Genomic DNA, 72,089 nt, shown 5'->3' with positions numbered 1-72,089 from the left:
ACCTTCCGACACTACTAGTCTGTTCCCTATCAGATGACAACAATCTCACCCACCTTCCGACACTACCAGTCTGTTCCCTATCAGATGACAACAATCTCACCCACCTTCCTACACTACTAGTCTGTTCCCTATCAGATGACAACAATCTCACCCACCTTCCAACACTACCAGTTGTCCCCTATCAGATGACAACAATCTCACCCACCTTCCGACACTACTAGTCTGTTCCCTATCAGATGACATTACTAGTCTGTTCCCTATCAGATGACCAGCGGGAGAAGTATACATCGCTGCTGCGTGCTTTGAATAGTGAGTTTTCTCATCGTTTTGAGGATTTCAAAGTGTTGGAAAATTACACGCTGTTGGTTTCCTCTCCTTTCACCTTCAATGTGGATAACTCTCCCACTGACCTGCAACTTGAGCTTATCGATATTCAGTCTGATGCAGTGATTGGAGAACTATTCAAAACAATGTCACTGACAAGGTTCTATGCATATCTCGATTAACAAAACTTTTCAAAGATTAGGAGTTCTGCTCAGAAGATGTTTGTACTGTTTGGGTCAGCCTATGTATGTGAACAGACATTTTCAGTGATGAAATATAACAAGTCAATGCACAGATCATCTCTTACTGACTCTCACCTCTCAGCAATCCTGCGCATAGCGACGTCAGAAACTATACCTGACTTCACTGCTCTAGTCAATGCCCCTCAGAGACTTCACTCCTCACACTTATTTGAGTAATTTAAATGTAATGTTGAGCTCTCTCTCTTTTCTTGTGTTTTTGTGCATACCCGTTAACAAGAGTTCTGTCCGTGGTGCTGAATGCACAGTGTACTTTTCCCTCCATGTAGTTCATTGCATGTTAAATAATGAAAATTCCTACCAAAGGAGAACATGGACGTGGTTTATTTCTGTGCATGTTAAAACAGTAAAATAAGTAGCATATCTGGATGTGATTTACAGTAGATATATCTGTCAACAGTCATACACCTGATGTATAATCCTGTAATATGATTCTGTCCCGCGATGGCAAAAATATATTCTAATGTGGCCCTCCATGGAAAATAATTGCCCAGGCCTGATCTACAGTAAGGATGAGAGAGCAGAACTGTAGCAGAGACTATGCCAATGACACCCAGTTGGAGGTGTAATCCTGATGACTTTTCAGGGAGAGCTATCCTCATATAGAAGTACTTAGCTGAGTTCCACTAAGCCAGCCAGCACTTCCAGTGCTGGCTGGCTTAGTGGAACTCAGCCCTCTGAAGTCATCTTTCCACTGTCCGCACTGGGCTGCATCTCCAAGGTGTTGTGCTGCTAGCATTATTACTTTCCAGTCTGTTTGTCACCGTGTGGTCCTAAATACTCCATGTGTGTCCGTCCCCCATCGTTGCTGTTGTCTGGCCTGGCGCGGTACTATCCACCAATTAGAATGCTAGCTCATCCCTTCCAGGATCAATCACCAGGCTCCCTGGCGAGACGGTGTGCCGGGGACCTGTGGTTTGGCACCAGGACTGAGTCTGTCTCTCCTAACCCTAACCCCGGAGGAGGGACTGTCCTAGCCAAGGAACTCCTGGGACGGCGGTAATTTGTCTTGGTTTGTTGTCATCTTCAGACAGTTATGAGACAATGGTTATATTATGGTTAGGGCTACCACACTTTATTTACAGTTTCGTCTGGCATTTAAATAAATTATGTCGTACCAGTGTGTACTTTCATATAAATGTTTTCGCTTGTGATTGGAACCCTTCCTACTAGGCACAAACGTCAGTTCAACGTCTAGTTTTGATTTACATTTGGTTGAGTTGTCAACTGATGTGAAATCAAAACATTTAGCCATGTCATTGGATTAAGGTTAAAGGTTGGGTGCAAAAAATATTAAATAACTTTTTTCGAATCCAATCAGTGTTCCACATTAATTCAACGTCATCACATTTAATTTTTTGGTTGAAATGGCGTGGAAACAACGTTGGTTCAATCAGTTATTTTCATCATTAATCCATATTCTGAAATGTTAAAGATGCACTCTGCAGAAATCGCTCTCTGCCATTTCCTGGTTTCTAAAATTCTATTAGATCGCCTAACTTCAGTTTATGTGACAAAACAAGAATGGGAAGAATATACAGTGCCTTGCGAAAGTATTCGGCCCCCTTGAACTTTGCGACCTTTTGCCACATTTCAGGCTTCAAACATAAAGATATAAAACTGTATTTTTTTGTGAAGAATCAACAACAAGTGGGACACAATCATGAAGTGGAACGACATTTATTGGATATTTCAAACTTTTTTAACAAATCAAAAACTGAAAAATTGGGCGAGCAAAATTATTCAGCCCCTTTACCCTCAGTGCAGCAAACTCTCTCCAGAAGTTCAGTGAGGATCTCTGAATGATCCAATGTTGACCTAAATGACTAATGATGATAAATACAATCCACCTGTGTGTAATCAAGTATCCGTATAAATGCACCTGCACTGTGATAGTCTCAGAGGTCCGTTAAAACCGCAGAGAGCATCATGAAGAACAAGGAACACACCAAGCAGGTCCGAGATACTGTTGTGAAGAAGTTTAAAGCCGGATTTGGATACAAAAAGATTTCCCAGGCTTTAAACATCCCAAGGAGCACTGTGCAAGCGATAATATTGAAATGGAAGGAGTATCAGACCACTGCAAATCTACCAAGACCTGGCCGTCCCTCTAAACTTTCAGCTCATACAAGGAGAAGACTGATCAGAGATGCAGCCAAGAGGCCCATGATCACTCTGGATGAACTGCAGAGATCTACAGCTGAGGTGGGAGACTCTGTCCATAGGACAACAATCCGTCGTATATTGCACAAATCTGGCCTTTCTGGAAGAGTGGCAAGAAGAAAGCCATTTCTTAAAGATATCCATAAAAGTGTTGTTTAAAGTTTGCCACAAGCCACCTGGGAGACACACCAAACATGTGGAAGAAGGTGCTCTGGTCAGATGAAACCAAAATTGAACTTTTTGGCAACAATGCAAAACGTTATGTTTGGCGTAAAAGCAACACAGCTCATCACCCTGAACACACCATGCCCACTGTCAAACATGGTGGTGGCAGCATCATGGTTTGGGCCTGCTTTTCTTCAGCAGGGACAGGCAAGATGGTTAAAATTGATGGGAAGATGGATGGAGCCAAATACAGGACCATTCTGGAAGAAAATCTGATGGAGTCTGCAAAAGACCTGAGACTGGGACGGAGATTTGTCTTCCAATAAGACAATGATCCAAAACATAAAGCAAATTCTACAATGGAATGGTTCAAAAATAAACATATCCAGGCGTTAGAATGGCCAAGTCAAAGTCCAGACCTGAATCCAATCGAGAATCTGTGGAAAGAACTGAAAACTGCTGTTCACAAATGCTCTCCATACAACCTCACTGAGCTCGAGCTGTTTTGCAAGGAGGAATGGGAAAAAATTTCAGTCTCTCGATGTGCAAAACTGATAGAGACATACCCCAAGCGACTTACAGCTGTAATCGCAGCAAAAGGTGGCGCTACAAAGTATTAACTTAAGGGGGATGAATAATTTTGCACGCCCAATTTTTAAGTTTTTGATTTGTTACAAAAGTTTGAAATATCCAATAAATGTCGTTCAACTTCATGATTGTGTCCCACTTGTTGTTGATTCTTCACAAAAAAATACAGTTTTATATCTTTATGTTTGAAGCCTGAAATGTGACAAAAGGTCGCAAAGTTCAAGGGGGCCGAATACTTTCGCAAGGCACTGTATATTCATCATATGTTTGTAAGTTACTTCTCATCAGAATGTTTATTTTTGTACAATACTGTGGCGGGGTTTGCAGTTATCTGGTCTCTGTCAAGACTAAGTTATTTGGGCCGCAGAGAGGGGAGAGGTCAAGCATGTATCTCTTGGCTCCACAATGTCTGTGTGCCAGTCAATGTGTCTCTGTGATCTTGTCAAGGAGGTGGAATTGATATATGCCTGTTGATATAAGGATTTGTTTATGGTTCTGAGTTTGAGAAAATAACATAGTTTAGGAGACAAAGTTGAACGAGTCTCCAGCTTCAGTGATTTTTGCAATTCATTCCAGTCATTGGCAGCAGAGAAATGGAAGGACAGGCAGCCAAAGGAGGAATTGGCTTTGGGGGTGTCTAGAGAGATATACCTGCTGGAGCGCGTGCTACGGGTGGGTGCTGCTATGGTGACCAGTGAGCTGAGATAAGGCGGGGCCTTACCTATCAAAGACTTGTAGATGACCTAAAGCCAGTGGGTTTGGCGCCAAGTATGAAGCGAGGGCCAGCCAACGAGAGTGTACAGGTCACAGTGGTGGGTAGTATATGGGGCTTTGGTTACAAAACGGATGGCACTGTGATAGACTGCATCCAATTTGTTGAGTGTTGGGGGCTATTTTGTAAATGACATCGCCAAAGTCGAGGATCGGTAGGATGGTCAGTTTTACGAGGGTATGTTTAGCAGCATGAGTGAAGGATGCTTTGTTGCGAAATAGGAAGCCGATTCTAGATTTACCGAGAACCGGGAACGAAGATGCAGGTACCTCTGGATCCGATCTTGATTGGGAAGTCACCAAGGACCAAGGCGCCGGAACCTCTGGATCCAGGGAGGCAAAGCTGTTTTTGGTCTGTGTGAGTTCCGGGCTCAACATCTCCATGGAGACCCCCGTTTCCAGAGGACACCTTCTTCAACTTCCACAGCGGCCCCATGGCTGGTTGGTTGGGTCGAGAACAGCTATGTTCTCCAGGGAAGGGGGCGACCCCTTCGGGGATAAAACCCTGCCTAGCACCGGCCAGTCGGCTGTGGAGAGCCAACACAGCGGCGAAACCTCCACCAGACCAGAGCGGCGTCCAGCTACTGGGGTGGAAGATAAGAAAAGTAGGTGGGCGTGGGTTCCCCAGTAGCATATGTAGGTTGCAACATTGAAAGTAAGCGTGGTCCAGATTGTCCCGAAGCAAAGTAAACACAGCTCCTGCAACACTGGAAACGTTCAATAGCGGCCTCCACCTGAGGCCGCCAAGCCAGCTAGGCTAGCTGGGCTTTCGCCTTCTCTCCCCCTATACGGAATCTGGCCTGATCCAGGGACCGATAGCAGCGCTCACAACAATTTAGCCCAACAGAGCCGCAGGATTCAAAATAAAATAAAAGTATATAAAAACACTGTCATATAAAAACGCTGCTTTTAAACAGTCTATCAAATATGATTTTTTCAACACTGCTTTTAAACAGTCTTTAGTTCAGCTTTCGGCGTTCGACAGCGTTCAACAACTACAAACATCTCTGGAGAGACCTAGTGGCATGGTGGGCCACCAGTACTTCTCAGAGAAGGATTGGATGGTGCGGGTGATACCTGGATGTCCAGTGGCGAAAGATATATGTGCCCAGGTCAACAACCACTCTCTCACCCCCGTTGGGACGTAGATGCATTCTAGAGGGCAGGTGGCAGGAGCAGGTTCCCTCTGCAGAGCCTGACAGATGTCCACATCTACTTTCCAACGATACAGGAGGTCCGATTGATGGGCACATACAGGACTCTCAACTGGCATGGAAGAGGGAAGCAGGTCCTCCAACATCCCGGTCCCCAGGTGGTTATTTTCATCCTCGACCATGAGATGGTGGGGTTGTGACGTTGGGTCCACAGAAGGCCAAGGATTACCTTGTGCCATGACGTTGGCCTGGGGAGTAGGTTTATGACAGTCATAAATACCTCTTCCCCCCTTTTTCCTCTCTCTACCCTAATGAGGTTACATTTGCAAAACCCTTGGTTAACATAGAGATTCTGGGAACGTCAGAAGGTGGGGGGAAATTAACTCTATTCTGGTAATCCGACAAATGGAACATATGCGGTGGTACTTAATGAATATGATGTCAGATCGGTTGTCATCTGAGACATTCTCATCAATGATAAGATGACATAAACTCTACAGTGGAAAGTCTACACATCAGAGCTATCGGATTCACATGGAATTGTTGTTCAATGTAAATGTTTGAATATGAAATTATTCCTGATGGGATGAAATGTGATTTTAGCTTCTAAAATGTGAGATTTGGGTTTTCATAAGACAAGGGCTCTGCTCAATCAGAGGCCCGCCCCTGTGAAGGGACATGGGCCATTAAACTTTTCAAACACGCCCTCCTCTCCCTTCCTATATAAGCCCTTGATGACAATAGAACCTCCTGTTCCAATGATGTGAGGACGACGGTCCAATGTCAGAATGGTTCAGATAATAACTACAGAACGAAGCCAACATCAGCGTGAGCTTGGTTGCGTATGGTATGAACTTTGAACTCTTATTCACTACAGAAGTGATACCTCCTAGCCGTTGAGTTAGCAACAGCAGATGCAACGAGGGTTAGGAAGGAACAGACAGAGTATCCCGTCTATCACCCAATGACGTTACTACAACGTATTCAACTGACAACCAGAGACATTCTTCAAAGGACTCGGTTTGGCAACACAACCTTCCATCTACTACCAACCTACCGAAGCGCAGCTCAGAGTAAATATTTATTGCATTTTCCTTTTCCAAATGGGCGGTAATTTAGAATGCATCAGATACTGTATTTACGATAGCACAGCTTCTCCCTGTGTCCCTCAGTCTTCCCGCTCTTTCACTCAAGCCCAGCCCTTTTCCTTTGTGTAACAAGCTGTCATATCTGTACCGCCCGCTTGGGATGTTTTCCTTTATGACGTCATTTGTAATCAAGTTATGATTTAATTATGTGTAGTTCTGTGTGATTAGTTAGATATTTAGTAAATAAATAATTAAACCCAATTTTGTATTGCTGATTCAAATTATTAGCAAGGGTTTGTGAATTTACAACTTTCAGATGAGACTGAATTAAGATGAGGATTAATATTGACTGCTACTGATGTAAAATATTACTAGGTCTTTAAGAGTTTATTCGGAAGATAACAGCTCTAGAAATATTATTTCGTGGTGCCCGACTCTCTAGGTAATTACATTTACATGATTAGCTCAATCAGGTGATATTAATTACGGATAAATTATTTGATAGAATAGCATGTTATATCACTTAATCCGGCATAGCCAAAGACACGACACTTGTGTACGTACGGGTGCGGTGGTGATGAATAAGGGAAGACTTTCCTGGTGCGTGGGTCCCACGGTGAGGATGAGTGGTGCAGTGATGTGCATAATTGTGCCGGATCCCAATGGTCGTGTATCTAGGGCTTGGACAGGAAAAGGAGAAGAGGAGAGCGGTTATGAGTTTAAGTTCAAGGAGGAGGCGAGGGCCTGGTTGATGAAGTTCCCAGCAGCACTGGAGTCCACTAGAGCTGTATAGATAGCACTTGAGGGACAGCCAGCCAGTGAATTAGGAACCAGAAAGGGTTTGGCAGGATAACGATAATAATGGAATATTCACGTCAACCCTGGGAGACGGAAGATCATGGGGCCGCCCCTCTGCTCTAGCGGGTTCCCCTCCTGGCCGCAATAGGGACAAAGCCCAAGCTGTCTCTGGCAACGCCGCTCTGCCACGGAGAGATGTGTGGCCCCTAACTCCTTGGGTTCAGCCTCTGCCTCAGGACAGGCAAAGGATGGAGGTGAGTGGCGGGGTGGACATCTGGGCACCCGAACAAAGTCATCCAGATGGATGGCCATCGAGGTGAGTGTCCAAGGATATGTTGTCATCCCGACATGCCAAGTCTGTCTGGACCTCCTCGCGCAGACCACTACAGAATAGAGATGCGGAGCGCCGGCTCATTCCATCTGCTGGAAGCTGCCACAGGTGAAAGGTGAGGCTCTTGGCATCCTGCCGGTCTGGGCACCTTGCCAGAGCTGGAAAAGTCGCTCACCTCCCTCTTGCCCTCTGGAGGATAGTCGAAGACTGCACTGAACAAGGCCATGAACCTCTTACGAATCCAGCTCCTCCTCTCCTCCCTCCCAGATGGTCGTATCCCACACCAACACCCATCCGGTCAGCAAGGAAATGACCGTGGCAACCTTGGACCTCTTGGTGATGGGAGCTCCCATCTGATAGACAAACTAGAGGGAGCACTGGAGTAGTAAGCCGCGGGATTTTGATGGAGTACCATCATATTTCTCCGGAAGGGACAGTTGGGCCGCTCTGACCTGGGGGGACGGCTGGGTAGGATGGGGGACTGGCTCACTTGTACGACCCGTGGTAGGAGGCCCTCTGATAGGGGTATGGAGAACCTTGCTGGTGGTGTCAAGGCAGTGGAGACCACAGAGGACCTCCTCCATTGCCATACCCAGTTTCGCCAGCTGGTCATGGTGTTGATGGAGGAGATGCCCTTGTTCATTAACCATCTGGAAGAGAGTTGAATCTTCTGCTGCTTCCATATTGCGAGGTGTTATTATGTAACTTATATGCAGGGAGTCAGAAAGCAGGTGCAGAAGGTGAGTTTTAACACTGAACAGATACAAAAGAACAAACCTGGGACGCGTACTGCACGTGAGAGAAAAACCAATAACACTTAAGTATGGATGACAAGGGAGGGCTAAATAAAGAGGGAGTAATCAGGGAAATGATGAGTCCAGGTGTGCCTAATGATGAGGCGCGGGTGTGCGTAATGAAGGTTGCCAGGTGTTTGTAAAGATGGGTTGCCAGGACCGGTGGTTAGTAGCCCGGCAACGTCAAGCACCGGGGAGGGAGAGCGGGAGTAGACGTGGCAGATGTCTTCAAATCCTTAGGTAGATTTTCTGCTCGATTTCTAAGAAAAAAAAGTTCAAATCCAGACGGTGAGGCCCCTTTGCTGAAGGGTTTGACGTAGATTTACTCCACAGTAAGAGAACAGTACCATGGCACGAGGCGAGACCCAGATGCAGACACAGGAGGCAGATGGTTGGAGTCTTAAAATGTTTATTAATCCAAAGGGGTAGGCAAGAGAATGGTCGTGGCAAAAGGTCAAAACCAGATCAGATTCCAGGAGGTACAGAGTGGCAGACAGGCTCGTGGTCAAGGCAGACAGGCTCGTGGTCAAGGCAGGCAGAATGGTCAGGCAGGCGGGTACAAAGTCCAGAAACAGGCAAGGGTCAAAACTGTGAGGACTAGAAAAAGGAGAATAGCAAAAGGAGTCCGGAAAAAACACACTGGTTGACTTGACTTAAACATACAACACAAACTGGCATAGAGAGACAGGAAACACAGGGATAAATACACTGGGGAAAATGAGCCACACCTGGAGGAGGTGGAGACAATCACAGGAACAGGTGAAACAAATCAGGGCGTGACAAACAGATGTATTGTGTTGAAACATGCAAACCACAAAAAAGGAAACATCACAAAAATCATTAACCAATCATCTTAAATTGACATCTATCAACAACGTGTGTCAGATTGAAGACACCATGTCTGTCTCTGACTTTAATCCATTTACTGAAAGTCACAGATTGGTTACGTCTACTGTCTCCTCTTCGCCGAAGACTTGAAGAAGAGAAGGAAGAGGAGGGCTTGGTAGCTGGAGTAAAGTGGGAATGAGGAGAGGAAAATGTAGTGAGGCCATGGGCTGGCTTTGTCTAGTCTAATACTCCCGTAGGAGGACTGTTTTAGATTAGAAAAAGGGACTTTCTCAAGTGCCCTGTATCATGTATAAAAAGCACATTTAAACATGACAAATTGCTCATCAGAAGCAGACGATTCAGCTTGCTGCAAACGCATCTTCCACTTATGAGGGAATTATGTAAAAGCTTAATTGCAGTATAAGCTAGAGCTAGGCAACATCATCATTGCTGAAAGGACATTGAAAAGCCTGTTAAAGTCAAAGTTTTTTTTGGTATTGCACCCTTTTGCAATACCTTTTTCAACCATGTAAATAGTTGGTAACTATGCACCTAAATGGTAATTAAATCATAAGAAATGGTGCATGAAAGGTAATGAACAAGAACGACAGGAGCAGTCAGAGCTACTGATGAGCCCAGAGGGGACAATGTACTGAAATGAGCTCTCAATATTTACTCCTTGTAAATTACTCAGCAGACTAAGTGCCCGGACGTAGTTACTGTTAAAATGGCTACTAATCACATACCTGATGGTTTTATGTCACCTCAGGCACTGTAGGAGGAAGTGATCTGTTTATTGTGCTTGGCACAAAGAGGTATAACAGTACTGTACAGCAAGTATTATGTAACATTGCGTACCTGCACTGTAATAACACTGTTGCTATGTTGATACCATGTGAATATGTATGTTTTTTGGACACCCAGAAGTTTGAGCAGGTTGTCCATGTTGATTGAATACAGGCCCTATTCGCCCTCTATCAGTCACTCCATTTTGACAAAGTAGGTGTTAGCAGGCTGCTAACCTTCAGGCTTTTGCTTCACTCTACAGGCCTTTGGTTCACTCTCTGAGACTTAAACCCAGTCAGTCACCTGGAGAGTTTTTACTGCTAAGTGGCAAAGGTTCACAGATGAAACCTTCTCCATGGACACCTTCCAGTGCTTTCTTCTATCTACGCTCTCCAACCCACTGCACTTCACAGAGCCGTGTGGGAAACGAGTGTTTTTAAAATAGACCCCAGTCCCCCTCAGGTGGAAAAACACCCCAGCTCTCCTCCGCGCAGGAGGCACATCCTGGTCCAGAGCCCCTGGTGTGATGACGGGTCTATAAACGGGGAACATGACGCACTTCTCTGCCTTCTTTTAGCTGTTATGTTTTCATAACCTTAAAGTGCAGGTTAGGTAAGAGCAGTTATGAACAGCCAGGTAAACAGAGAAGAGGTGGTGAAATGGAGATGCTATCCACGGGGTGAAGGAAACTGACCCAGATCCATGACTGTGAGAATGACTGATTTTAGAGGGAGAGAAATCCAAGTATTTCCTAATGGAGAGGTTCAGAAGACATCGATCCCCCTGGTGTTTGGCCCTGAAGTTCTAGGCTGCGGTGAGATTTATTGATCGTGAGCTCTAAACTGATCTTTGGCGAGGATTGGTCTGGCGAGGTCTGCCATGTGATATTGGTACTCCTACACCTTAAAGCAGGTTGCGTTACAAAAGATGATCATAATTCCATTAGCATCCTAACTTAAAACTTTTGTTTAAATCATGTATTGCGCAACTTAGGAGCACTGAACATAAATCCGGCCATAGTGACAGGTAGCTTTTGTGGAAGCCAACACAACCCTACATACACATTAACTTAACACCTGTCTTCAGCTGCTAATCATGGGATGATTTAAAAAGCTCATGCTGACTCCAGTGATATTTCTCTCTTGATTTCGCCATTTCTTTTTGCTCCAGTCTTGACATGATGTCGGCGCTTACAGCTGTCTTTTATTAGGTGGACGAGGTCATTTGTCCCCAGCCAGAGGTTTCCTGAGTGACAATGACACAACGTCGCCACCGCCAGCCAAATGTGTCATGTCAGCTGGAAGCAGGACGTGTCTGTCACACGTGGAGCGTACAGTAGGCCTGACCTTAAGGTCAGCTGCAGCCACAGAGTAGCTGTAACTGGCAAGCTGTATAGGAGTCTTCAGATCTTAAACCATAACCACAAGTGCTGTGAAATGTGATGTTGTTTACAGTCTGTTTCTACAGTATGGTTTCTGTGCCAGAGCAGACGATGCGTGACTAATTGTACTCTGCATTTAAAACGTTGTGGGCCTGTTGTATGGACTGTCAACGGACATAGTTTGACTGGGAGACTTTTGTTGCCTTTCGTCTGGTAAAGTATGACTTGAGTCTGTTATTAGTAAGTCCCTGGTGCCAGCTATTGATATGGTTTAGAATTGACTGACATTTGATGTTGTGTTTTTATAATGCTAGATGAACGGGGATCTCGTTATGTCACCATTGTGTCCCCCTGCTTCGCTTTGACGATGACATAAAAAAAACCTGCAAAAAGCTTTTGAGCTTTGCCATGGGTGAACGTCACTGGTTACCATTATTATATTGGCCCCTATGTGGAACATTTGAGCAATTACAAGTTCTTGTACTGTACTGAGTACATTCTCATTTAAGCCAAGATGTGATGGAAATATGTCATACAGTATAATTCTTAGCTTCCCCATTTCAGAGACAATTCTTCCATTCAGATGAAGGCGGACATATGAAAACATTCCCATTCGACTGGTCATAAAGTGATACGTTTGGGGCCTGCAATAACAGTGAACGGACATTAGCAATCACACGTTTTCCCAAAGTCAGATAAATCATTCACAGTTGTCATCAGCACAGCTAAGTACAAACACGTTATGCCAGATTATTACAAGCAGGACTATAACTAACTACTGTAAAAAAATAATAATAATAAGAATGTGGGAATGACCGTGTCCCGATGTTGAAGGATTGTAGACAAGACAGTTCATAAGTAATCATTAGTTGCTGATAGCCTTCTTGCATCTCTTTGTTATGTAACCTCTTTCTCTGAGATAGTTTTTTCCCTCCAAAATGAGAAACATGCATTGATTGCAGTGTTGTGCAGTGTGTCATGCCTCTGGATGTCATAAAGCCATAGAAGTCACCATTAAACATCAACTGACACTAGCCGGCTGGTCTCAGGGAGGACAGGCTAATATGCTCCTAAGTGAAACCTTGCCCCCTGCTTATAAAAGGCCAAATATACAGTATGTTCTTCCAGGGCTTTTTTAATTTGACTATCTCTTTCTACCCCATCCGTTGGCCTTTTTAAGTAATTCACTTTTCTAAAATGCTTTGTATTTTGTTGAACCATAACCTGCCATCTTTGACATCATCCTCCTTCCATGTTAATGACTCTTATTCAAGCAGATATGATCAACACAGCACATTTACAACCTCACATATCCTGCATCTCCCTGTATGTAGAAATTAAGTTTAATTCCAAAACGCTATACAGTATATACATTTTCAAAAATCTGGGTAAATTCACTTTTTTTGTTTAAATAAATGATGTAAGAGATTGGTGTGTTTTTTTCCCAATCTGATCATGGCATACGGTTGGTAAATGACAGATTATTTGTTTGAATACTATCACCAGGTAGTTTCATTTCAGAGGGACGAACAATCACATTTAGTTGCAAAACTAGATATATAGAGAAGAAACTAGTACTGCAGGGTGTGAAAAATAATAATGTTTTTAATTTTTTTAAACGGTACGAATGATACATTTGTGACAATATATATATTTTTAAATACATGTTAAAAAATGTATCGACACAGTAATATGGGCTCTGATCAAAAGCAGGGCACTATATAACCGCCCTACAGCCATCGGGCATCAGCCATCTGCCATTGATGGAATGTTTCCTTTAAAATAAATGAAAGCTGCTGTACTGCCCGTGTTGCACACGCACTGCGTCACCTCCAATGGCAGCGTCTAAGCTCAAGAATCGCCAAGGTTCAATGATGGCTGACGCACCTGTTAATTTTATCTTGTGACTTAAAATAATGAGGAATAAAGTCAATTTTGGTTGCATATGGCCTGGATTAGACACCACTGGTTATTTAACTAAGTTGTATGTGTCACACCTGCTCCTGCTCACGCTCAAAGGCGCCAGATTCCCAAACATTACGCACTCCTGCCACCATCATTACATACATCTGCCTTCCCCCGTTACGCGCATCAGCAATTATTGGACTCAATCACCTCTGTCATTGCCTCCCCTATATCTGTCTGGTTCCCCGCTCTGTTCCCTGCTACAGCATTAATTGTTGTTTGTCGTTTTGTACCCGTGTGCATTTAATCCGGAAACAGACAAAGAAAGCTGTTGTCTTGGTCATTGTCTGTTTCCTGATTAAATGTTGACTCCCCGTACCGGCTTCTCATCTCCGGCGTCGGTCCTTACAGTATGAAGTCAAGAAGCTTCTAACTCTAGCTAGCAGAAACTCTAGCTAGCTACATTGACTATGTTCACAATGTAAACAAAAGAAACGTGTGTAATTAGAGGATCATTTAGCACAAGCATATTCCTTAGCCATTGATACTACGCTGATAGTGGAGCTGAAGGGTAAGGAATAGCCATTGACACCAAGCTGATAGTGCAGCTGAATAGCAAGGAATAGTCAATGACACCAAGCTGATATTTGAGCTGAAGGGTGAGGAATAGCCATTGACACCAAGCTGATCGTGGAGCTGAAGGGTAAGGAATCGCCATTGACACCAAGCTGATAGCAGAGGATTGATACTACGCTGATAGTGGAGCTGAAGGCTGTTCTTTAGTCATTGACAGGAGCTGAATAGCAAGGAATAGTCATTGACACTACGCTGATAGTGTGTCACGCCCTGGCCTTAGTATTCTGTGTTTTCTTTATTTTGATGGTTAGGCCAGGGTATGACATGGGTGATTTATGTGTCTTGTTTTGTCTAGGGGTTTTGTAGTCTATGGGGTTGTGTTCAGTTGTTGCCTGGAGTGGTTCTCAATCAGAGGCAGGTTTTTATCGTTGTCTCTGATTGGGAACCATATTTAGGCAGCCATATTCTTTAGGTATCTTGTGGGTGATTGTTCCTGTCTCTGTGTTTTGCACCAGTTAGGACTGTTTCGGTTTTTCCACGTTTTCTTATTTTGTATAGTGTTCACGTTTCATCTTTCATTAAAGATGTTTATAAATAACCACACTGCATTTTGGTCCTCCTCTCCTTCCCAGGAAGAAAACCGTTACATAGTGGAGCTGGAGGGTAAGAAATAGCCATTGACACTACTCTGATAGTGATGCTGAAGGGTAAGGAATAGGCATTGACATCAAGCTGATAGTGGTGCTGAAGGGTAAGGAATAGCCATTGACATCAAGCTGATAGTGGTGCTGAAGGGTAAGGAATAGCCATTGACATCAAGCTGATAGTGGTGCTGAAGGGTAAGGAATAGCCATTGACATCAAGCTGATAGTGGTGCTGAAGGGTAAGGAATAGCCATTGACATCAAGCTGATAGTGGTGCTGAAGGGTAAGGAATAGCCATTGACATCAAGCTGATAGTGGTGCTGAAGGGTAAGGAATAGCCATTGACATCAAGCTGATAGTGGTGCTGAAGGGTAAGGAATAGCCATTGACATCAAGCTGATAGTGGTGCTGAAGGGTAAGGAATAGCCTTTGACACCAAGCTGATAGTGGTGCTGAAGGGTAAGGAATAGCCATTGACACTAGGCTGATAGTGGAGCTGAAGGCTGTTCTTTAGCCATTGACAGTATGCTGATAGTGGAGCTGAAGGGTAAGGAATAGCCATTGACACTAAGCTGATAGTGGCGCTGAAGGGTAAGGAATAGACATTGACACTATGCTGACAGTGGAGCTGAAGGATAAGGAATAGCAATTGACAACAAGCTGATAGTTGAGCTGAAGGGAGCCATTGACACCAAGCTGATTGTGGAGCTGAAGGGTAAGGAATAGCCATTGACACCAAGCTGATAGTGGAGCTGAAGGGAGCCATTGACACCAAGCTGATTGTGGAGCTGAAGGGTAAGGAATAGCCATTGACACTACTCTGATAGTGGAGATGAAGGCTATTCCTTAGCCATTGACATACTGTAGTGGAGCTGAAGGGTAAGGAATAGCCATTGACACTACAGTCACAGTGGAGGTGAAGGGTAAGGAATAGCGTGCCATTTAGTACGAGGTCTTACTCTAACCAAACACTATAGCATGCGGCTAGATTTATGATGTTCAATTCATATGTTAAATACACAGGATTCCAACATTCCATTTCAGCTAAACAATGGTTACTTTAAATACCCATTTTAATACACATCGAAGAAATGAGATCAGTAATATTTTTCGCACAAATTAAGATACATATAACCATTCATTTTTGATGAAACAAATACAAATGTGAAAAATTGGTAGATAGTGTTTTTGGAAATAAACTCTTTTTAAATAGACCTCAATAAATACCAGTTCTCAGAAATGGGTAATAAAGACAAGCAGGGATTGTTCGTGGAACGTGAGACGCTCTAGATTGCATGCTGCAGTGAAACAGGCGGCTGAGGGGAGAACTGCTCATAATAATGTCTGGAACGGAGCTCATGGAATGGTATCAAACACCTGGAAACCATGTGTTTGATTTTTTGATACCATTCCACTAAATCCGCTCCAGTCATTACCATGAGCCCAACCTCCACAATTAATATGCCACCAACTTCCTGTGGAACCTACACCAGACAAAATATTCTACAAACCATTCCCACTCTCTGTGTGGATGTCCAATCGTAATTTCAAACTTAAATCTAGCGTCTCTGGCTCTGCCAAACGTTTCAGATTATAATCATTCTTCTGGGAATTCATCCCCCTCGTTCCTGACAGCCAGCCTCTCCACTGGCACGGTGTGCAGAGCCTCCTCTCCTCCCTCATTTCTGTAGAAACAATCAGATATTTGGACGATTTTGTCCGCCTCGATCTTTTCGTCTGTTTGAACAATCAAGTCCTGGACATGACAGTGAGTTGGCGGTCCACCTCAGGCAGTGCAGGCACAGAGAGTCTCTGGGGGTGGAAGATCTGGGTCCAGCGTTGATTAACTGATGTATTTTGGAAGCTCCACTGGTTTAGTTATTTCTTTTGTTTGAAACTCCAAGGAAAATCTCCACGAGAGCACAGATGGTGCGCAGGCAGAGTAACGACACGTTCTCCCCTCCCCAAATCGAACACAGGGATGGTATGCTATTCAGATCTCCATAAGATGACTGATAGACCATGCACTACTAGAGCATGTAATGTAAATAAATACATTCTGGGATGTGCTGCTTCCCTTGTCTTTTTTTTCTAGTGTCATATTAAACAGCACGACTGATTTAACAGCTATTAGTCAGCGGCTGCTGGCGGATCAGTTGGAGTCCATTCGCTAGAGTCTACAGGTTAAATGGTTTGGATCAGGGCTCTCCAACCATGTTCCTGGAGGGCTACTGTCCTGTAGGTTTTCACTCCAACCCTACCTAGCTCACCTCATTCTAACAATTAGCTGGTTGATCAGCTGCATCAAGTTAGTTACAACTGAGTTTGAAGTGAATACCTACTGGAGGGTAGCTCTCTAAGAACAGGGTTGGTGAACACTGGTTTAGATGTTTCTCACAGTAAAGAATATCTACTAAGGGAATACATCCTATGAACATTATTGGACCCAACTCTTGTACACTCTTTGAAAAAAAGGTGCTATCTAGAACCTAAAAGCTTCTTTGGCTGTTCCCATAGGAGATCCGTTTAAATAACCATTTTCCGTTCCAGGTTGAACACTTTTCGGTTCCATGTAGAACCCTTTCCACAGAGGGTTCTACATGGAACCCAAAAGGGTTATACCTGAAACCAGAAAGGGTTCTACCTAAAGCCAAAAAGGGTTATCCTATGAGGACAGCCGAAGAACCCTTTTGGAACAATTGTACAGGTAATTCAAACTTTAAGCCGCTCAGTGACTTTTCAGAGTTGAGAGGTTTGATTCTTCTAAGAATCTAACCTACTGTAGGATGGAGGACAGGTGGAGAAGGATGTTAATATACTGTATATATTTTTTTAAAGCCAGCTTTGTAAGATGAAATAAATTAATGATGAAATAAATTCAAGTTGAAGAGAGGTTCTGATCAAAACCGGATGAAGAAATGTATTTTTGGAGGAAGAGAAGAGAATGAATTAAAGACATGAGTCCACTCATGACAGCAGTGGCAAATTTGCGAATTTATGTTTTCAAAAGAAATAAGTTATCTTCAATGGAGATGTTTGGCGAACAGGTGTTTAGAATGATGTGGGGTTTACAGTAATAAATGAGGTCAAGCTCATTCACTGACAAGGCCATGCAGATTACTACCCAAGGAATGTATTCTGGAATGTCTCCGTCTGACCTCAGTACTGTCAAAGCCTCTTGTCACAACTCAATCAACAGCTGGAGAATTTACAGTCGTCTAATGAGGGTAGATTGTTTCTGGGTCGTAGGATTGATTGATCATTTGTGCAGCCTTTGGGCAACATTAGTCCATCCGCTAGAGTCTACAGGTTAAATGGTTTATATGTTTCTCACAGTAAAGCATCATTACTATGGGAATACATTATATGCATATTATTGGTCTCATCTCTTGCACAGGTACAGATGGTCTATCTTAATTTGACTCTGCTTCTCAGGAAATGGAAACAGGAATTGCAAATTATTATGTGGATTATAACTAATGGATATTTTTGTAAGTGTTGATACATTTTTCATTAGGGCAAATAAAGTCAAATGTTAAAGTGGAAAGTACAAACTTTAGAAGCTTTTATAAACCTTTAATAGACTACAATGTGCATTTCTTGCGACAACAGAGTGATCAAACTAAGATAGCAGATCTGTAATTCAACCTTTAAGCCACGCGGTGACTTTTCAGAGTTGTTGAGAGGTTTGATTGTTCTAAGGGACTAAAGTAGGATGGAGGACAGGTGAGGAAGCAATTTGATACAATACATTTCAATCTGATTTGAAAGCCAGCTGTGGAAGACCAACTCTGGAAATGTTCTGATCAAAACTGGATGAAGAAAGAGTTGCTGGAGTCGATCAGGAAATTCCTCTCAGGAACAAATTAGTTGATTGTGTCAGACTGTATTTCATAGTTTTTACATGTTTTTTTTGGAGGAAGAGAAGAAATTAAAGAAATGGCAGCTGTTTTGTCTCTGGGCCTCTTTGAAAAGAAGTCCCTCATGACAGCAGTGGCAAATTTGAGAATGTATGTTTTTCGAAAGAGATGAGGTACAGTGTCTTCAATGGAGACGTCTGGAGAACAGGTGCTTTGAATGCTGTGGGTTTACACTCATGACTGAGGCCATACAGACAATTACCCAAGGAATGTATTCTGGAATGTCCCCGTCTGTCCTCGGTACTGTCAAAACCTCTAGTCACAACTCAATCAACAGCTGGAGAATGTACAGTCACCTAATAAGGGTAGATAGATAATAGGAGTGATTGAAGGAAAAGCTCCCTTGTCATTCCTCCTCTATCGTCCTTCTGTTGAAAAGACATGAACTTCTTATTGCAATGAGCCTTGACAAGAGTGACTGGGGAGACTGGACTCCTGTCTTGAGTTATATAACAGAGTTGATGGATAACAGGCCACAGAGTAGTAGAGTCAGCCAAGTGGATTTAAATACACACACACACACACACACACACACACAGAGGATCCCTTACAGGTACTCAGAGTTCAAGGCTACGAGTCCTTTGACATGTGTCACGTTGAGGTGCGCCAACCGCACTTACAGGTTTTTTTCTCAACCATCCGGTTGTTGGCATGGTCATGATGCCTTCAGAGTCTCTCAAAGAGGTTAGCTATGTCATTGGATGAAACAGCCCAATGGTTGTTGTGTTTTGACACTTGAGTCTAATGCATTTGGTTTTAGTTGCAATGGATACTCCCCGGCAGAACCGTATTTATATTATGTCGTTTTTACTTTCCATCTGTTTCTGATGCCCAATCCACAACTAGCCCTAACCTTTGGTCATTGTATCAGAACACCCAACCAACCCTAACCTCATTATACAGATCCCCAATCAACCATAACCTCCTCATATCAGATGCCCAACCAACCCTAAATTCATTGTATCAGAACGCCAAACCAACCCTAAACTCATTGCATCAGAACGCCCAACCAACCCTAAACTCATTGTATCAGAACGCCAAACCAACCCTAAACTCATTGTATCAGAACGCCCAACCAACCCTAAACTCATTGTATCAGAACGCCCAACCAACCCTAAACTCATTGTATCAGAACACCCAACCAACCCTAAACTCATTGTATCAGAACACCCAACCAACCCTAAACTCATTGTATCAGAACACCCAACCAACCCTAACCTTATTGTATCAGAACACCCAACCAACCCTAACCTTATTGTATCAGAACACCCAACCAACCCTAACCTTATTGTATCAGAACACCCAACCAATCCTAACCTCATGATATAAGAGATGTTGAGACAGCAGATTCACCACTTTTTCACTACTATCTGCTACTAACTAACCAAGGCCTTATGGGTAGGTTCAAGAGGATTTAGGGCTAAGGCTACGTCCCAAATGGCAACGTAATCCCTACAGTGCCATATATCATGCAGTAGCAAAAGTAGTGCACTATGTAGGGAATAGGGTGCCATTTGGGACTAATTCTAATCTGTATTCGTTATTTTATTTATGGCCACAAATAACCTTCTCAGCCCTAAATCATCATCTCAACACCAACAGAATGTTAGTCTGAACTTCAGCCACTGTAACACTATCGCCAAACACCCATAATCCACTTTGTCTATCTATTTAGACCTATAATATGAGTCAACTCAACTCCCCGTGAGAAAATGAGAACAGAGCCTTGCTCAGTCAGGAAAACCATTGCATGCATCCACAGTCGCTCAAAGCATGGAAAGACCATTTATTTTTAATGGTAAATAAAACATTTGTAAAACGTTTCTACTGCTTTTGTTCATTGTTTTACTGTGGTTTTATTTTTAGGTTTATGCCCTACTTTGACATGCCAGTGATTTGATGTGCGCATTAGGAGCTTAAAATGGCAAAACTCAGCCAAAACATTTGAGTCCTGGTTGCCCAACAGTTTCCATGTTGTCTGGAATTTGCTCACACTCTCTGTGATGTAATAATGCTCTGCCCACCTCTGGCATAACACACTCTCTGTGATGTAGTGATGCTCTTCCCACCTCTGGCATAACACACTCTCTGTGATGTAATAATGCTCTGCCCACCTCTGGCATAACACACTCTCTGTGATGTAGTAATGCTCTGCCCACCTCTGGCATAACACACTCTCTGTGATGTAGTGATGCTCTGCCAACCTCTGGCGTAACACACTCTCTGTGATGTAATAATGCTCTGCCCACCTCTGGCATAACACACTCTCTGTGATGTAGTAATGCTCTGCCCACCTCTGGCATAACACACTCTCTGTGATGTAGTAATGCTCTGCCCACCTCTGGCATAACACACTCTCTGTGATGTAGTGATGCTCTTCCCACCTCTGGCATAACACACTCTCTGTGATGTAGTAATGCTCTGGCCACCTCTGGCATAACACACTCTCTGTGATGTAGTAATGCTCTGCCCACCTCTGGCATAACACACTCTCTATGATGTAGTGATGCTCTGCCCACCTCTGGCATAACACACTCTCTGTGATGTAGTAATGCTCTGCCCACCTCTGGCATAACACACTCTCTGTGATGTAGTAATGCTCTGCCCACCTCTGGCATAACACACTCTCTGTGATGTAGTAATGCTCTGCCCACCTCTGGCATAACACACTCTCTGTGATGTAGTAATGCTCTGCCCACCTCTGGCATAACACACTCTCTGTGATGTAGTAATGCTCTGCCAACCTCTGGCATAACACACTCTCTGTGATGTAGTAATGCTCTGCCCACCTCTGGCATAACACACTCTCTGTGATGTAGTAATGCTCTGCCCACCTCTGGCATAAACACACTCTCTGTGATGTAGTAATGCTCTGCCCACCTCTGGCATAACACACTCTCTGTGATGTAGTAATGCTCTGCCCACCTCTGGCATAACACACTCTCTGTGATGTAGTAATGCTCTGCCAACCTCTGGCATAACACACTCTCTATGATGTAGTGATGCTCTGCCCACCTCTGGCATAACACACTCTCTGTGATGTAGTAATGCTCTGCCCACCTCTGGCATAACACACTCTCTGTGATGTAGTAATGCTCTGCCCACCTCTGGCATAACACACTCTCTGTGATGTAGTAATGCTCTGCCCAGCTCTGGCATAACACACTCTCTGTGATGTAGTAATGCTCTGCCCACCTCTGGCATAACACACTCTCTATGATGTAGTGATGCTCTGCCCACCTCTGGCATAACACACTCTCTCTGATGTAGTAATGCTCTGCCAACCTCTGGCATAACACTCTCTGTGATGTAGTAATGCTCTGCCCACCTCTGGCATAACACAATCTCTCATTTATCATCATGGAGACTATGGCTTCTCTGTGCGCGTCTGTCTCAGCAACACCCTCTTCTCTCGCTTTCTCTAGAATTGCCCCTTGTTGCTCTGTCTCTCTGTTTCTCTTGCTCTCTGTTTCTCTCTCTCTCGCGCTCTCTGTCTGTTTCTCTCTCTCAGTTCAATTCAATGGGCTTTATTGGCATGGGAAACATATGTTTACATTGCCAAATCAAGTGAAATGGATAAACAAAATTGAACTCAAGTTCCAAAAGAATAGAGATATTTCAAATGTCATTATATCTATTTACAGTGTTGTAACGACGTGCAAATAGTTAAAGTACAAAATGGAAAATAAATATACATGAATGTAGGTTGTATTTACAATGGTGTTTGCTCTCTCTCCATCGATTCCCTGTCGTTTCAGCCCTCTCCTCTGTTTTCCTCACACTTTCTAATCCTCTTTAATTAATGGTGGTCATTAAAGAGGTTCAGGACTATAAACTTGTGGTCATTAGTCAGTACAGTTGGAATGTGACATATTTTTTCAACATCAATTCTCCATTAAGACGCCTGAGCTTTTGTTCTCTGAACTTCACAGGCTGTGTAAGGGATTTCCTCCTCTTCTTCCGAAGAGGAGAGGCGAAAAGGATCGGAAGACCAATATGTGGCGTTGTAAGTGTCCATGGTTCTTTTAATAAGAAATAGTACACATGAACAACTGGATACAAAAACAATAAACGTGGAATGAACGAAACCCAAAACAGTACCGTGTGGTGAAAAACACAGACACGGAAACAAACACACAGTGAAACCCAGGCTACCTAAGTATGATTCTCAATCAGAGACAACTAATGACACCTGCCTCTGATTGAGAACCATACTAGGCCGAAACATAGAAATACCCCAAAACATAGAAAAACAAACAGACTGCCCACCCAACTCATGCCCTGACCATACTAAATAACAACAAAACAAAGGAAATAAAGGTCAGAACGTGACAGTACCCCCCCCCCCCCCCCAAAGGTGCGGACTCCGGCCGCAAAACCTTAACCTATAGGGGAGGGTCTGTGTGGGCGTCTGTCCGCGGTGGCGGCTCTGGCGCGGGACACGGACCCCACTTCACCATCGTCTTAGTCCGCCTCATTGTCCGCCTCCGTGGCTTCCTAACCATGGCAACCCTTCTAAATGACCCCACTGGACAGAGGGGCAGCTCGGGACAGAGGGGCAGAAGCTCTGGTGCCTCAGACTCCGGCAGCGCCGGACAGGCGGGAACACCTGTAGGGAGGAGACAGAGAGACAGGGAGACCTTCAGGAGGCTTGGTGTTAGGAGGAGGCACCTGGTGGACCGGGCTGTGGGGGAGCACTGGAGCTCTGGTGCGCAGCCTTGGCACCACTTCCCCAGGCTGGATAACTACTCTAGCCCGGACCCTCCAGAGTGCAGGCACAGGTTGAACCGGGCTGTGGGTAAGCACGGGAGATCTAGTGCCTACTACACGCACCTCTCCCTTAGGCTCCACTCCCGCATTTGCCCGGCACGAGCGGAGCGCAGGCATTGGACGCACTGCACCCTCCCAGCGCCCCGGAGACACAGCACGCAGAGCCGGCGCAGGATACCCTGGCCCGAAACGGCGTACCGGCGACCAGACACGCTGAGCAGGCACCATACGCCCTGGCTGGATGCCCACACTTGCATGACACTCTCGGGGGGCTGCACTATAGCGAACCGGGCTATGGGCACGTACTGGCAACACCATGCCCTTAACCGCATAACACGGTGCCTGACCAGTAACGCGCTGCTTATAATAAGCACGAGGAGTGAGCTCAGGACTGCTACCTGGCTTAGCCCCACACCTTGTGTGCCCCCCCCAAAAAAAATTTGAGGGGCTGCCTCTCGTACCTGTCGCACTGCCGTGCTGCCTCCTCATATCGCCGCCGCTCAGCTTTCGCTGCCTCCAGCTCTGCTTTGGGGCGGCGATATTCCCCAGCCTGTGCCCAGGGTCCCTCTCCATTCAGTACAGTATCTCCTCCCATGTCCAGGAGTCCTGTGATGCTGGCCGCTGTTGTTGCTGCTGCTGCTGTCGTCGCTGTCTTTTACCACGCCGCTTGGTCCTTGGTTGGTGGGTGTTTCTGTAAGGGATTTCTTCTTCCAAAGAGGAGAGGTGAAAAGGATCGGAGGACCAATATGCGGCGTGGTAAGTGTCCATGGTTCTTTTAATAAGAAATAGTACACATGAACAACTGAATACAAAAACAATAAACGTGGAATGAACAAAACCCAAAACAGTACCGTGTGGTGAAAAACACAGACACGGAAACAAACACCCACAAACACACAGTGAAACCCAGGCTGCCTAAGTATGATTCTCAATCAGAGACAACTAATGCCACCTGCCTCTGATTGAGAACCATACTAGGCCTAAACATAGAAATCCCCAAATCATAGAAAAACAAACATAGACTGCCCACCCCAACTCACGCCCTGACCATACTAAATAACGACAAAACAAAGGAAATAAAGGTCAGAACGTGACAGGCTGGCTTGTTTGCAGGAAAACCGTCTTGTGTTGAAAGTGTGTGCGTGCGTGTGTGTGCGTGTGCGTGCGTGCGTGTGTGCGTGCGTGCGTGTGTGTGTGTGCGTGTGTGTGTGTGTGTGAGAGCATCCCAGCTGAGGGGAATGGAGTGTGTAGAAGAAAAACACTGCTTCGGATTAGGACTCTCAACCCTCTGTTTTTCTTTCTCCCTGTCATGTTTCTCTCAAGGGCTTCCTTGATAGATGAGTTGTGGTCCAAGGGAAATTCCCTAATCCTATCTGGGCAGGGATTCCCTGTATAAGGAAAAAAGTTTTTTTTGAGGGATGAATGGAGAGATGGAAGGAGGATGGAAGGAGAGCGGAGGATGAAGGGTGCTTGGCTCCGGGGTAGGTGGATGACAGTGAAGAGGGGCATGGAGATTAATGTGGTATTGCTCTGTGATGACTACCTCATACAAGCATGGGATCCCTGCATAGAGATTAGTGTTGTGATTGTTTTCACAGCCCTCGTCTGTCCACTGCAGGACTGTGCTAACATGTCTCTCCGTGATTCAGGTTGGTTATGGGCCTTTGTCTATTTAGTACTGACGTGAAGCGTTATAGCTCATAACAGAAAAACAGAAAATGGACCACACAAGCTTTAACCCGTATTTGTAATGCTGGTAAAACAGTTTTATGTCTTTTCATTTTAGGAGTGCTTTTGTTTTAACACTACCCATGTTGGTAGTGATTATAGGGGGGACACTGGGGATATGCTTTTATACATCTGGGACAAAGCGCCTCACCTTTGCATTGAGGGAAGTTGACAACAGAAAGCAAACACATTCAACATGTGTTTTCGGTTGACCGAATACTGAGTGCCTGGACAGCTCTCTTTTTCATATTTTCAGTGTATTCTGCTATGTATGTCCTTGAAAGGGAAAGGTCATTCCTCACAACTCCTCTGCAAATGTCATCCATGCTGTTTAATTGCTAGACAAGAGCATTGTCTCAAAATGTTTACTTACTATCAGAACCTCCTTCACACAATGTACTTTGTGGCTGAGTGACTGGGGTGAGGAGTACGACAGTCAGTACTGAGTTTAACCCTGCACTATCCCTGTTTTATTTCACAATAGTCACAGTGATTGCTACTGAGACAAATCACAGAGAAGAGAAGCCCCTAAAGTCAGCTTCAATCAAATGGTATTTTTGCCAGCAGTCCTCTACAGCAGGGATTCTTCAACTTTTTCAGTTCGAGACCCAAATGAAGAAGAAATAGTATGTGATTATAGATGTATTATCATAGCTTGTGACCCACCTCTCACATGCCCAGGGCCTGCTTCGAGTCCCGACCCATAGTTGAAGAAACCCTGCTCTAGAGATGTGATGGGGATACAGCTGGATGTGGATGTGATGAGGGACCCCAGTACACACATGCCTTCTCAGAGAGAGAGAACTTCCAGCTGGCTGCAGAACACACTACGGTTGTATCTGAAATGGCACCCTACTCCCTATGTACAGTGCCTTGCAAAAGTATTCGGCCCCCTTGAACTTTGCGACCTTTTACCACATTTCAGGCTTCAAACATAAAGATATAAAACTGTATTTTTTTGTGAAGAATCAACAACAAGTGAGACACAATCATAAAGTGGAACGACATTTATTGGATATTTCAAACTTTTTTAACAAATCAAAAACTGAAAAATTGGGCGTGCAAAATTATTCAGCCCCTTCACTTTCAGTGCAGCAAACTCTCTCCAGAAGTTCAGTGAGGATCTCTGAATGATCCAATGTTGACCTAAATTACTAATGATGATAAATACAATCCACCTGTGTGTAATCAAGTCTCCGTATAAATGCACCTGCACTGTGATAGTCTCAGAGGTCCGTTAAAAGCGCAGAGAGCATCATGAAGAACAAGGAACACACCAGGCAGGTCCGAGATACTGTTGTGAAGAAGTTTAAAGCCGGATTTGGATACAAAAAGATTTCCCAAGCTTTAAACATCCCAAGGAGCACTGTGCAAGCGATAATATTGAAATGGAAGGAGTATCAGACCACTGCAAATCTACCAAGACCTGGCCGTCCCTCTAAACTTTCAGCTCATACAAGGAGAAGACTGATCAGAGATGCAGCCAAGAGGCCCATGATCACTCTGGATGAACTGCAGAGATCTACAGCTGAGGTGGGAGACTCTGTCCATAGGACAACAATCAGTCGTATATTGCACAAATCTGGCCTTTATGGAAGAGTGGCAAGAAGAAAGCCATTTCTTAAAGATATCCATAAAAAGTGTCGTTTAAAGTTTGCCACAAGCCACCTGGGAGACACACCAAACATGTGGAAGAAGGTGCTCTGGTCAGATGAAACCAAAATTGAACTTTTTGGCAACAATGCAAAACGTTATGTTTGGCGTAAAAGCTACACAGCTCATCACCCTGAACACACCATGCCCACTGTCAAACATGGTGGTGGCAGCATCATGGTTTGGGCCTGCTTTTCTTCATCAGGGACAGGGAAGATGGTTAAAATTGATGGGAAGATGGATGGAGCCAAATACAGGACCATTCTGGAAGAAAACCTGATGGAGTCTACAAAAGACCTGAGACTGGGACGGAGATTTGTCTTCCAACAAGACAATGATCCAAAACATAAAGCAAAATCTACAATGGAATGGTTCAAAAATAAACATATCCAGGTGTTAGAATGGCCAAGTCAAAGTCCAGACCTGAATCCAATCGAGAATCTGTGGAAAGAACTGAAAACTGCTGTTCACAAATGCTCTCCATCCAACCTCACTGAGCTCGAGCTGTTTTGCAAGGAGGAATGGGAAAAAATTTCAGTCTCTCGATGTGCAAAACTGATAGAGACATACCCCAAGCGACTTACAGCTGTAATCGCAGCAAAAGGTGGCGCTACAAAGTATTCACTTAAGGGGGCTGAATAATTTTGCACGCCCAATTTTTCAGTTTTTGATTTGTTAAAAAAGTTTGAAATATCCAATAAATGTCGTTCCACTTCATGATTGTGTCCCACTTGTTGTTGATTCTTCACAAATTATGTTTGAAGCCTGAAATGTGGCAAAAGGTCGCAAAGTTCAAGGGGGCCGAATACTTTCGCAAGGCACTGTAGTACACTACCTATGGGCTCTGGTCGAACCACCTATGGACCTGGCCAAAAGTACTGCGCTAGGTCTATATAGTGAATAGGGTGCCATTTTGGATGCGCCCCTAGAGAAAGAAACTGAACGTTTCCAGCTGGCTGCAGAACAGACCCTCCCAGAGGCCTGCTGTCTAAACTCCCCAGGGCCATTGTCTTACTGTCAGTAACCAGGAAGTGGACTTTTATCACATCCCCTGAAAACTAGAGGATTGGTTACAGTACCAGCATGTGCTGTTCACAGAGTGCTGAACACTTCCTGGTTACTGACAGTCAGATCCCATTCAAGTCCAAGTCATTGATTAGCTCATTTTATTTTCTCACAGACACATTTCTTCTTTCATTTAACCTTTATTTAACGAAGCAAGTCAGTTAAGAACAAATTCTTATTTACAATGACAGCCTAGGAACAGTGGGTTAACTGCCTTGTTCAGGGGCAGAACGACAGATTTTTACCTTGTTAGCTCAGGATTCAATCTAGCAACCTGTAGGTTACTGGCCCAACACTCCAACCACTAGGCTACCAATAATCACATGAAAATACTTTCCCAAGGCTGTTGAGTGACTTTTCATGTGGTCCCCAATTCTTTCGTCTGTTAGGGTTGACAGAGATCTGAGCACACACGCGCATGTCGGCACTCACGTACTCGCGCACACACCAAAAATGACAGTCATTCCATTGTGTCTAGTCAGACCACAGATGGATTAGCTTTGCACGTTTTTATGCTTTGTGTTGTGTTGTGTGTGTGTTTATAATGCTGATTAATTCTGAGACTGCAGACACATTCTTCTCCGGTGCTCATGTTTCATCATAGTAAAAGCTTGCTGCATATGGCTCATCAATACTGACTGTGTACATTACATACAGGGCTTGTGAGTTGGAATTTAAATTAGACATTGTGACGACCATCCCACTCTGTCTGCCAAATTCTTACATTTTGCTCTTGTTTTCCTTAATAGGATGTCAGTGGGTGGAGCCGGGAGGGTCGTCAGCGAAATGGGACACACCTGGGCTCAGTTGTGTCCCAGGATAAATGCACCTCTTCCCCATTCATTGAGGAGACTCTCTCCATGCAGACGCTGATTGAGTTTGGTTGTGGCATTTTTGTGGCTGTTTTTGTTTGTTTGCGTTGGCACCTTTCAACACCCCTCATTATCACATTTATGCATGCAACCACTCACTTACACTACTGATTACTGACTACACACACAATTGCTAATTGTATTTAGTTTACTTTAGTTAATAAATATATTTAGTTTTTCCTTATCTCCATGTCATCTCCCTTTTTGTTACGGGTTTGGAGACGGTTTATGACACATTGAACTCAATACAATTCAAATAGAAACGGGACGCTTCGATTTTCTTGGTTTTTCGATCGAGACATTTGTTTGATAACAGCATCAGACAGTGGTTGACTGACCGTTGAATGGAGATCTGTGGACTGGTGTCTGGTGCACATTTCCATGTTTTGAGAACTGATTTCAGTACAACACATACAGACTTCTGTTATCGGGCTCCGTTGTTTTTCTACGACACTCAGTTGTTTTGACATGCTCCTATATTTCTGTCTCTGTATACACTTTGGGCTTCACAATGTTGTGTGAAAGAGGCTTTATCAATATTTTAGTTAGGATTCAACCCCAAATGACTTGCCCTTATACCTTCCGTCTTAGACTTAAGTCTAACTCCTAAACTAAACAGAATCCCTACAGTTTTTTTTAACACATGCATTGTCTAATGCCTGAAATGATGAGGAATCACCACCCAATGATGTAATGTCCCTGCATAATGATTCCACCACTGGCATTTTGGCCTTACACTCCACAGAGCTTATTTATCAACTGTTGAGGCTGAATTCTGCTTGTGATCATTAATTAGTACAGTATATTTGATTAACAGCCGAGCCCTGTAGTTCTCCCCCTGTTAACATGAGAAAACAGCGAGCTATAAAGGCCATACTGTGAAACTGTTCCTATATACAGTGAATGCCCTGCTGTTGAAACAGCTGCGTGGGATTTGTGGTTCCCTTGTATAAAGCGGCGTGGTTGGGCGGTGTAGTGGTGTAGTGAGACATGGCCACTTACACTATACTCTCTGCTGACATTGTTGTATGTAGTCTGTCTAGCCAGCATACTTGGACAGAAGCCTCTATGTACTGTTACAATGCATTCAAAAAGTATTCAGACCCCTTGACCTTTTACACATTGTTAAGTTACAGCCTTATTCTAAAATGCATTACATTTTTAAAAATCATCATCAATCTACAAACAATACCCCATAATGACAAAGCGAAAACTGTTTTTAAAATTTTTTAGAAATACCATATTTACATAGGTATTCAGACCCTGCTATGAGACTCGAAATTGAGCTCAGGTGCATCTGGTTTCCATAGATCATCCTTGTGATGTTTCTACAACTTGATTGGAGTCCACCTGTGGTAAATTCAATTGATTGGACATTATTTGGAAAGGCACACACCTGTCTATATAAGGTCCAACAGTTGACAGTGCTTGTCACAGCTAAAACCAAGCCATGAGGTCAAAGGAATTGTCAGAGAGCTCCGAGACAGGATTGTGTCCAGGTATAGATCTGGGGAAGAGTACCAAAAAATGTCTGCAGCATTGAAGTTCCCCAAGAACACAGTGGCCTACAATCATTCTTAAATGAAAGAAGTTTGGAACCACCAAGAACTGGCCACCCCGCCAAACTGAGCAATCGGGGGAGAAGGACCTTAGTCAGGGAGGTGACCAAGAACCCGATGGTCACTCTGGCAGAGCTCCAGAGTTCCTCTGTGAAGATGAGAGAACCTTCCAGAAGGACAACCATCTCTGCAGCACTTCACAAATCAGGCCTTTATGGTAGAGTGGCCAGATGGAAGCCACTCCTCAATAAAAGGCACATGACGGCCTGCTTGGGCACCTAAAGGACTCAGACCATGAGAAACAAGATTATCTGGTCTGATGGAACCAAGATTGAATTCTTTGGCCTGAATGCCAAGTGTCACATCTGGCAGAAACCTGGCACCATGCCTACGGTGAAGCATGGTGGTGGCAGCATCACGCTGTGGGGTTGTTTTTCAGTGGTAGGGACTGGGAGACTAGTCAGAATTGAGCTCAGGACCTCAGACTGGGGCAAAGGTTCACCTTCCAACAGGACAACAACACTAAGCACACAGCCAAGACAACCCAGGAGTGATTTCAGGGCAAGTCTCTGAATGTCCTTGAGTGGCCAAGCCAGCGCTCAGACTTGAACCCGATCTAACCTGAAAATAGCTGTGCAGCAATGCTCCCCATCCAACCTGACAGAGCTTGAGAGGATCTGCAGAGAAGATTCAGATAAACTCCCCAAATACAGGTGTGCCAAGCTTGTAGCGTCATACCCAAGAAGACTTGAGGCTGTAATCGCTGTCAAAGGTGCTTCAACAAAGTACTGAGTGAAGGGTCTGAATACTTATGTAAATGTCATATTTTATTTTTTTAATATTTTTTTATCAGCAAAAATGTCTGCACTGTTTTAAGCTTTGTCATTATGGAGTATTGTGTGTGTAGATTAATGAGGAAAAAACACAATTGAATCCATTTTAGAATAAGGCAGTAACATAACAAAATGTGGATCAAGTCAAGGGGTCTGAATACTTTTCGAATGTACTGTGAGCTATTTGTAGTGTATTTGTGGTTTAAAAAGGCTTTTGAAGTTTGCAATATCCACTTTGAAATTTCAGATTTGATTTTCGCTTACAAAAAAAATGATCAATACCTACAAAAATTCCCATTAATTATAATCCACATAACAAATCACATGTCCTGTTGCTACAGCAGGAAAATAATCCTGCAGCAAACTGTCTCAAATTAAGATCCTATATCTGTATAACATTCCCATTCTGTAAGTCATACCGCTGAGTTGTTCCCCATGGATCAGCTTGGCACCAAGCCTGGCAGTGTCCCTGATGGCACTGGTTAGCTGAAGCTTATCTTTATCATTCTGCAAATCTTATTGTTCAGCTGGTAATGTCTCATTGCCTGCACAGACTGGTCCATCCTTCTTAATTCAGAGTAGTGTTATTATTACTAAAGCAGCAAGGGTGAAGTGGTTAGTTGAGCAGTATTTAGCCTGTTGGTTTTGTATAAATTGGTTAGTTTTGTAGTATTTAGCCTGTTGGTTTTGTATGAAGTGGTTAGTTTAGCAGTATTTAGCCTGTTGGTTTTGTATGAAGTGTTTATTTTAGCAGTATTTAGCCTGTTGGTTTTGTATGAAGTGGTTATTTTAGCAGTATTTAGCCTGTTGGTTTTGTATGAAGTGGTTAGTTTTAAGGGTCGACCGATTAATCGGAATGGCCGATTAATTAGGGCCGATTTCAAGTTTTCACAACAATCGGAAATCGGTCATTTTGGACACCGATTTGTCAGATTAAAAAAAAAAAAAAAAATTCACCTTTATTTAAGCTTTATTTAACTAGGCAAGTTAGTTAAGAACACATTCCTATTTTCAATGACGGCCTAGGAACGGTGAGTTAACTGCCTCCGACAGGGGCAGAACGACAGATTTTTACCTTGTCAGCTCGGGGGATTCAATCTTGCAACCTTACTGTTAACTAGTCCAATGCTCTAACCACCTGATTACATTGCACTCCACGAGGAGACTGCCTGTTACGAGAATGCAGTAAGCCAAGGTAAGTTGCTAGCTAGCATTAAACTTATCTTATAAAAAACAATCAGTCAATCAATCATAATCACTAGTTAACTACACATGGTTGATGATATTACTAGTTTATCTAGTAATTTATCTAGTGTGTCCTGCATTGCATATAATCGATGCAGTGCGTATCGTTGCTCCAATGTGTACCTAACCATAAACATCAATGCCTTTCTTAAAATCAATACACAGAAGTATATATTTTTAAACCTGCATATTTAGCTAAAATAAATCCAGGTTAGCAGGCAATATTAACCAGGTGAAATTGTGTCACTTCTCTTGCGTTCATTGCACGCAGAGTCAGTGTATATGCAACAGTTTGGCCCGCCTGATTTGCCAGAATTTTACGTAATTATGACATAACATTGAAGGTTGTGCAATGTAACAGGAATATTTAGACTTATCGATGCCACCCGTTAGATAAAATACGGAACGGTTCCGTGTTTCACTGAAAGAATAAACGTCTTGTTTTCGAGATGATAGTTTCCGGATTCGGCCATATTAATGACCTAAGGCTCGTACTTCTGTGTGTTATGTCATAACTAAGTCTATGATTTGATAGAGCAGTCTGATTGAATCAAATAAAATCAAATAAAATGTTATTTGTCATATACACATGGTTAGCAGATGTTAATGCGAGTGTAGCGAAATGCTTGTGCTTCTAGTTCCGACAATGCATTAATAACCAACAAGTACGGTTGGTCGGATTGGTCGGACCAGCGTTCAACAGACCTCAGCGCGGGAGCTTCTTGTTTTAGTTTCTGTCTGTAGGCAGGGATCAACAAAATGGAGTCGTGGTCAGCTTTTCCGAAAGGAGAGCGGGGCAGGGCCTTATATGCGTCGCGGAAGTTAGAATAGCAATGATCGAAGGTTTTTCCAGCCCTGGTTGAACAATCGATATGCTGATACAATTTAGGGAGTCTTGTTTTCAGATTAGCCTTGTTAAAATCCCCAGCTACAATGAATGCAGCCTCAGGATATATGGATTCCAGTTTGCAAAGAGTCAAATAAAGTTCGTTCAGAGCCATCGATGTGTCTGCTTGGGGGGGAATATATAAGGCTGTGATTATAATCGAAGAGAATTCCCTTGGTAGATAATGCGGTCGACATTTGATTGTGAGGAATTCTAAATCAGGTGAACAGAAGGACTTGAGTTCCTGTATATTGTTGTGACCACACCACGTCTCGTTAACCATGAAGCATACGCCCCCGCCCCTCTTCTTACCAGAAAGATGTTTGTTTCTGTCGGCGCGATGCGTGGAGAAACCAGCTGGCTGCACCGACTCCGATAGCGTCTCTCCAGTGAGCCATGTTTCCGTGAAGCAAAGAACGTTACAGTCTCTGATGTCCCTCTGGAATGCTACCCTTGCTCGGATTTCATCAACCTTGTTGTCAAGAGACTGGACATTGGCGAGAAGAATGCTAGGGAGTGGTGCACGATGTGCCCGTCTCCGGAGTCTGACCAGACCGCTTCGTTTCCCCATTTTACGAAGTCATTTTTTTGGTTCGCCGGCTGGGATCCATTCCGTTGTCCTGGGTGAAAGGCAGAACACAGGATCCGCTTCGCGAAAGTCATATTCTTGGTCGTACTGATGGTGAGTTGACGCTGCTCTTATATTCAGTAGTTCTTCTCGACTGTATGTAATGAAACCTAAGATGACCTGGGGTACCAATGTAAGAAATAACACATAAAAAAAACAAAAAACTGCATAGTTTCCTAGGAACGCGAAGTGAGGCGGCCATCTCTGTCGGCGCCGGTAGGCAGCAGCAGGCTCGTAAGCATTCGTTCAAACAGCACTTTTGTGCGTTAGCCAGCAGCTGTTTATGACTTCAAGCCTATCAACTCCCGAGATTAGGCTGGTGTAACCGATGTGAAATGGCTAGCTAGTTAGCGGGGTGCGCGCTAATAGCGTTTCAAACGTCACTCGTTCTGAGACTTGTAGTGGTTGTTCCCCTTGCTCTGCATGGGTAATGCTGCTTCGAGGGCGGCTGTTGTCGTTGTGTTCCTGGTTCGAGCCTAGGTAGGAGCGAGGAGAGGGACGGAATCTATACTGTTACACTGGCAATACTAAAGTGCCTATAAGAACATCCAATAGTCAAAGGTTAATGAAATACAAATGGTATAGAGAGAAATAGTCCTATAATTCCTATAACAACTACAACCTAAAACTTCTTACCTGGGAATATTGAAGACTCGTGTTAAAAGGAACCACCAGCTTTCATATGTTCTCATGTTCTGAGCAAGGAACTTAACGTTAGCTTTCTTACATGGCACATATTGCACTTTTACTTTCTTCTCCAACACTTTGTTTTTGCATTATTTAAACCAAATTGAACAGGTGTCATTATTTATTTGAGGCTAAATTGATTTTATTTATGTATTATATTAAGTTCAAATAAGTGTTCATTCAGTATTGTTGTAATTGTCATTGTAACAAATACATTTTAAAAAGCGTCCGATTAATCGGTATCAGCTTTTTTTGGTCCTCCAATGATCGGTATCGGCATTGAAAGATCATAATCGGTCAACCTCTAGTTAGTTTAGTAGTATTTAGCCTGTTGGTTTTGTATAAATGGGTTAGTTTAGCAGTATTTGGCCTGTTGGTGTTGCATAAGGTGTTTATTTTAGCAGTATTTAGCCTGTTGGTTTTGTATAAAGTGTTTATTTTAGCAGTATTTAACCTGTTGGTTTTGTATGAAGTGGTTATTTTAGCAGTATTTAGCCTGCTGGTTTTGTATGAGAGTGGTTATTTTAGCACTATTTAGCCTGCTGGTTTTGTATAGTGTTTATTTTTGCAGTATTTAACCTGCTGGTTTTGTATAGTGTTTATTTTAGCAGTATTTAACCTGCTGGTTTTGTATAGTGTTTATTTTAGCAGTATTTAGCCTGCTGGTTTTGTATAGTGTTTATTTTAGCAGTATTTAGCCTGCTGGTTTTGTATAGTGTTTATTTTAGCAGTATTTAGCCTGCTGGTTTTGTATAGTGTTTATTTTAGCAGTATTTAACCTGCTGGTTTTGTATAAAGTGTTTATTTTAGCAGTATTTAACCTGCTGGTTTTGTATAGTGTTTATTTTAGCAGTATTTAACCTGTTGGTTTTGTATAGTGTTTATTTTAGCAGTATTTAGCCTGCTGGTTTTGTATAGTGTTTATTTTAGCAGTATTTAGCCTGTTGGTTTTGTATGAAGTGGTTATTTTAGCAGTATTTAACCTGTTGGTTTTGTATGAAGTGGTTATTTTAGCAGTATTTAGCCTGCTGGTTTTGTATGAAGTGGTTATTTTAGCAGTATTTAGCCTGTTGGTTTTGTATAAAGTGTTTTTTTAGCAGTATTTAACCTGTTGGTTTTGTATAGTGGTTATTTTAGCAGTATTTAGCCTACTGGTTTTGTATGAGAGTGACATAACTTGAACTTCCTTTTGAAAGACTGCTTCTAAAAGTGTATGTAGGTCAGCTGTGGGAGATGCAGTCAGGTTCCTGGGATCAGACTACTGTCCTATTTGAGGGAACGCTCCACCTTGATGTGACATTAGCTGTTATGCCCAGACTATAACTTTCTCTTGGAAAGCTAATACAGACATTGAGAGCCTTTTTTCCCCTTGCCCCTGCGATTTGGAAGAATGTCCCTGTGTTGAATTTGGCGTTCGTTGGGCTCTCTCTGGAAAAGCGTGGTAATCCATGGATGTCTGTTGATCTTTCTAATTGGCGATGTGGTTCTACTCTGACATGGGGAAAGTACACCAGGATGTATGAGCTGTAAGGGGATCGGCTCAGTGGTGGTCAACATCTCATGTCAACATAGACAGACCATAAAAACCACTACATTTTCTTTTAGACCTAATAGAAATTCTATGGATGAAACAGAGCAGCCCAGTTAAGGAAGGCAGTTTATTTTTCAAGTTCCACCTGTACGCTCCTTCAACTGGAAAACACTATCACTCTAGTTACCCAAAGTGAAAAATGGCAAGGACATATTTTTTTAAATAAAAAAGTAACAGAACTTCTGTTTTTATTATTGAAAATAGATACAGAAATGAAAGTATGTTTAAAAAAACAAGAGTACAGTTCCATATGACAAACATTCTCCATAAAAAATAGGTATGAAAACACTGATCTGCAAGCGCATTGAGCCAAAAGTGTATTTTTGTACAAAACTAAGAAATCATTCAACAGGACTCCTCTCTGTACCATTTATCAAGGCTACTAAGAAGGAAAGATATCCCTCTTATTTTCCAACATGATATATATACAACGTGTTGTATCAGAGGTTGTAAAATGTTGCCAGTGGAACACTGTGAAGTATGAGCGTTCGCTTTAAGGGACGTGTCTTTTGAAAAAGTTAGTTGAAAAAAATACTTTCTCTCCATATACATATAAATACATTTATGCTGTGCAAATTGCAAGTGTAAAGACCTCCCATGCACAGCCACCCCATATATCAGGGCTAATGAAGGAGAAGTATTGGTTTGGTGTGAGACGTCCTCTGCATGTGTGCTTATTTTCCTTTTTGGCTTTAGGTGACTGCGAGGGGAAGATGCAGGTGTGCCATGTGCCATTGCTCGGTCAACATTCATACAGTGAACTACTGGCACAGGAGGTTGGTGGCACTTTAATTGGGGAGGACGGGCTCGTGGTAATGACTGGAGGGGAATTAGTGGAATGTTTTCAAATAGAGCAAATACATGGTTTCCATCTGTTTAATGCCATTCCATTCACTCCGTTCCAGCCATTATTATGAGCCGTCCTCCCCTCAGCAGCCTCCACTGGTTAGTGGATATGTGTGAGAGTGGACTTCATGTTAATATTTACAGCATTATCTTCTCTGAAGGTGTATATTGAACTAGGGCTGGATTCAATTTGTTTCGCTGAAGCGTTACAGATTGCGTGATGGAAATGTAAAGGTCATTTCCCATTGAGCCGACATATGCAGCGTTTACCATGAATGCAGTCTCCGCTAACTCGGGAATATTGCCTTTAAATTTCAATCGCGCCGCAACGCTGAGCTTCAGCGATACGGATTGAATAGAGCCCTAAGACTGACCAAATTATGGAACAATTCTTGCACCATGAATCGGTCACTGAATGAAACCATGAAATTCCGGCAGGTTGTCTGAAACTCTACAACTCGTACTGTACAGCAAAAGCCTTGCATTATAACCCATTTCCTAGAACTCGGAACATGGCATCAAACAGTTTGATAAATAATATTATACACGTTATCAAAATAAGTTTCAGGGAGCCAGCTTCCCATTATTAAAACAAAAAAGATACCTACTGAATGTTTGTTACCTCACACTGTTAGAAGTTTCTCCATCTATCTCATACTATGTTCTTTTTATCCGTTTGCCTTTTTGTCATGTTTGATAAATAAGATAAGGCTATTACATATGGACATTATATTAACCTGACCCGGAGATCCTGTACAGGTTTTTACATGGCTGGGGTTCGGAGGCGGATGGATGGGGATATGTAGCATCCAGAGACTGATTGGATGTGTAGAAGGACCCTTCCTGCCACCTTCCCAGACGGTTTGATATGTACTGTATATCCTTCGGGCTTCTCCACAGACAGCTTTGGGGGGGTCCTACCATTTGCCAGGAATGGCCGTTCCACACTCATACCATGACACGTAGGTGACGTGAGAGTTCCCTCCTATCTGACCAAAGTTGACCGGCTCTTGTCTCATAGCCCTGTAATACCCTGTATGTAACAGACAAAATGAAGTGAGGGGCTGAACTTTGAGTCGTTTTAGACATTGTGAAAATGTGGTTGTTTTCAGGCATGGATATTAAGCATTTCATTAACAGGTTCTCAATCCAACAATTGAAAGATAGATGTGTCAGTGCTGTAGCTTGTACCTTCTCTTGCTGGCAGCTGGTCAGCCCTGACTTGGTTTCCTGTCCTTCCATCCAGGAACGAGTCTACAAACTGACAGTGGTCCTCACCATGGCCAGTCTGGTCCCCAATGTTGTAAAATTTACCTGTAAAGTTATTAGGGGAAAAAGTTGTCGGAAGGGATGACAATTTAAACTGAGCTACAGTACTGTTCTCTACTATAGACACTGAGTGCCGGAAGCAGAACTGACCATTGAGAGAATCACTCAGATATATCTTGTATCGGAGGGAGTTGCAGAGCTGGATGCCCACAAACTTGCGGTACCAGGTCCTTTTTACATACTGCTTGCCATTGCACTCCGAGTATGAGTCTGTCTTGAAGGGGAACTGGGTCCAGATGGCATCTTTTCCTACAGGAAATAGTTAACAAAATATTAGAACGTGGAATATCAAAGGCATGAAGCATGAAACAAAGATAATAATTAAGAGAATAGAGATGAGTAGAAGCCCAAATGTATATTTGCATTCCCAATCAGAGTTGTCTTTTTAGTGTATCACAGCCTTTTACTACTGATGAAATGAAAGGGAAAATAAAAATGTCTCCATTCATTTAGCTGTGTAAATGTTTGGTCTGGCTGTGAGTTGGGCGTGGAAGAAGTGAGCTCATAGATATTGGATGGAGAGCAGTGTACTGCTGCACTGGGGCACTGTGGCCTGAGTCTCCACAGACTCTCACTGTGCCAGGCCAGACCTTCATTAGATCATCCATTCATTCAGCCTGGTGGAATGTGTCACCTGGGACCGGTGCTCAGGACAGACCACAGACTGAGGGGCTTACCTGAGACATTCTCACTCACACGTGGGTCCGCTGCAGGACGGAGGGATGGAGAGATGAAGAAAAAGAGGCAGAGAGAGAAATGTGAGTTAGTAGGTGCTTTCAAATGTCTTCTTCTCAAAATAGACTGTAGAAATGGTTCCGAAACGATTTTGAAATAAGTTCTCCTAAATAAAAGACCACAAAACCACACGTCTTGTAGCAAAGCCATACAAAATCTACGGAAAGTAATTTAGTTCACTCTGGCACTGAAGAGCCAGTCTGAAATGGTAGTGTGTGACTCCAGGAGACTCCAGGACAAATCATTTGCTTTCAAACTCCTCATCATCTCTCACATAGAGGGTAAGCCTCTGTGAGCCAATGAGGCCCAGCGGTGAGGTCCTCCCAGAAACATAAAAATTACCTGATTCCCTACTTGCCATTCATTTATGATACGCTGTTGTATTAGTGAGTTTGATTGAGTGTGTTGTGAGCTGCAATGCAGGATGAGGGAGAGCTGGCAGCCGACAGCACTCCTGGGGTTGGAGGCAGTTTACATGGAGAGGCAGCAGCCAATGTTATGGAAATGGAGGGGCCATGCTGAAATCATTAGGTTAACAACAGCTAGTTAATTACAGACCCCTACACCGGTAAGTGGTGGACCGCCAGACATGACTGGAGCTGGCTGACGAGGCTGTGCGTTAGTACGTTTGTACGTGCGTATTTTAGTGGATGCTTGTTTGTTTGTTTAATGCCAAATGCCTGACCTTGTCAACAGATGGCCTACGCAAAAGGCCAGATGTGGCTCTTGAACCTTTAACTGACTCCTGAATAGGTAATGGTGTAAGTCAGCGATTCAGCGAAACAACCAATCACCAATCACCAAGTGTCGTTTAATGAGGCGTATTAGTGCTGGCCTAGAAAACAACGTGGCCCATACTGTACCTGATTCAGTGTTGAAGGACACAGGCTCACTGGGTGGCCCCTCTCCAAGCTCGTTCTTGGGTTTCACCTTGAACTCGTAGCTGTGAGGTAAGAGCAGGAAGTGTCACTATCAGAAGGTCTCACAGCGATTATCCTACTGACTCGCTCCAGATTCCAATTTCCGCTCCATTTCCAATTGCAAGCAATCATTTCCACAGAATCACATTTTCCTCTAATCCTCACAGCGTTTAAAGTGGACACGGTATTTTGATGGAAACGTAGTGTATTCTTGTTCGGCCTTGTTGTTACAGCAAGGAAAGGCTCTAGTATTGCCTCCCTATTTATCTCTTCTCCAGACAGTGCAGTCCAGAGAGCCAGAGTCCCTCCCGCTAATGTCTCCTCCATATGAGATGTTCAGACACAGCGATTGGTCCACCACGTGCCAGTAGCCTCAGCAGGCTCAGCTCACAGGAAGCCCTGGTTTATATTCTATCACTTCTTTAATGTCAAATACTCCCATATTCAGGCTTCATTAAAAACCTAGGGAGCGTGGCGGCCCTCCTCTGCTCTCCACATGTGAAGAACCTTTTCCAACTACGCCAGAGAGAAGTGCAGGTCCTGATCTTAACCAGACATAGCTAGCTAGCTTATCCTTCTGACAAAAGTAGTAATAATAAAATAAAAATGTTGTATTATTTCCATGAACGAAAGCCTTTCAGAAAGTATAAGTTTCACAAACATTTACATTTGAGTTATTTAGCAGACTTACGGTAGCGAGTGCATGCATTTTCATACTTTTTCAAAGCTCTGAAAAAAGCTACCGTCTGAGGACTGAGAGAGAGCATACCGAGAGAATACAATGTGTTGTATCAATCTGAAACACAGGCACAAAGATGTTATATTATATACCTGCTCTCGGGTTTGAGGTTCTCTACTGCAGTGTGAGTCTGGTTGGTGGTCAGGATGGAGACCTGAGTACCATCTGGTCCCTTCGTCGTGGAGATGACCTCATATTCTACACAACAACCAGGAAATCAATGTTGAATTCAAGAATTCACCAAGTATCCCAATATTCAGTCACACTTTCCAATGTACACTATCGTTAAAAAGTTTGTGGTCACATCCTTGTTTTTCAAAGATAATTTTTTGTCCATTAAAATAACATCAAATTGATCAGAAATACAGTGTAGACATTGTTAAATGTTGTAACTGACTATTGTAGCTGGAAATGGCAGATTTTTTAATAGAATATCTACATAAGCATACAGAGGCCCATTGTCAGCAACCGTCACTCCTGTGTTCCAATGGCACGTTGTGTTAGCCTTGTAAATTATAAACTTAGATTAGCTTATTGATCATAAGAAAACCCTTTTGCAATTATGTTAGCACAGCTGAAAACTGTTGTACTGATTAAAGAAGCAATAAAACTGGCCTTCTTTAGACTAGTTGAGTATCTGGAGCATCAGCATTTCTGGATTCGATTACAGGCTCAAAATGGCCAGAAACAAATAACTTTCTTCTGAAACTCATCAGTCTATTCTTGTTCTGCGAAATGAAGGCTATTCCATGCGAGAAATTGCCAAGAAACGGAAGATCTCGTACAATGCTGTGTACTACTCCCTTCACGGAACAGAGCAAACTGGATCTAACCAGAATAGAAAGAGAGTGGGAGGCCCCGGTGCACAACTGAGTACATTAGATTGTCTAGTTTGAGAAACAGATGAAATTAAGTCCTCAACTGGCAGCTTCATTAAATAGTGCCTTCAAAGCACCAGTCTCAACGTCAAAAGTGAAGAGGCGACTCCAGGATGCTGGCCTTCTCAAACTAGACACTCTAATGTACTTGTCCTCTTGCTCTTGCTTTATTTATCAGGACAACAGTTTTCAGCTGTGCTAACATAATTGCAAAAGGGTTTTCTAATGATCAATTAGCTAATCCAAGTTTATCATTTTAAAAGGCTAACAGAACATGCCATTGGAACACAGGAGTGATGGTTGGTGATAATGGGCCTCTGTACGCCTATGTAGATATTCCCAAAAAACATCTGCCGTTTCCAGATACAATAGTCATTTATGACATTAACAATGTCTATTGTACACTGTATTTCCAATCAATTTGATGTTATTTTATTAATGGACTTTTTGGGGGGGCTTTTCTTTGAAAAACAATTACATTTCTACATTTCCCCAAACTTTTGAACGGTGGTGTATGTTGCTATGCATTTGCATTGTAGTTGGAGTACATAGACAGGTACAGTGTCCCACTCTCCCCACCTGTGGTGTCGTTGTCTGTCTTTTCCCAGTCTAGAATGATGAAGGAGGGGCATCCCTCCACCGTTACCACGGTGAGGTTGTAGGGCGGAGACTTGGGCGGGGCTGTCACGTTTGTCTCCCCGCCCTCCTCCTCTGGGAAGTAGCTGAGAGAGGTGGTGATGGAACAAGGCTCGTCTGGTTTCTTGTCCGTCTTGTAGACTACATGGGGTGCTTAGGGAAGAGAGATCACATTTAAAGGATCCCTGCACTGCTGGTTCAAAACGACCATTTAGTCATTTTCTGTCCGGGACAATAGAAGTACATGATAGTTACAAGAAGGGTTTTTTACTTACCAACGAAACGTTTCTTTCCCAATGCGTCCACGTCAGAGGCTGGTAGGGAGCTGAATAATGAGGAGTTCTCCCAGGTTTCAAACCAGATGTCTGTGAGAGGATGAGAAAGGACAAGGATATGCTTTAGAGCTCCACAAAACACATTTAAGGATTGTCCTCACATGGGGCACCAATAATGTAGGTCTACTTAGGACATAATTTATCTCTGAATTGTGATCGGTTATACCGTTGACTGATGGTGCAGTCGTTGTTGTGTGTCTGCGGTCTTGCTTGGCAGGTTTAGTCGTCACTGATGGAAACTTCTTCAAAATGGAGGCCTTGTCTGTTTGCTTCAAGACATTCAGCTTGTCTGTAGAGAACAGAGTTTGGCAAAGCACATTGTTTGCAAAAAAAAAGGTTTGTTGTTTTTCTTGGCCTTCTCAATATTTCTATATTTGCTTAGAGGAAAAGTGCCTTTCGAGGTTGTAAACATAAGCTCAGCCAAATGACAAACTTCATGATGACAAAATACTATTTCACTAACAGCTGGTTTATAATGGAGTTTTGGAACTGGTGTGTACACCCCCAATTTCAGGCAGTGGATGATGTATAGAAAACTGCTCAATGTTCAATTATGTGTTATTATTACAACCAACTAAACCTTACTCATATCACCGGGTTTGCCAACCAGGTTGGTCTTTTTGTTGACAGGAATGGAGGGACGAGATCCTGAAAAATAGAAATCAAAGGAAACAACAGTCAATCACATAATCACTAAACATTACAATTTCTGCGAGAACCATTCCTTTGTCTCTCTGATGGCATTATTTGCCTTGAAGAGGTCATCTTAAATGAAAAACAGTGGAACACTCTTTCACCGCCACTTGTAGAATAACCCAAATTCCTTGACCATTGTTGACACAATCGGCAATATCTAGAGAAAACAGCAGGATTTCATCACGTATCTGACATGCACCATCTGTCATACACTGTTAGAGAAAAGCTTTCCAAAAAGGGTTCTTCTGCTGTCCCCATAGGAGAACCCTTTTTGCTTCCAGGTAGAACTCTTTGTGTAAAGGCTTGTACATGGAACCTAATAGGGTTACACCTGGAACCAAAAAGGGTTCTCGTATGGAGGACAGCAGAAGAACCCTTTTAGGTTCTAGATAGCACATCATACTGATGACCATAAGCTGTGGAAAATTATTGGAAGGAACTCTATATGGACTGTATAAATAAACGGATGGTAAAACCCCATACCCTACGCCCAATGAACCTTAAAACATGAACAATCCTTTGTAATTCCTTGAGGTTTTACACATGTTCTGAAAGTTACCCAGAACGAAATGCTTAACCTGTTGCCAATTAGCGCTCTGTTGCATTGAGGCCAAATTCTTCACAATCAAGGAATTGTTCCTAATCCATAAGAAAATATGCTAAATGCAAAGCCCCAGTACATAAAAGCTGGTGTAGCTCTGAATCATTTTAGCTGGTAATATAAAACAATATGGGTCCATTACTTTCCATCAATTACATGTAAAATATCCATGTTTGAAATACTGCCAGTTTGCAGTTAGCACTGCTTTATCCAACTCTACAGTTTCTAGAAAGCATGGTTCTACTTAAAAAGAAAAGCTTTCCCGAACTTTTTTCATGCTGTCATTCAGGATAGCATATGTTATACATTTATAAAACTGTGAGTCTACTGAAATTGGAGTAAAAATAGATATTTCTCTGCAATGACAGTGTTCTATGTAATCTTTAAACATTGCATTTTTCTAGCCACATGGAACCAGCATAGATCAAGATTACAAATGTTTCACAGGGTACAGAACATGCAGTGAAGCTTGCTCATAGGGGACTGCATGATCAAGTGACAAGCCACCAAACACAATCATTATTGACTGCTGACTTTTTCTGCCTTTGCACTGTGACCAGTCTACTCATGCAAAAATATTAGTCCACTAAGTCTTGTTCATACAAACACAAATCTGTAACCAAATGCAAACATTGAATTCCTGTAGCTGATGAAAAGCTGATGCCATGCTCTCCTGATTGCATGATGGGTACTCTAAACACTGGCACCTCCACAGTGATGCACTAGCCTGTGAAGATTATTGTTCTTCTTAAGTCAATACTTGCAATCAGGCCAGAAGCATGTGGAACCTACCCAGGAAAATAGATGAAAATAACATTTGAGCCGCCCTCCAAACAAAACGTCAAGTTCATTACACGGCGGCAGGGCTATTATAGAACACTTTATTTCTTAACATGTGGTAAGAGAAAGTGCAAAGCTTGGTGAGAAACACGCCAAAATAAGGTTCTTAAAAATAAGCTAATGACCCTCAGACGTCATACTTTCCAAAAAAGGAAAGTATTTTCCAAAGGCCCGGCTGAACTGAAGCCTTTGGTCGAATTCTTAGTGATGGTCGTCCAGTGTTTTGATCAAAACAAGACATATTTTTACATCCAACATGGCCGACTCATGCAGTCTGGGCCGAAATGATGGCGATGGAAGCTAGCGTGTGTCAGCGTGGGCAGGGCTAGCTTTGCGCTGGGTGCAGATAAGACTGGATTCATGCCATTTTACCATAGAACTGGTCCTCAATGGAAGAGAAACCTGAACGGCCCAAAACATCAGGGTTTATGTCCTCCAACAGCGAGTTGTTTGTGTTTGCTGCAGGAAAAGTACTAAGATTAAAACCTATTCCCAAACCTATTGTGGCTTTGAGGGAAATGTGGCGGGTCCAGACACTTGAAGACATCGATGATATCTGAACATATCAATTAAGATCTTTCGAAGAATCATCCTTGAGTAATCCACTGTCTTGCATTATCAGTAAAGACACAACCAATTGACCATAACATAAAACAGAGCACAAACATACAGTGAATGATGATGATAGACAACCCAACCACATCTCATGCTCAATGAGGACAGTACAGGACTGACATGCATACAATCATGCGCAGGGTGAAACCCAACCATAAGCAGCTCAACATTGATTTGACTTCCAGTTTGCCAGTTTGTGACAGAGAAACAGCATTGGTTATGTAGCTCGGCATACAAAGAGCCTGATCTTTGAAGACCTCTGAAACTGCTTCAGTTTCTGCCTGGAAAACATGAACTGAGTTTCCCCACCACCACAAATGGGTACTAACACAGGCTTACCTCCCTAAAAAGAGCAGTGATTACTTAATACCCCTTTGATTACTCGTTGTCATAAGCTTTTGAAGCCTGCAACAGCATTGAATCTGCAGAAGCTTGCATTAAAACCAAGAACACCAAGACCCTTGGACAGATGGCAACGTATGGACAGACAGACTGATGGGCTGATGAATGGATGGATGGTTAGACAGACACATTATTGACAAGCAAAATGAATGGGTGAAGGACACCGATATTGGTTGATGATGCTGCCACAACGCCAACAAACTGTATGGGTTAATGGATGAGAGACACAGGGGAGAAATATCAGCTCTTTTTACCCATTCTCAGTCTGTTCCAAACGACTGGTTTGGGGAGGCCGGTTCCTTTGTGATGCTTACCATTGGCTGTGGAGAAGAAGAGTGACTGTTATGGAAAAAGCAGCTAGTATTGTTAGCTCAGACTTAATTCTTCAGGAAAAAACAGATTAAAGATGAATCTCCCAACAGGCCTTGTGAGGAGGAAAATAAATAGGAAAAGGAGGTGATGGACCAGCGGAGAGTCCTGTCAGAGCTTCAGCCTCAAGTGAACAACGTGTTTCCCCAAAGACAGTGGAAAGCTCTGTCTTAACATGGCTGACCCGTGCTGCAACCAGAATCTATGACATGCTGACCGTATCTGACAGATCTTTCTAAAAGTAGCAGTGACTTCTTCAGATGGTGCGAGAGTCGAGAGATGGATAGATTGGACAGCCATGACAGATCTTGACCGCGAAGATGACAAGCTACGTTGAAGCATGACTGATCACGCTCTCTACATGTTGTGCAGGGTGAAATTAGGCACTTGATGCGGAACCAACTTTGTAATCTTTACCTGACCTCAATCTCTGCCCAGATATGACAACATTTCTGGTTGGTTTGGAGGAAGTCCTGCACACTTGTTACACAGGGTTTGTGGGGCTAGAGAAGATTTCAAGTAAACCACAAGGAGATGACAGAGTAGGAGGAAGAGGAGGAGGAGATGAGGAAGAGGAGGAGGAAGTGGAGGAGAAGAAAAGGGGACAGAGAGATTCCATTACCCCCTGGTGTCCTGGAGGTCTGTGATGAGTTATTAGCCCTACGAAGAAGGGATGAGGAAGAGGAAGGGGAATCTTGTCTTGAGCCATCAGTGAAGGGAAAGAGAGGGTTGGTGGCAGCAGGAGACTTCATGGTCCTGCCTATCAGTGTGATGGCCGGGCCATGGGGTTTCAAATTTCTCTGGCTGCCTTGACCTAGAAAACCACAAAAACAATTGTAGAACCTGTTACAATGTGTAGTTTCAATGTCTGTTAAAGACACATTTGTTGTGCCATTCAGGTGTTAGGGAACTACAGAGCCACGGCCCTTAGGAGTGGAACAGTGGGGTTCGTGAGGATGATTCAATCAATGATCTCTCAAATAAATCTGCAGCATTCAATAGTGTAGTTTGATTGAAGGCATCTACTGTAGTTCCCTAACATGAGCTTTTAACTCATGTTAGTCTTGTTGTTATAAGTGTTGCATGTTTTTTTGTGTGTACTTTTAATTAATTTTGTGACGTAAACAATATTTACTGTAGGATCTTTCAAGCATTTTTCATCCTAAAGCTTCCACAATCTTGAGGAATAGAGTCATAGATGCTGCTGGGGCTAAGCAGTGCAGCGTAACCATGACTGTCAGATTGTGTATGCCATGCAGATATGGATAATGCAGTAATGTGGTTGATAATGTGGTGGATGGTGCAATAACGGGCATTCAGTCCAACTCCTGATCATGACCTGTGGACCAATGAGTGTGCATTAAAGCTGGACAACAATACTGAAGCTGTGGACCAATGAGTGTGCATTAAAGCTGGACAACAATACTGAAGCTGTGGACCAATGAGTGTGCATTAAAGCTGGACAACAACACTGAAGCTGTGGACCAATGACTGTGCATTAAAGCTGGACAACAACACTGAAGCTGTGGACCAATGAATGTGCATTAAAACTGGACAAAAACACTGAAGCTGTAAACCAATGAGTGTGCATTAAAGCTGGACAACAACACTGAAGCTGTGAACCAATGAGTGTGCATTAAAACTGGAAAACAACACTGAAGCTGTGGACCAATGAGTGTGCATTAAAGCTGGACAACAACACTGAAGCTGTGAACCAATGAGTGTACATTAAAGCTGGAAAACAACACTGAAGCTGTGGACCAATGAGTGTGCATTAAAGCTGGACAAAAACACTGAAGCTGTGAACCAATGAGTGTGCATTAAAACTGGAAAACAACACTGAAGCTGTGGACCAATGAGTGTGCATTAAAGCTGCACAACAACACTGAATAGGCTAGTATTGTTAGCTGAGACTTCATTCTTCAGGAAAGAAACAGATTTGAGATGAATCTCCCAACTGGCCTTGTGAGGAGGAAAATAAATAGAAGAAAAAAAGACAGGACAAAAACAGATGTGATTTTGTGTGGAAAGGTAGCGTGTTATACAGTATGTGATGGACCAGCGGAGAGTCCTGTCAGAGCTTCAGCCTCAAGTGAACAACGTGTTTCCCCAAAGACAGGGGAAAGCTCTGTCTTAACATGGCTGACCCGTGCTGCAACCAGAATCTACGACATGCTGACTGATCTTTCTAAAAGTAGCAGTGACTTCTTCAGATGGTGCGAGAGTCGAGAGATGGATAGATTGGACATTCATGACAGATCTTGCCCGCGGAGATGAAAAGCTATGTCGAAAACATGACCGATCACGCTCTCCACATGTTGTGCAGGGTGAAATTAGGCACTTGATGCCAAACCAACTCTGCAATCTTGGCCTAATCTCAATCTCAGATATGATATGACAACATTTCTGGTTGGTTTGGAGGAAGTACTGCACGCACGCTGGTTACACAGGGTTTGTGGGGGTAGGGGAGATTTCAAGAAAACCAAAAGGAGATTACATAGTAGGAGGAAGAATAGGAGGAGCAGGAAGAAGAAGAGGAGGAGGAGGAAGAAGAAGAGGAGGAGGAGAGGACGGAAGGAAAAGGGGAGGGAGAGAGATTCCATTACCCCTTGGTGTTCCGGAGGTCTGTGATGAGTTATTAGACCTGTGAAGAAGGGATGAGGAGGAGGATGAGGAAGAAGAGGAGGAGGAGGATGGGGTATCTTGTCTTGAGCCATCAGTGAAGGGAAAGAGAGGGTTTGTGGCAGCAGGAGACTTCATGGTCCTGGCTATCAGTGTGATGGCCGGGCCATGGGGTTTCAAATTTCTCTGGTTGCCTTGACCTAGAAAACCACAAAAACAATTGTAGAACCTGTTACAATGTGTAGTCTCAATGTTAAAGACAATGCTGTTGTGCCATTCAGGTGTGCTGGGAGCCACGGCCCTTAAGAGTGGAACAGTGGGGTTAGTGAGGATGATTCAATCAATGATCTCTCAAATAAATCTGCAGCATTCAATAGTGTAGTTTGATTGAAGGCATCTACTGTAGTTCCCTAACATGAGCTTTTAACTCATGTTAGTCTTGATGTTATAAGTGTTGCATGTTTTTTTGTGTGTACTTTTAATTCATTTAGTGACGCAAACAATATTTACTATAGGATCTTTCAAGCATTTTTCATCCTAAAGCTTCCACAATCTTGAGGAATAGAGTCATAGATGCTGCTGGGGCTAAGCAGTGCAGCGTAACCATGACTGTCAGATTGTGTATGCCATGCAGATATGGATAATGCAGTAATGTGGTTGATAATGTGGTGGATGGTGCAATAACAGGCATTCAGTCCAACTCCTGATCATGACCTGTGGACCAATGAGTGTGCATTAAAGCTGGACAACAACACTGAAGCTGTGGACCAATGATTGTGTATTAAAGATGAACAACAACACTGAAGCTGTGGACCAATGAGTGTGCATTAAAGCTGGACAACAACACTGAAGCTGTGGACCAATGAGTGTACATTAAAGCTGGACAACAACACAGAAGCTGTGGTCTGAGATGATGGTGACACAGTGGACAGCAGACAGACAGCGGAGTGTACGTAGACCAGCTGAGGCAAAACACAGTGAGGGCATTCATACGATGAGGTCATCGTTACCCAAGTTGTTATTATTGGCTTTCTCACTGCCCAGGGCGGGGGTTAGCAGTGATGCTCCTTTCTGTGTTTCGCTGAGAGCTGTGTGGGGAAAAAATGGTTTTATCTGTTTCTGAAGGGTTGGGTTACAGTGGTTTGTAGAGAAATTCAAGTTAGAGCTTCCTTGCCTATCTGTTACTCGGGCAGCACACTCAAAGACTACCCATTGAGTAAAGGAAAGCAAAGGATTCCTGCCTCACTTCATAAAAAGTTCAAATGTCCCTAATAGCTTTAGATACCAGTACGTCTTTCGGTTTCAGTAAACATCTAGGCGTTTTCTCCGAAGAGAGTTAGGCATTTTAGATAACCTTTTTGAGGTGTACCAGAGTATACTCTGATGCCCTTAACATGACATTACAGACTGTAAAAGAAGGGGAAGGTAAAAGAGAGTTGAAAGGTGGAAATTACCAGAGGAAGGGTTATGTGGCTTCACTGTGGCGCTAGTAGGTCCCCTGGGTTGGGTCTTTCCCTGTTGCTTTTCACCGTGTGGAGAGGGGTTGTTAAGGACAGGGGTGGCAGAGGAGGTACTGGGGGTTTTGGTGGGCAGGAGTTGGGGGGGGGCAGGAGGGAGGTCCACGAGATGAGAGGAAGCATTTCTAATACTGTTTCCTCCGTCTGGGTGAGAGAGAAGAGGGAGGTCAACTTTGATTATGGGGACTGGAATCTATGGAGTCACATAAGGACGTACTTTATGGAACATTTTGATGCCCAATATTTGAGGTCAATATCAACAGTTCATAGACAGGCATTCAAATCCATCTCTTTGGCTCTGAGATGAATGTCTCTGAATGCCTTTCATTGACTGTATAAGATTGTAGTTATTTATCTTTTTTAAATAGTGGATGCAGGTTGATTTAACTTTGTCACATAATGTAGTTGTACCTCATTGAAATACACACAGAAAGTCTTGAAAATATAATTGGAAGGAGTATTTAGAGGGACAGAAGGGGTACAGGGCAACTTTGTGCTGCCTTTCCCTAATGGGAAATTCAAGCACGTTTTTTGCATGCAGTGTTGTCATGCAGACTGTTTAAACCCAGCATTGCCACTGGCTTTAAGTGCAACAACTCTGTAAACCAATGAGATGACAGGGATGAAACATGGAGAGAGACGATTGAGATGACTGATGTCAAGAAAGACGTCATGGTGTGTGGACACAAACATATACAATTATGGATTTTGATGGACACTGCTGTAGAGAGAGAGAGTCACAGAGGTTGTGGGGATAGACATGGGAGGAACAAACAGCAGAACAATTGAAAAAGGATGGATGAATAGATCAATGGATGAGCTAGAGAGAGAGAGAGAGAGAGAGAGAGAGAGAGAGAGAGAGAGAGAGAGAGAGAGAGAGAGAGAGAGAGAGAGAGAGAGAGAGAGAGAGAGAGAGAGAGAGAGAGAGAGAGAGAGAGAGAGAGAGAGAGAGAGAGAGAGAGAGAGAGAGAGAGAGAGAGAGAGAGAGAGAGAGAGAGAGTGGAAAAGAGAGAGGGGTAAAGATAAAGTGCAGATTTGGACTGATACAGTATGGAGGGAAACTGAGCAAAACAAGCAGCCAATCCTCTCACAGCGCTTGAGGTCTAAGCAAAACAAAATCACCGTCATGCGTGCCCTTCGCATTTGCTCTGGCAGAAACTTACGCGCATACTTCCAACTCTGTGGCGGCACCGTCCTGTGCAACCACCATCTCCACGATCCAGGGACTTTCTACCTCTCAGTGGACTCAAGGCATGCCAGCATGCAGCCAATCACAACGAACAGCTGCGGTTCTCACCCCCCACCCCAGCCCACCCCTCCCCTCGCAGCAGCGTAGTGGACATAGCCAAGCGATGACTGACTGCGAATAAAGCTTGATATGATTCAAAATGTCAGTCTCTGTTTACCCAGTGGGAACTGTGGCCATTGAGGCTCATTGGAGCGGGGGTCAGGTCTAGCTTCCAGGTGTCTCTCTGGTGGTGCTGTAGAAAATAATATCACGTTTCATAAAGTGTGAATAGGAACGAAGTGCAAAGGTAGCCGAAGGTGTTGGGCAGGAAATGTGTTTGACCACAGAAGGTCTTTAAAGACAGTGAAAATAGTAGTGTTTTTGGCAACAATAATACATTAAAAAACCAATGTGAAAAGTGAAGTGCTTTAGAATGAGAGAGAGAGTAATCACCAAAAGATGTCTTGGGAGATCCTGGGAAACCTTGGTTTTTGGTCAGAGGGAGTCTAGGCTGAGTCTTATTGTGAATAGCTGGGGGAGAAAGGGAATCAAGAGGAGATAGGCAGGATTTCAAGTAGCTACAACATACTCCCTATGTCTAAAGTAGTGATGCTGTAAACCAACACTTTACATTACATAGGCATATTAAATTATTAAAACAGTGTAAAGGCATTACCATATTAAAACAGTGTAATTTAGCTGTCTGGACTTATACACCTGGAACAATATCATGACATACTCTACATTCCTGTACTTTGGAATAAAGCTTAGGTAACAGTGTTGCCTGGACATGCATATGGACATGTAGCATTCCTCGCTGTTTCATTTGGATGCAATATAAAAGTTCTGGTTTCAAGTGATTACACGGAAATGGCTTACCTGGACGAGGTGGGAAAAGTGCACGGGACATGGGTGGTTTCTGGGAAACAAAAACAATCTACAGTTGGTGGACGTTTTTATTGCCACCAGATCCACAGCCACAGTTCATATGTCAACGCTAATACGCTACCCGTGCTAAAGTCATGTTTTCGTTTCATGGTGAGGAAAGCGTTGTGCTTTGTGCTGTCTCCCCTTGAGTGCTACATCACTGGGAGTCTCCCTTGAGACATCTAGCGTACCTAACGTGCCCTTCAGCCTCCCTTAACGGCACATACATCACTCCTGACTTCTGTCTGGAAAAGACATTTCACCAGAAAACATTTATGGTCTGCTGTCTACACTTCACTTACTGGTACCTGACTTAGCCTAACTGACACACACACGCACGCACAAGGGCCATATGACAGTCACACTTGCATATAAGCTGCAAAATCAAAATAGCCACCATGAAAGAGATTGGAAAAAGGATTAGGCTGGGTTTCTGTATAGCTCTTTGTAACATCTGCTGATGTAAAAAGGGCTTTAGAAATAATTACATCTGATTGATTGATTGATTGTGAGTAGGCGGAAAGACTATGTCAGCGCGAGCGTGTCATGTGTTGATTTGCGATGTTCTGCCTGTCACAGCAGGTCTGTGAGGGTGACCCTCTTAAACCCACGTTAAAGAGTCTCTCAGGCCGGGTGCTGGGGTCAGACAGGGGAAGCAGACAGCAGTTTATCGACTCTACTCTGGTCTTATACAGCTCAGCTATGCTCTGCTTCTCACCCTCTCACCCCCTTTGTGTATTCTCCCTCCACAGTGACAGCAGGAAATAGAAAAATATTTTCTTGAAGAAATAAAAATGAGTGGTAGGGTAAAGTTGTAGTGTGAGAATACGTATGCCTGTGGAAGCAATTTAATACAGAGACTGAGAGTCCCGTAGGTCATAGGTTCTTATGCTGTATGGCCAACAAACACAGCACATACCATTGGCTTCACAATAGGGGTCCGGTGCTTGTAGGGTTTCTGGACGCTTTTGTCTGCAAAACATGGAGAAGAAGATGTAAACAATTGCTATTCTGAGAAGAGAGTGTCGGTAGGTCATCTTTTGAAAGTCTGGCAAGTAGGAACAATAAAACACAAAATGGCTCACATGATATGGATGTTTTATTCTTTGTTCTTGAGCCACAAATATTTCTTACAGACTTCTTCAAAAATAAAACAAGGAGGTACTGCCTGAACTCTCTGATTTTCATTTTCCTAAGTATGATATACATACCGCCCATGTAGGGTTGGGAAGTAACTGATTACTGTAATCTGTAATGTAATCTGATTACCCCAAAAATAAAACTGTCAATGTAATCAGTTACATTTCCATCTGAAATATTGTAATCAGATTTCAGATACGTTTTAAAAACTAGATGACTACTTTTTGGATTACTTTTAAATTTGGAAATTATGTTTGCTCAAAAAATAAATACATTATGACACCTTTCTGTTTTCTCAATGGCATTCAATTCATCATTGAAAAGAAGCCGGTAAGTTTACGTTTGTTCCACTTGAGCAAGTCTGACCACAAGTCAGAGACCACTTTGATGACACAACAAATGTGTTTGATGGATCCTTTTTGTCTTCTTCTAATGCCTCTTAAAGGGAAAGTAATCCAAAAGTAACTGAAAGTAATCAGATTACGTTACTGAGTTTGGGTAATTCAAAAGTAATCATTACTGATTACAATTTTGGACAGGTAACTAGTAACTATTACATGTAGAAAGTAACCTACCCAACCCTGCGCCCATGTTGGTTTTGTGAATGACAGGCTTGCTCCAGATTCCGCTGCGTTCGTCTTTGTTGGAGCGGACCCCAAACTCATATGGGGTGTCGGGCTTCAGGTTGTCAACCACAGTGTCGCTGGTGGGGCAGGTCTGGTAGATCCACTTCCTGTTCCTCTCCCTGTAGCGGACGGTGTAGTGTCTGCATGGGAGGGACAAACAAGGCACAGTAAACAACATGCTGATTCTTGTACAGTGGCTTTGCATCTTTATGGCAAACTCTAACCTTTGGAAAATTCTGCCTTCTTTTCTCATTGACCAGCAAAGCACAGCAGGCGTGCTCCACATCATACAGTATGGGTGGCTATTCCAGCTCTACGGCTGTGGTCTGATGAACTATAGGGACTAATATGTTAAACAAGCTTCCTCCGTTAGCTATTGTTAATTCTGGCTCCGATATCTCAGGTCATCTCGTCAGTGTCAACCGATCCCTTTTCATGCCCTCAGGGATTGTCTTTCTGGGTAGCGTTGCCGGCAGTAGCCAAGCAGTAAACAGGAACTGATATTAGCTTTTAATAAGCCACCAGATAGAAAGGGGAACTCTCAGCTGTAATTTAGGTCGAGATCTCCAACGACTCCTCCAACTTACGGAGTGGGGGAAATTCTAGAATGTATTTAAGGTGGAGCATAAATCGAGTGATGGAAAAGTGTGTTTGTGTCCCAGCAGTACAGTCCATGTATTCTCAGTCAACTCCGGCACACACCTGCGTTGGAAAAGACCTCGGTCCATTCCCATGCTCCATTTTCCATAGAAAATAAATGGCACACTTCCTCAACGTTTCTCTACAGAACTGTTATGCATCATAAATCCTCCAAGGTTCGACAGCACAGTACATTGAATGCACGGTATGAGTTTAAATCTAGTCAAGCCTCCATACAGTATGTCATCTTTATACATAGCTAGCAATAACAGCCTGGTATTCAGATCTCAGTGTGTGCACCTGATTTCAACTAGATCCTTCTCTTTTGTGAAAAGCAGATAGTCTGAATGCCTTAACAGTGTGTAACTGCATTCACCTGTCATCCATTTTGAGCTGAGTGAGGCTGTTTCTGTGGAAGCTTTGGCCTGAGAAATGCAACATGGAACTGGAACCAGATGCCTGGCTGGCGGTGCGGTAGGGTATAACTCACCCGTCTTCCAAACAGCCGTTCATGATGTTGCCTGCTTCGTAGGGCGTCTTCAGGAAGGTTCCCCAGGACAGCAGCACAGAGGTTGGGGTGACGGAGCCAATAACCAGGTGGAGTGGCTTCTCCAGGTTGACCTTTCCTGTGAGGACAAAGGTCAAGGGTCATACACTATATTTGCAACAGATTTGATGACCTGATTTAACCTTTTAGATGCGTAGACAGACTGCTGCAGGTACCTGTGCATTGTTTCTTTACGTCGTTGCTCGGGATTGGCTGGACAGCAACAAGATACTTGGGTTCAGCGTCTAAAAGGTTAAAAAATAAAACGTTGTCACATTGATTTCTCTGTCATGGAAAAAGGAATATACCAGAAGGGGGGAAATATTGTCCTGGGCAGTGAAAGAAGGGTTTGGGAAGAAAGAGTCCTGCTGACGCCTGGTGAGTCACTACCCAGCCAGGTCTCTGGTGTTAGGGAGATGGGCTGAAACTATTCAAATCCGCTGTAAACAGAAACAGAGCAGATACACAGATGAAAGAGCTTGACTTTAAGCACAACAGATGAAAGCAAACAGTCGTTCAGATCGTAAGTTGAAATGCAATGGAGTTGCTTGAACTCCTCGGAACAATGGAACGTTGTCCAACCTGCAGAGACTTTAATACATACAGTAAATTCTCTAAGGGGTTTATATTATCCACCCACAATCTAACAGTTGTCTGTTGTTATAATACTTGCCCAAATGCAAACAGTGTCTGAGGCTAGCTAGGAGGGGTGAAATATGGGTATGGATCTGGAACACAGTTAAGACACATCTGGCCGCTTGGATTCAATGTGCTATAAAAACAGTGATCCAAAAATATTGTGTTTCTATTGCATGAGAATGGCGAGCTCATTAATGAAAAACTATACAGAACAAAATAGACAGGATGTGAAGGGTGGAGCACTAAGGGCCTGACTAGGTCCTGGTGTTCAATGGATTAACATAAAGCCAGAGCACCTGAGCTGGCATGCCAGGAGCAGGAGCAGGCTGGCATGGATCGAAGCTGGCACAATGTTATGGGTGGGGCATTGGACAAATGATAGTCACTTGGTTGCTTAAAATAAAGCAAACTGTTGGGTGTGGGGAAACACTTTAAATAAGTTAAGAGTCAGCACAGAAGAGGATCCCAGAGAGTCACAGAAACACAACCATATCCTATTGGACTACTACGTGTGTCATTATTGCTGAGAAGGTTCTGTCTACCCTCTGCTCTCTCGTTGGATCCCTCTGGGCTCTCTCGTGATGAGGTACTTCCATCAGATGTTCTGGAGGGGCACCTGAGACCAATTTAACTTGGCTCTTTGTCGTCGTTGTTTTTGTACGTGGAAGGTCACAGCTTGTACCAGTGAGAAATTATGTTTGATCACTTCTGTTGTCTCTCACACAGGTGAAAGGGCTCAAGGAAAAGTGACTAAAAAGCTGTTCCGCATTGAACAAAGAGCACTCCTTTCACTGATTGGGGAGCCAGCCAAGGGAGTTGTTCCATTCTCTTTAGTCTCTGGTTCCACTTCATAGCCAATGGCCATTGAGACCTTTTCATACGACAAGAGGAAACCTGTTCCTGACCTGCTCTCATTTCGTGCCTATCATAAATCCGAACAGATCAACACAAAACAGCAATAAAGGAACCATATTTGTTTGATTTAATTATGAAAACACTCCGATGTTTACTTTACCTCAAGTGATTTTAGTGAGTGGGAGTATCAAGAAAAATAAGCAACAGCGTATCATTCGAATTCTAACATAAGCATGTGGTTTCACGCTCAATAGATGATCTACACAAGCTGTAAAGTAATCTTCCACTGGCCCTGTGCTGCCCTGCTAAGGTGCCGTAGTGGGCTGGGATGCTGGGATGTATCTCATGAGAGGCTGTGGTTGATGATGAATGGAACCCATTGAGCTGCAGGAAAGGACTTTAAAGAGGAAAGTCAACACTGTGGAATGCTTAGTGTAACTCCTGCCCTTTTCACCCTGTTTGGAGAATCTCTGTGCTCTACAAAGACAGGTTGCTAGGTTTCTCAGAGGAACGGTTTCTCACCCATACTGACGTATGTTGGAGATACAATATACACTGTTATGTTATGACTATCTGATGAATCCCTGAGAGTCAATAGGTTAGTGTGTGTGTGTGTGTGTGTGTGTGTGCATGGTCTTACCATAGACTGGTCTTACCTATCTCAGTCTCGTAGGGCTCTCCATTCTCAGGCAGCTGGATGAACTGTTTAGAGAACATGCTGCTGCCGTAGCCCAGGATGTAGCCCTCCAGCTTGGTGTCAGGGTTGGGCCGGACAAACTTCATCACGATGGTGTCGCCCGTAGCGTTGATGCGAACCTTCATGTTCTGTCTTCTCACTGTTACAGGCCAACAAGTAGAATAATACAGTTGAATTGCATTGTGGATATGATTAGTTGAACTGTGGTGCATTGCACCTAAAGATGCTAGTGCATTCCATCACAGCTAACCTTCAGCACCTCACATGAACATGAGCAGATTGCAAATACTGTGCAGAGCATTTGTGAATTGCATTGATAAGTGCTGCATTTAAGAAACTTCTGGACACAGATTAATTTAGGGGTAATTGCAAGATAAACAGCTGCCTCTCCCCAGGTACCCAAGGGATTAATCAAACTGGATTGTGTTTGTGGTTTTCAGGAAACAGACTGCAGTACTCTTCAACTGCAGCCAATATTACCCTGAACGCATACAGGAGATGGGATAATTGATTCCCCCCATCAGTCATAACATTGGACTATTAGGATAAACCCAAAGGACTTTAAACCACTGATATCGTCAGGCTTGAGGGAGTGCGTAAGCACAGGAGATGTCAAATTAGAAGGTGAAATGCAATGGAGGATGTAACTCTTGAAGATTGAGCTCCAAAGAGTTCAGAAAAGTCATTATTAAAGAACAGAGGCTAAATAGCTGTCTGGGAAATGTCCTAAACATGAGTAATGGAGCTCATTTGAACCTGGTAATACGGCTCTTTAGCTTTGGAAAAGGCTTTCCATTGTCCACCAGGTTCCCATTTCCCACCATGCAGGAACTTGACTGATTCAGCTGCTGGGTTAAAGAGGCTGTTAAATGCTAATGAAAAGCAGGCTTAAAATGCCACATAAAGGGGATCAAGATGGTGTTCGGAAAAGGATGTTGTGGCAGTTTTTTGTCGTCACACACATCAGTCAACAGCCAGCCCTTTTAATGCCCATGCAGGCAAGAGGCAAGGCGAGCGTTCTGGCACTCCAGCTAACCCCAATCATCACTCAGAGCATTAATTAGGTTTTAACGATAGCCTAATCACTCCCATTCGCAGAGCAAACTTGGGACGAACCTTGGATATAATATTGGAGCCTTCATTATCGATGACCCATGAACCTCTTCAATCAAATCAAACTTTATTTGTCACATGCGCCGAATAAAACAAGTGTAGACTTTACCGTGAAATGCTTACTTACAAGCCCTTAACCAACAGTGTAGACTTTACCGTGAAATGCTTACTTACAAGCCCTTAACCAACAGTGTAGACTTTACCGTGAAATGCTGACTTACAAGCCCTTAACCAACAGTGTAGACTTTACCGTGAAATGCTGACTTACAAGCCCTTAACCAACAGTGTAGACTTTACCGTGAAATGCTGACTTACAAACCCTTAACCAACAGTGTAGACTTTACCGTGAAATGCTGACTTACAAGCCCTTAACCAACAGTGTAGTTCAAGAAGAAGAGCATATTTACAGGGATAGACTAAAATAAAAAGTAATAATAAAAAGTAACACAATAAGAATAACAATAACAGGTGGCACTGGTACCAAGTCAGTGTGCAGGGGTAGAGGCTAGTTAAGGTAATCTGCACATGTAAGTGGGGGCGAAGTGACTATGCATAGGTAACAAACAGCGAGTAGAAGCAGTGTACAAAAGGGGGGGGGGGGGGGGGTGGCAATGTAAATTGTCTGGTAGAGATTTTATGAATTGTTCAGCAGTTTTATGGCATGGGGGTAGAAGCTGTTGAGGAGCCTTTTGGTCCTAGACTTGGCGCTCTGGTACAGCTTGCCGTGCAGTAGCAGAGAAAACAGTCTATAACATGGGTGATTGGAGTCTCTGACAATTTCATGGGCTTTCCTCTGACACCACCTATTATATAGGTCCTGGATGGCAGGAAGCTTGGCCCCTGTGATGTACTGGGCCGTTCGCACTACCCTCTGTAGCACCTTGTGGTCAGATGCCGAGCAGTTGCCATACCAGGCGGTGATGCAACAGGTCAGGATGCTCTTGATGGTGCAGCTGTAGAACCTCATGAGGAGGTGTAAAACAAACAAACAACCATATTTGTGTGGTGGGTGAATTAACTGTTTACATGGATACTTGTGTCCATTTCTCTTCTCCACTTAACCCCAAAAAGTAATCTTGAATTCATTTCTCTTCTCTGCTTAACTCCAAAAAGTAATCTTGAATTCATTTCTCTTCTCTGCTTAACTCCAAAGAGCAATCTTGAATTCATTTTTCTTCTCTGCTTAACTCCAAAGAGTAATCTTGAATTCATTTCTCTTCTCCCTTAACCCCAAAGAGTAATCTTGAATTGTTTGGAATATAATTGGAGGGGGGAAAGGATGTTTTGCTTGTCATGTTTCTGCTTTCGAAGATCATATTTCTAGTGGCGCCTTTGATTCTAACTGTCATTAATAAACTTATCTCCCCCGGCAACATGACATAACCTCTGCTTACCTCAAGACACTTGTCATGTTATTGCTGACTCCCTTTAATTTAACAAGAAGGATGTTTTCAGTCTCTGGCTTTATAGCTGCAAATCCATAAGGTTTTATTAAAGAGACCCTAGAATTACAAGGACTGTAATGTGTTTTTGTAATGAGTTTATAGAGGACCAGATGACCACTTCACCCCTTGTGGAGACACAATGGAGAATGATGAAGATGAAGAATGATACTTGCTACAGTAGGAGAATGTGGAAGACATTATTATGTTAAATAATACCAAAAAATGAATACTAAAGCTTATGGAAAGGCTTACTCATCAAAAATGCAGGTTGATGTGTATTGTCATCCATCTTTCCCTGGAGGCAGAACTGAGAGATTTCCGCCACACCCTTAGAAAAAATGGTCCCAAAAGGATTATTTGGTTGTCCCCATAGGAGATTCCTTTTTGGTTCTATGTAGCTCTATTGGGTTCCATGTAGAACCCTCTGTGGAAATGGTTCTACATGGAACCAAAAGGGTTCTACATGGAACCAAAAAATGGCTCTTCCAAGGGTTCTCCTATGGTGACAGTTGAAGAACCCTTTTGGGTTCTAGATAGCACCTTTTTTTGGCTATATTGTAAAAAATTAATGGGGAAAAATGTGATTATTTTGGGGGGTCTTAGTTTAAGGTTAGGGTTAGGCGTAAGGGTATCGTACTAAACCACAAATTACCTCTATGTCCCGCAGCATAATCTCAAAACTTTTACTTGAGCAACCACTGTAGCAGTGTGGTTAAGGTTAGGGTTCATGTTCATGTTAGAGTAAGATTTCAAATCAGATTTTATGACTTTGTGAGTATGCCAGCTACACTCTTAGCACCTTTTTTATATCTAGAACCTTAAGGGTTCTTCGGCTGTACCCACAGGAGAACCCTTTGAATAACCATTTTTGCTTCCAGATAGGACCCTTTTGGGTTCTATGTAGAACCCTTTCTACAGAGGGTTCTACATACCCAAAAGGGATATATCTGGAACCAAAAAGGGTTCTCCTTTTTTTCTAAGAGTGTGAGTGTAGTGACCACACTGCAGAGCTGCCTCCATTACATGAGTCATACCAATAAATGCCTTCCTGCATAAAAAATAGCCTCCTCATGCTGGAAAGCTTGTTAGCTATGTTGTGTTCTGTTGTCAATGAAGTTATCCTGCTCTTGACGAATGTTTCAAGTTTTACGTTTTAAATGTCACATGCACAAGAGCAGTGAAATGCCTTGCTTGCAAACAAAAATGCAATAATCAATAACAATGTAATACTAGAAAAAACACACAATAAATATGAAGAACACAATAAGTAAGTAAGCATACTTACATACAGGGTCAGTTCCAGTACCATACTGTATTTACAATGTGCAGGGATACTGGTGTGATGGAGGTAGATATGTACAGGGGTATGGTGACTAAGCATTAGGATATATAATAAACAGAGTAGCAACAGCTTGTGCGTGTGTGTAGTCAGTATAAATGTATGTGCATATTATGCGTGAATGAACAGATTATGGAGTGAATGGGTGTGTGAGTATGCATAGAGATAAAAGGTCACTAGTCCTTGTAGCTATTTGGTTGGCTATTTATCAGTCTTATTGCTTGGGGATAGAAGCTGTTCAAGATCCTGTTGGTGTCAGACTTAATGCACCGGTACCGCTTGCCGTGCGGAAGCAGAGAGGATAGTCTATGTCTGGGGTGGTTGGAGTCTATAATGATTTTCCGGGCCTGCCTTTCTAGCCTACCTGATATAGATGTCCTGTATGGCAGAGAGCTTGGTCCCAGTGAGGTACTGGGCTGCCCGCACCACCCTCTGTAGAGCTATGCGATCGAGGGCGGTGCTACTGCCATACCAGGCAGAGATGCAGCCAGTCAAGATGCTCTCAACGGTACAGATGTAGAACCTTTTGAGCATTTGAGTGCCCATGCCAAACTTTTTTAACCTCCTGAGGGGGAAGAGGTGCTGCAAACTTGATGATGGTGTTGGAGTTGTGTGTGGCCACGCAGTCGTGGATGAACAGGGAGTAAAGGAGGGGACTAAGCACACACCCATGTGGGGCGCTCGTGTTGAGGGTCAGCAGGATGGAGGTGATGTTGCCTACCCTCACCACCTGGGGTCGGCCCGTCAGGAAGTCCAGCATCCAGGGACAAGGAGAGGTTGAAAATCACAGTGAATATGCCAGCGAGCTGTTCTGCGCATGCTCTGAGAACGCGCCCTGTAATACTGTCGGGCCTGCGGCCTTTCGAGTATTGATATGATTAAAGACCTTTCTTACGTCGGCCTCAGAGAGCGAGATCCCCCAGTCCTCTGAGACGGTGATGGCCCTCACGCCCGGCACGATGTTGTTGTTGTCCAAGTGTGCATAAAATGCATTGAGTTCGTATGATAGAGAGGCATCGTTGATATTAAAACCTCTTAAGTCGACCCCCTACTTTTTCGAACATTCTGTTAAAAATCACGCAACATTTCAGCGTCCTGCTACTCAGGCCAGGAATATAGTATATGCATATGATTAGTATGTGTGGATAGAAAACACTCTCACGTTTCTAAAACTGGTTAAATCACGGCTGTGACTATAACAGAGCGTGTGTTTCATCGAAAAGCGCAAGAAAAACTGGTCACTGAAAACTGGAAAAAATATCCATGCGCCACTTGCATGTATTACTTGCATGTTTACAGGACACCAAATGAAATGGTGCTGAGATTGCAATTCCTACAGCTTCCACACGATGTCGCCAGTCTTGTCAATTTCCTGGGAGTTATTTCTTGGTCAAACAAAGGAGACCCCATTCCATCCGGTCTCCGACAGGAAGTTTTGGAAGAGAGATTTCCCGAACATGATTTGAAGACGTGGAGCTATTGAATACACATCGCCCCGTGATCAATTTGATAGATTATTAACGTTTACTAATACCTAAAGTTGGATTACAAAAGTATTTCGAAGTGTTTTGTGAAAGTTTATCGTCGACTTTTTTAATTTTAAAAAATGACGCTGCGTTTTGAAACTGTGTTTTTTTCTGAATCACACAGTTTCCATAGATGGATATTTTGGGTATATATGGACCGATTTAATTGAAAAAAAGACCCAATAGTGATGTTTATGGGGCATATAGGAGTGCCAATAAAGAAGCTCGTCAAAGGTAATGAATGTTTTATATTTTATTTCTGCTATTTGTGTAGCGCCGGCTACGCTAATTATTTTGTTTACGTCGCCTTCAGGTATTTCGGGGTGTTGCATGCTATCAGATAATAGCTTCTCATGCTTTCGCCGAAAAGCATTTTAAAAATCTGACTTGTTGGCTAGATTCACAACGAGTGTAGCTTTAATTCAATACCCTGCATGTGTGTTTTAATGAACGTTTGAGTTTTAACGAGTACATTTAGCATTTAGCGTAGCGCATTTGCATTTCCAGGTGTCTAGATGGGACGCTTGCGTGTCGGGTCGACGTAAGATTAAGAATTCCCAGTAACAAAGTCCTCTAGAAAAAACAATAATTTTTAAGCATTAGCAGCAGGCATGTTTGATTTGGCCAACTGTGAGTCTTCAGGAGACAGATTGTGTGCGATCATCAGTGTCCGTCTTCAGTCTCTTAAGCGATCTTTGGGTTGTTTGTTCTACAGATTGGCATTGGCATCCTGTTGCCTTCTCAAATGGTGGGAAAGCATGGAAGTTTGACACTTAAGACATGTGTAATCATGCATGGTGGTTTCTCGGCACGGATGTGGTGTTTCATAGTTGAAGGCATTCCAACTGCAGCTGATTGACCCAAGTGCAGAACTCAGTGTGAGGCTGATCACAAGTGAAAACAGTTGGTTTGGTTACATGACCCTTAAAGTGAATAACAGCCAGCCTTCAGGGTATTGCGCTGAGGGAAAAAGTCTAGCTAGCATCTAATCCTTTGGCAGACTTTGAGATATGTTAGTCAGAAACAACTTATCTTCCAGCAATATCCCAAATCGTTGTGTTTGTTTGTTTTGTATATTGAATAAGGAACTAACAAACTTCACTCAAACCAAACCTTGAAACACTTACAGTACATTCTGTTGTGGAACATGGTTCTTCCATTTCTCCCAAATTGAGCATACCTGTACCTTCTAATTAAAATGACACATCTGTAACAAAAGTCCCCTAAATCTCCAGATACTACTTTTGGTTAGAGCGTTGATGCGTTGGACTAGTAACCGAAAGGTTGCAAGTTCAAATCCCCGAGCTGACAAGGTACAAATCTGTCGTTCTACCCCTGAACAGGCAGTTAACCCACTGTTCCTAGGCTGTCATTGAAAATAAGAATTTGTTCTTAACTGACTTGCCTAGTTAAATAAAGGTAAACAAAAAATAATAATAATCGTCCCTCATAGCTTCTCTGGGCTCATATAGCATATATTGTCCAGTCACATTTAGGTGGACTTGATCTCAATGCTCTACAGCTGTTGATTCATTCCATAACTCCAGGGGCTTTCACTGGCAGCACATGCATGGACACATGTTGAAAAACACACACGTTCACTCCTACTGTATTCTCTTTGACTGTGTCCATCTGGCATGAGTCCAACTTCTCCCTTTCATTCGTAGAGCATCAGTCCTCATTCAGCTACAGTAGTGGGGCACAACAGCCCCCGCCTCTCCGCCCTCATCCTCACCAAAGAGGCGGTAGTTAACGTGAAGGCAGGGTATATTTACACCGAGCACTGTAGCACAACTGATGAGTGGCTTGGTGTGAGACTGAGCCGTCTCTCTTTCATCTCCTCTAATGAAGTTTGACCATGCGTGAAGAGCTGGGGGCACAAACACGTCTCCAGCTGCCTGCACAACCACAGCTTCAACATACTCCGAGCTCAGATACTCAGGTACACACATGTTACCTGTTTACAATGTACACCCGCCGCACGGAAAGCAAAGCAGGCACTTGAAAATTCAACAACATGTATTTTTTAACAAGAAGCTTCTCTGCCTGAGATTGTGGAGTGTGCAGAGGGGAGATGTTGGCCCAATCCCAAACCCAATCCCAAACCTAATCAAACCCCTCCCAGCTGTGTTAGAGTATCATTGATAGACACTGCAATCACAAGGCTACATCCTCTGGGAAGTCCACTGGACAGCAGCAACATGATCATTAGGATAAGACTTCTAGTCAACAAACAGTGGCGCTCACATAGATTCACCTTTTTTAATCATGGGAACCTGTCCAAGAAACACCCCAAGACAACCAACAGGCAGAGATACACACACACACACACACACACACACACACACACACACACACACACACACACACACACACACACACACACACACACACACACACACACACACACACACACACACACACACACACACACACAGCGATGTCCTACTATACTTGTGAGGACTTTTTTGGCATCAACAATTCATTCCCATTAAAAATCCTATTTTACCTAACCCTAAACCAAACCCTTACCCTAACCTTAAACCCTAAACCTAACCCTAAGTCTAACCATAATTCTAACAATAAAACTAACCCCTAAGCCTAAAATAGTCTTTTTACAAGTGAGAACAGGCTAAACGTCCTCACTTCTATGACTTTTTGTTGTTTTACTATTCACATACACACTGCCGCTAAAAAAAATGTTTGATATTGGCGAGTGTTTGCATGTGAGCTAATACAGTGTATCGATCATCCATTGGTTATAGCCTGACATTTCCCTTTTCATTTCTAGGAGAGTAAATTCATCATATTGCATAACTACTGTATGTTTAATGGGACAATCAGTACGCTGCTGAACGTCCTGTAGCTCAAATCATCTGAACATGATCTCTAACAAGAGGCAATCCAAGCTCCAAACAAACATTACAATTCTACAGTGAGACCAAAAAGCATCAGAACAAAACTCAAGGAAACATAATCTACGTACCGGTAACAAACAAACTTCTGCTTTTCATTCCGTTTTTGTATCAAACTCATTCTTATCTTGCACAGTCACAGCTACAAGTTGCAAGACAGATATACAATGGTTTTACACCTGAATCGAAATGCTTTGCATTTATGGTCAGTAAATCGCTTGGATGAAAGCGTCTGCCATTCACACTGTGGTTTCGCTGCAGTCAAGTCTGCACAACTCTACACATTATGCAATGTCCTAAACATTTTGGTCAATACTTTTGCGATAACTTCATGGGACTTTACCAACTGGACCATGAAACCTCTTGCAATTTGGTTTTGGCAAGCTATTTCTTTCTATACAACGTGAATGGCATAAGGAGAATACATGCAAAGTCAGCAAAACATTGCATTGTCCACAATGCACAATGATAAGCATCAACAACACCAAAACACTTTCCATCACACATGCATTGGCAAAAACAGAATATGCATGCTCAAAACTATACATAAAACATGTAACACAAAACCATACTATTCAGAAACACAATACGCCTGACTTTACAGAACGGCCAATCTGTGCACTTGCCTCTAATCCTCTGTGCAGGGATGCAGTTGAGGAGAATGGATCCGGAGAGGAGCAGGAGAGGGACTCTGAGGAGCATGGTGCCTGCTATAGAGCTCTCTGGACAGGGATGCTGGACAACTTCACTAAGGTAGCAACTCAATTTAGGACTTGTGCAGCGCTCCGTGGAAACACTGTGGAGTAGAGAGGACCACCGGACCACGAAGCATCTATACTAGCAGGATAGGAGAGGGGTGGGGGTGGGAGGGGACTGGTGATGTCACAACCCAACCCCACACACCCTATTCCTAGGTGGGTGGCTAAATGTGTGGAATCTCACTGAAATGTTTCCCTCTATTTTTTTTCCCTCCCTCCTTTTTTGTATCACCCACCCGGTTTTCCCCTCCCCTTCCTCCTCCTCCAGCCCTCCTCCTCTTGTGTGTTATTTTATTATTTATATTTATTATTTATTTATCCTTTGTTTAACTCAAGTGCTATTGCAATGTAGATTCCAGGAGGCGCCAATGTGGTGGGCAAAACAGGGTGGTGGCACAGGAGGAGCACAGGAGTGGCACCCTCGCTCCATCCTAACCTATGGCCTTGGGGGTAAAGTTAAACTCATGCAGTGTAGTTTGTATGGCACACTACCATCCCCACCTCTGCCCAACATGTGCACACTGTGCAGACTAACCAGTACCATGTTTTTAAGCCCTTTGCTTTTGGAACGCACTACACAACATCACAGTACATTCTCTCTGAGCACAAATGACACGGGTGGAGCAGCGCCAAAGGGTATCCAAATCCAACCTCCACTGGAGCTCTTTGGGAGGCAGTGACCATGCTCTCCCGCCAAGAAGTCCAGCCCCTGACATAGAGGAGGTATGAGGGGCGGTAGTACAGAGGAGAGAAGGAGGAGGGGATGGAGGGAATGAGGGGTATCCACACACTTCCTTCAAGCTGATTATGTTAGGAGCCCCATCCAACCAACACGTGCCATCACATGCGACAGGATACCGACTAGTGGAGACAGTTGTTCCAGACAGAGCGCTTGCCTCTGCTCCATCCCACAGGAACTGAATAAAGGCGTATTCATGATTCATGCTGCCCTCCACTTAATCACGAAATCCAGATTTTACACAATGGACAAATTAACGGGTGACTGACTGACCGCCAGAAGTATGAATAACAGAAACCAAAGCACACATATTCTGACTTAAAAAAAAAGAAAGGTTGTTAAGGGAAAAACGCAATGTTGAAACTTGGGAAAGACGTTAACCCCTCATACTCATTGGACCGTTCCTGCCAGAGACACAGTGACCAACAAGCATTGACACGCAGGTAACCAAAGTCAACACCCAAGCTGAGGGGCGGACAGGGACCGGAAATCAGCCCTGGCATTTCTAATACACCGGCTCATTTTCTTCCTTGTGGTCCCCACACCAGACCATTTCTTCCTTGAGGCCACCATTATTAGCCAGATTGTGATCATTTTGTGAAAAAAGGTTTGGCAGGCCCACTAGGCTAAATGGACAGGCCCATCTGCCATTTGCCCGAGATGCCAGATGTCCAGTCCGCCTCTGCCCAAGTCCTGTACAGTTGTGAAACTTCAGGCTCCTTTTTCTCCTCTTGACTGCGAACAAAAATGTTGTTATTGCCTGACCGGAGTTTGTCCCCAATAAAACGTTTTACCTCAGAGCACGTCTCTCACATTGTTCTGCCAATTAGGATAATGTCTCAATGGTTGAGTGACCCATTAATGTTTATCTCTGACAGTAAGGTACAGACCGTTCTGGTGTTTGTACACTTCCTATAGAGGTAGATCACAGTCTCTATGAACATGGCACTGCTAACGATGCTAACGAGGGTCATTAATTGATGTGACTTATTGTTTTGTACATTGAGTTCTGATTATCAAGCATCACTTGAAATTTGTGAGAAAAACATAGGTGTTTATTGGCTTCAGATAATAAACAACTGATTGTTTTGTTGTTGTTGTTTTGCTTAATTGATCTCATTTAGACTATTGAACAAAGTGTTTAAGCCCACAGCTTGGTTCTTTGTAAATCATCATTAAAACAGTATTTCTGTGTACGTACATGCCCATACAGTATCTAACTGAATCCGATCACAAAAAAAATCTGAGGACAAGTTCCCACAGGCTCAAATTGATAGGAGCCGTTGTTGTTGTGAATGGGAGTCTCTTAAACCAATTGAAGCGTTTCTTCAGCCAAAGCATCCCAGTCTTTAGTGGTACAGAGTGGGAGCAGCACCTGCACCACAACACCATGATGTCGAAACCACTGGAGAGACTGGATCGCTCTCCAATCCACTGACAAGGTTGCTCAAATTAAAAAATAAACCTCTGTTCTATTCTCTACTCTATTTACAAGGAAAACCATCTCTCCTCAATGGCCCCTTTGTTTCCCTCTCTGGGAAGAGTAGGTGACGAGAGAGAGAGAGAGAGAGAGAGAGAGAGAGAGAGAGAGAGAGAGACAGACAGACAGACAGACAGACAGACAGACAGACAGACAGACAGACAGACAGACAGACAGACAGAAAGACATTCAAGAGGAAGAATTACTTTACAGTTTTCACAATTATAAACAATACTAATGGACACAGAAGGAGATAAACCTAAAAAATTCAAAATCTTTTCAGATTTGCTCAGTTGACTCAGTAATTTTTCACAACCCACATGAGGAAAGTACTTTGTTGCTCATGATGGCTTCCTGCTGTTTCAAAAGTTTGTCACTGGCGCTGTTGATGTTTTCTTGCTGTGCTTCCTTCCCTGTTCCTTTCCCATCTCAATCCTCTGCAACAAAATGAATTGCCACCTGGGCTTCGTCAAGCCACGACCCCCAGTTAAAACACTCCAGTGTTGAATGCACCCCACTAAAAATCCCTCAGCACCACACGCCAGCCTGTGGAGTATAGAGTGTATGAATCTGCTTCTGTTGAATAACCTCCATTCAAGGTTAAATTCATCATCATTACGCCTATCTGTACTTTGGCCTGAGAAGTTCCATCATCCACGATTTGTGGTTTGGACTAGATGGGATACATTTTATGTCAAAATTGACCAGAATTAACTTTGTGTAGCAGGTCAGGGGAATTCATGCAGCAGGTTAGGATAATTAACGTAGCAGATTAGGAGAATTACGTTAAGGTTAGAAAAAGGGTTAGGGGCCTCTGGAGTGGCGCAGTGGTCTAAGGCACTGCATTGCAGACCGGGTTCAACTCTGCAGTTATACTGCACTCTAAATGCAATATTTTCTCTGCAGGCAAATCAGTTTGGAAGAGTTTGTGCAGATATTATGACAACATGTTGTGACATTTTTGTTCGTTTTGGACTTCGGCTGTTCGGGCACACAATTTCTGTTCTAGATACGCCCCTTTCGACAGTGATTGGTCAAATGTAGGGATTCTTCAATAAAGTCTCTGTTGTCATTCAATGAGAGACTCCTTTCTATGCACATGTTTTATTGAGAAATACTGCACCAAACATCTTAGATGTAAAATTGCGCGACTAAAATCTCCCTGGCAAAAAACGTAAAAATGTATGACAGATTTCTTGAGTTATCTTAGATTAATTCTGACTTTTTTTGAGGAAGTGTATACTGTCTACGACGTCTCAAAATGGACCAACAGTACTAATACCAATTTTTTTCTCGTTTTTCAAGGGAATGTCTTTTAAGGGAGTCTGAGAGCTTTCAGCCTAACTGAAACCTTTAGCCTAATGTATGTGTCCTGTCCACAGCTCGGGGAAATGTGTACTCTACCGGTGGAAACAACAAAGGTCAGCTAGGTCTGGAAGACTGTGAGGAGAGGACAGCCTTCCAATTGGTGGACTTCTTCATTTCACATGGACAAATCAAAATGCTTGCTGCCGGCTCCAACACCTCTGCTGCCCTCACAGGTAAGACTAGCTCACCGCAAGCCGCACTGAAGCATGCTGATGCCTTTAGGGTTAGCTAAAATGCTAAACATTGACATAAACTGTATCCCATCTAGCCATGACCATGCTCTGTGTTGAATTAGTCATCTCTGGAGTTCACTCACTGTTTCTGTATACTGAAACTGGGCCTCCAATCCACAGCTGTTTAGTGTTCACCCATGGCCTCAATAACTTCCAAAACACTACAGGAGAGGTTCTATATCTCAACTTGATGAATAAGTGGAGTAAATGGATTGCCATGCGTTGGCTGCTCTCTCCATGTCTCTGCTCTGTGTCTTCCATCTCAAGTCTCTTGTTAAACCCACAGTGGTTAATGGGCCACAGGGAAATTGACTACAACCAGATCCTGCAGGACCCGTAGATCAGCCCGCCTTCATCCATCAGCATGGGATGGTGAGCCTCTGTTTCTACTACTCTTGTGGAGAAAGTAGAGCATTGGGCTATATGGGTCAGAAGTGGGTCAGAAGTTCTTCCTTGTTCTGCTTCAGTAATCAAGAAAAGTTTTTCCTATTCCAATGTGTTATCACATCTTAATGCCCTGGACATCCAACTCAGCAATGAAAGTCATATGGCCAAGTACAAGGCCCACATGTTCCATGTCCTCCGCATCCTCCGTATTATCTTCCAAGATAATTCTCTTCGATTAGAGTCACAGCTGTGTATATCCCCCCCAAGCAGATACCTCATCAACTCTGAAAGAACTTCACTGGACTCTATGTATACTGGAAACAATACATCCTGAGGCTGCATTTATTGTATCTGGGGATTTTAACAGAACTAACCTTAGATCAATACTCCCTAAATTCTATCTGCATATCGAATGCGCGACAAGAGCTGGCAGAATTCTGGATCATTGCTACTCAAACTTCCGCGATGCATGCAAAGCTCTCCCGCACCCTGCCTTCGACAAATCTGACCGTGAATCCATTTTGTTGCTCCCAGCCTAAAACAGGATACACCCGTGCTCAGGTCAATACAATGCTGGTATAACCAATCGGACTCCACGCTTCAAGATTTCTTCGATCACGTGGACTGGGAAATATTCCGAATAGCCTCAGACAACAACATTGATGTATACGTTGACTCTGTGAGCGAGTTTATTAGCAAGTACATCGGAGATATCATATCCACTGTGAATATTAAAACCTTCCTTAACCAGAAACAGTGGATTAATGGCAGCATTCGCGCAAAACTGAAAGCGCAAACCACCGCTTTTAATCATGGCAAGGCGACCGGAAACATGACCGAATACAAACAGTGCAGGTATTCCCTATGGAAGGGAATCAAACAAGCAAACCGTCAGTATAGAGACAAAGTAGAGTCACAATTCAACGGCTCAAACACGAGAAGTATGTGGCAGGGTCTACAGTCAATAACAGATTACAAAAAGAAAACCAGCCCCATCGCGGACATCGACGTCTTGCTCCCAGACAAATTAAACAACTTCTTTGCTCGCTTTGAGGACAATATTGTGCCACTGACACAGCCCACTACCAAAGCCTGTGGGCTCTCCTTCTCCGTGGCCAACGTGAGTAAAACATTTAAACATGTTAACCCTCGCAAGGCTGCCTGCCCAGACGGCATCCCTAGCCGCGTCCTCAGACCAGCTGGCTGGTGTATTTACGGAAATATACAACCAATCCCTATCCTAGTCTGTAGACCCCACATGCTTCAAGATGACCACCATTGTTCCTGTTCCCAAGAAAGCTAAGGTAGCTGAACTAAATGACTATCGCCCCATTGCACTCACTTCTGTCATCATGAAGTGCTTTGAGAGACTAGTCAAGGATCATATCACCTCCACCCTACCTGATACCCTAGAA

At 43.3% G+C, this 72,089-nt stretch overlaps 1 protein-coding gene and 1 pseudogene across 31 annotated transcripts; both read right to left on the bottom strand.

Moving 5' to 3' along the window:
• Positions 1 to 23,051: 23,051 nt before the first annotated feature.
• On the bottom strand, positions 23,052 to 24,121 carry LOC149975430 (uncharacterized; annotated as a pseudogene).
• An 11,925-nt stretch (positions 24,122 to 36,046) lies between these two features.
• Positions 36,047 to 66,534, bottom strand: LOC110495495 (target of Nesh-SH3). 31 transcript variants are annotated; one of them, XM_036951885.2, is made up of 25 exons: positions 66,336 to 66,534; positions 57,331 to 57,510; positions 55,357 to 55,425; positions 55,124 to 55,259; positions 53,944 to 54,134; positions 53,148 to 53,200; positions 52,181 to 52,220; positions 51,755 to 51,832; positions 51,480 to 51,554; positions 50,011 to 50,217; positions 49,567 to 49,644; positions 48,541 to 48,756; positions 46,557 to 46,748; positions 45,820 to 45,885; positions 44,921 to 45,007; positions 42,997 to 43,059; positions 42,578 to 42,700; positions 42,352 to 42,441; positions 42,020 to 42,229; positions 40,655 to 40,760; positions 39,767 to 39,846; positions 38,846 to 38,875; positions 38,259 to 38,417; positions 38,031 to 38,153; positions 36,677 to 37,872 (listed from the first exon to the last, which is right to left on the bottom strand). In XM_036951885.2, the coding sequence occupies exons 1-25, from the start codon at positions 66,409 to 66,411 to the stop codon at positions 37,757 to 37,759; spliced, it is 2,844 nt and encodes a 947-aa protein (XP_036807780.2). In that variant the 5' UTR covers positions 66,412 to 66,534; the 3' UTR covers positions 36,677 to 37,756. The 31 variants fall into 31 exon arrangements, with proteins under 31 accessions (XP_090062877.1, XP_090062879.1, XP_090062882.1 ...); XM_090206751.1 differs by lacking the exon at positions 66,336 to 66,534 and having other exon boundaries at positions 36,047 to 37,872; positions 57,331 to 57,694; XM_090206753.1 differs by lacking the exons at positions 44,921 to 45,007; positions 66,336 to 66,534 and having other exon boundaries at positions 36,047 to 37,872; positions 57,331 to 57,694.
• Between the last annotated feature and the right edge of the window lie 5,555 nt (positions 66,535 to 72,089).

This window comes from Oncorhynchus mykiss, chromosome 18 (assembly GCF_057628025.1).
Source record: "Oncorhynchus mykiss isolate SJ-2025 chromosome 18, ASM5762802v1, whole genome shotgun sequence".
NCBI lineage: Eukaryota > Metazoa > Chordata > Actinopteri > Salmoniformes > Salmonidae > Oncorhynchus > Oncorhynchus mykiss.
Note: the sequence above shows the minus strand (reverse complement) of the source record. Positions and strands in the feature narration are given on the sequence as shown.

Coding starts and splice junctions, on each gene's coding strand:
- LOC110495495 (XM_036951885.2), bottom strand. CDS start 66,411: ATGCTCCTCAGAGTCCCTCTCCTGCTCCTCTCCGGATCCATTCTCCTC. Junction 45,008..45,819: donor TTGGAACAGACTGAGAATGG/GTAAAAAGAGCT, acceptor CTTTTCCTGCAG/CAAACACAAACAACTCGCTG. Junction 38,154..38,258: donor TCTGAGTGATTCTCTCAATG/GTCAGTTCTGCT, acceptor ATAACTTTACAG/GTAAATTTTACAACATTGGG.